We start from the raw sequence: 54,708 nt of genomic DNA, 5'->3' as shown, positions 1-54,708 counted from the left end.
CCACGGGTGCCCGTCGAGCAACACTTGCCCCCAAATCAAAAGAGTATATCGTGAACATGTTGGTTAGTGCAGACGCTAATTGCAGGTCACTAAACACATTTTGATCTCTGTCCACTTGGTTCTGTCCAATAATTAAAATTGTTCTCGTTTCAACGTGAGGCTAAACATTAGCTCACTCACTCACTATTCAGGGACCTCTTTAAACTTACAAACAAGGAAGCTACCATTTGTCATGTAATTAGAACACCTTTATTGCATATGTGTTTTCAAAATATGTAGTGACCGTGATTTAGTCTGAGCACCAATACCAGGGTTTTGAAGACAAGTTATGGTTATGGCAGGGCCTGCACATATCCCCGTGTTCCATTTAGCATATCTTGCTAAAAGCAGTCCGGTTATACACTATACTTAAAAACCTTCATTACAAATAATGTACGAGCCTCTTCCTCATCCAGCGAACGTGTTGGCTTTACGCCCTCGGACTCCTAGTCCAGTGACCTTGAAGAGTGACCCAGCAAATGGTGTTTTCTCCAGTTGTGGCGGGGCCGTTGATGTGACGTAGAGGTCGGTGAAGTCCTTACCTCCGAAACAACACGACGTTATCCTTTCGCATGGGAATTTGACAGTTCGGATGACCTTTCCTGGACAGACAAAATATGACTCCATGTTAACCAAGGAGGATATTTCCCCACATTGATGAGTATGTTGTGTTGATAATCACACACGCAACAAAATTGCAGCTATACTATGTCTTACTCTAACTCTGTAATCGAGTCTAATGCCACTTGAACCAATGATTACAATCAGAGCAACGATCAACACAAAAGGAATATAACGCCATGCAAAATAGTCGCCGAGACTGACGACCTATTCCTGTTGTTCGCGTCAGTTGCTGAATAAGTTCCAATACATATACAGAAAGTCCATGCCAGTCCCAGATGTTCAGTCTCGATTATGTTCTTGAGAAGATTAGATTGGGTTTATGAAACAAATGAACGACGAAGCCGAGATGATCTTTTCCAATGGTTTCTTCGGGGTAAAACAAAATTTGGACAGTTATTTCTCGTGGTGGATTCTGGCTGTGTCATGATATCTGAAGCCATTAATGACTACTCGCCCCTTTCCATATCCAACAAGAAGATTCTGTTTTACTTATCAGCCAGAATTATTTTAAGTACTTTGTTTCAAAAATCCATCAGGGGTATGTTTTGGCTTTACATGCATCTAGAAATATACCAAAGATGCAGTTACATATACACCAGCTTAAGTGTTGTTTCAAGAACATCTGCAAATTGCTGGCAGTAAATGTACGTCGATCAGCACTCAAATGTTTTCTCAGGAATTGACAATTCTTTAACTTTTGCCTGTACATTGATTAGTTTGGCCATTTTTTCTACAAATTTTCCTTTCGTCATATGTTCACGTACCAGTCTCGGGATCAAGTCGAACCACTTTCCCACCTTCAAAACAGGCCACCCACAATTTCCCATCAGTATCAACGGTCATTCCATCAGGTACACCCTTATCTGGGATTTCAGTAGACCTAAAGTTTGCTACAGTTCTCCTGTTGCCTGAAACAAAAAGAAAAGGATCCCTTGCTAGAACAGATGCATGTTTTGGCCGTCTGTAAAACCACATATATGTCAGTGAAACATTTTATATAGCCTTTGTGTAAAGTGGAGTTTTCAGTTGGTTGAAGTATTGTAAAACTGATGTACTCCTGAGTCCCTGAGTAAGTCATTCAAAGTATATTTACTCTTAGCACATGTTTAATTGTAAAATATGTGTCCTTTTAATGTAGGGCTAGACTTGTCTAAACTGCTCACAGCTGAGGAGATGGTGTTAACCCAGCTAGGATCCATGTAGAAAACACTGAAAGTAGCCATGGTCCTTAGTATGGTGATCTACCTTTAGTTGTTGGTGATTTATAGCCTGTTTTAATATTGTATTGTCTGAATAGTGATATCAGTTTTAACGTTTCAAGCTAGTTTTAATTCTTATTAATACGCTAGTTGTTTTACTGTCCTTCGTCGACTGGTTTTTACTATATGCATAAATTCCTCTTTTCAAGAATGTTCTCGTCACGATATAGCTGCAATATTGCCGATGTGACGTTAAATATTAACTCACTCACTCACTCACTGAAAGTCACCATGGTCCCTAGTAAGGTGATCTACCTTCACCCTTTGGCAATCCACAGCCTGTTTTCTTAGTGTATTGTTCTATTCAATGACATCGTGTTGCGATAAGAAGCAAGTGTACCTTGATGTGTTTTATTGTTCTTTGACAACAGGTTTTTAATTTCTACTTTTTTTATCTATGATATAATGATTATTTGTTCTCGATATGCCTGAAATTTGCCGATGTGGCGATAAATGTTAACTCACTCGCTCACTTACTCACTCACTCACAAAAAACCCCCGTTTCGATTTCTTGCTTTTTCCATTCACATCCCAATGCATACTGAAGCAGTGGAATTCATTACACAAAGATTCCACTGTACGAAGTTAAAACAACTTTTAAGTACATTTTTATTTTATTTTATTTTTATCCATAGCTCTTGTTATAAACATACCTCGGCACGTAATTTGAAATAAAAAGTCAGGAATAGAAAAATACTTCTTTTTTCAGTTGATATGCGAATGTGTGTCAATCTTCCGGTCGTCATACCACCTACACGAGAAGAAAGAAGTGGTTTGTAAAATATACAGTTTGGAAATATCATCTTTCCAAAATTGGAAAGATGATATTTACAAGGTTTGGAAATGTTTGGAACGATTTTACTGCCGCTTTTTTCAGTTTCTCCTTTATCTAATGATTCCCATTATCGTATAGACCTAATTATCAGTATTCCACTCATCTTTTGTTCTTTTGGAGTTCTTACAGGCATACATAGGTGTTCATGCATTTGACATTATTTATTCATGAGAAATGCAGGGATGAGCAGTATTTTGATAGTATGCATTTGTGATTCAAATTACTGTAACTGCATCTGACGTATGAAGAAACACACATTTTTGATACAAGTTGACACAAGTTGATATCATGTTTAAAGTACACATAAGTGTTTCCTATTTGTCGTCCTATGCGATCAACTGGGAATCAATTCTGTATATTAGTATAACTTCAGTCATCTCCTTCTGTATCCTTCTTGTCCCAAGGGGCAAAATTTTATATAAACTGTTTGCGCCCAGTATGACTAGTAACTTTTCCCAAAATACTGTTTTAAGTATATGCTTTACTTACTATCCACAGAAGCGTAAATAATTTTCCCGTCACGATTTGAATAAACACAAATGACATAAACCGATATTACATCATGGATTAAACAAACGTTTACCAAACACTGACTTACAGCACCGGGTTTAATACATGAACCCTTGACAGGGAATAATAGGCTTATTATTGTAGAATATATTGCTTAATTGGCACCCTCTAAATAGCGCTTGCCACAAGGGACGGAAGATTTACGTGTGTTTTCATTCTTGAATCAACAGTCAACAGACCATCAAATGTTGTTTAAGACTGTAGGTGATTTGGGCTGTAGACAAATAGAAGACAACATGTTTGAGTTTGTGGTCAGAGACAGTGTGGTTCATGGCCGGGAAGGCTGAAATCGTGAGGCTTCTGTGTTCAGTGAACGTAGCCTTCGCTGTACTTGCAAACTTGCAATGCAACGTTATGGCTGAAAGACATCACTCAGAGGCTCTGACAAGTTACAACGAGAACAGGGTTTACATGTTGGGGGACATTTAGAAATTTATTTATAAAGTTATTTACTTAAGTGTTATAATAGCCATACTACTATTCACCTTTTGAAGATATCACTGGTTAATAATAACATATGACGTTAAAGTATAGTTATGACGAAACAATGCTAAATATAATTCTTCTGCACATTTCGATAACACAACAGTGCCATCAGCATACAATAGTGCTAGTACTTTTATGTAAATGCTAAGCTGTTCCTCAATAAAACAATTTACAGTACAACGTACATTTACATGTGTTCACATAAAAAAGGGTTTCAGGGTCATTAAGGTAGAGAGCAAGTAAGAAAGGAGATGCATATCCACCCTGTTTATTGTCAATAACACCGTGACACACCGTAGGAGCGGTGAAGGGAAGTGGGCGACTTACCATGCTAGAGGTGAACACGTTTTTTTAGGTGTAGGAAAATTGTCAATATCTAAATTTCTATTGGTCACACTGTCCGCACTGGGCTAGAAACTATAGCTCGTTCCCGTTTACTTTCTTCTGCTCCTTGGCAGTTAGTAAGGCCACAAGTTGACCTTACACTGACAGCATTTAAAAAACCCAGAAACTAATGAATTACAAGATAAACAAGAATTTAATCAATTAAAACGTAAATACAGTACCTATAAATCGTCATTGACAGATGGATCCAAGAATGGTGGCGCAATGGCTTGTTGGTACTGGTCAATATGACATCGTCTTTTGTTGGCTACTCAGCCACGATGGCATTTCTGGTAACAATGGGCGATTTTGCTCCCAAGGTAGCACTCAACAAATCTGTGACACCACTTCTTATTCCATACTCAGATCATAAAGCTACCATTAGATCTTATATCCGTGATCTGATACAAAAGTAGCTACTCAAGTAGCTATTGACAAATTACATACAATAAAACCTTAAAACGGTTATGCCTAAACGGTTCCACTAAATTTTCCTGCACTCGCCAGTGGCTGAAGGGATGGTGTAAATCCAGCTAGGGTCCATGTAGATAGCAAAAGTAATATAAGTATGGTGATCTACCTTCAGTTGTTGGCGATCTGTAGCCAGATTGTATCGTCCTCTACAGTTAAACTGCCTTATATTTAATTACGAGTTTTAAAAACCTGTCTGTGATAATCTTGTTGTTTTACTGTCCATCGTTGACAGGTTTTTATAATAATTATATATTCCATTTCTTGGTCAAATATGTTATCGTCACGATATGGCTGAAATATTGCCGATGTGATGTTAAATTTTAACCCGCTCATTTAGGTAGTTGACCACGACAATCAAAAATACCTCTTATAGGTGGACCCATGAAAGTCCGGGGTATAATAGGCTTTCATCAACACGTTTGCTGTAAAAAGGCGACTCCGCTTGTCGAAAGCAGGTGACTAACGGGATCGGGTGGTCAGACTCGGCTGACTTGATTGACACATCATCAGTTCTCAATTGCGCAGATCAGTGCTCATGCTGTTGATCACCCCACTATCTGGTCCAGACTCGATAATTTACAGACTGCCGCCATATAGCTGTAATATTGCTGAGTGCAGCGTAAAACTCAACTCAGTATCTCACACCTTCTTCTGTTTAATGTATAATTTTCCCCACGACACATTTGTCTGCGGACTCATATGGTTAAGAATTTACCGTGAGAAACAATGTATGAAATCCCCTGTGAACCAGCAAAACAGAACAAAGACAAATTTAAAATATTGAGATATTATATTATTTAGTAACAAGTTAACAAAGGTCACAAGTCAATTTCACAATACCGATTTCAATACAATACAAATGAGACAAAATCTTTGGCAAAATATAATATAGCAAACTCACCAAAGTCTTAGTGTGAGAGAGAAACAGTTGTGCAGAATGTAACACAACGATCAGTCTGACAGCGGTTACGAAGTTGAAGTGTTAGCAGAGGCAAAAAGATATAAACTCCAGCGAATGAATGTCTGTGTGCCACACACAACACGGCAACTAGCCTTTACATATACTTTCAGTCGTTTCCCGAAAGTGCGAGCACTTACTCACAAGGGCTTGTAACCCTGAAAACTGCCATCAAGGTATATATTGTCCCGAATGGGGTATTAAGAACTATACATATGGAAATTAATTAAGCAACACCAAATTCAAAGACACATAAAAACTTAACAAAGTGTAACGAAGTAATTTTGATGATTGATTATTAAATTTTGATGTATTGACATACAGCATGAGCTTTTCATGGGTTGATATGACGCGCGTGAAGCTTGCACAGCGCACGTGCATTGCTTTAACCTCAACTTTCGAAAAATGCACTTTTTCCCTGGGGTGTTTACAAGCGCAGGTTGTCGATTGCATTCGGTTTTTCATTCATTTCAATGTCATGGCACGTAGGAAATTATCAGAGGCCACTCGTTGGCAAATAATCGGCATGAGGAATGCTGGTATGTCTCTAAGACAAATCGGGACTCAAATCGGACGACATCATTCCATAATTTCAAAACTTTTGAAAAAATACCGGGCCACTAATGAAGTTAAAGACCTGCCTAGAGCAGGAAGACCCAGGAAGACCACAGTCCGGGAGGACAGAGCTTTACTGAGACTTGTACGGCGCAGGTCCTTCGACTCGAGCTCTCGGTTGAGACAGGAGTGGCTTCCAGGGAGACCCATCTCGAACAGGACTGTTCGGAATCGTCTGAAAGCTGCAGGATACCGGGCAAGGAGGCCAATCAAGCGACCCAGACTGTCTCCAGCCCATAAGGCAGCCCGACTGGCCTGGTGTAATGACCGTTTGCACTGGAACATTGCCTCTTGGAGGAAGGTCCATTTCTCAGATGAGAGCCGGTTCTTGCTGCACATGGTGGACGGTCGTACTCGGGTCTGGAGGCAGAGGAACACAGCAATGGCTCCACGGAACATCCAGGAGACTGTGGCCTTTGGGGGAGGTTCCGTTATGGTATGGGGGTGCATTTCCATGAACTGCAAGTTGGATATCATTACCATCCGTGGCAACCTTAACGGTGTTCGTTACCAACAGGAGGTTCTTGACAGGGCTGTGGTACCTCATTTTGAGAACCATCCTCTGGCAACGAGACCCATATTTATGGACGACAATGCTAGACCTCACAGGGCGCATGCTGTAAATGATTTTTTGCGGCAAAATGCAATTGACAGAATTCCATGGCCTGCCATGAGCCCTGACCTCAACCCCATTGAACATTTGTGGGACTTTATTGGCCGTCGTGTGAGGCAGAGAGACCCACCAGTCCATAATCTCAACGAATTGACGGCTGCCCTGCATGAGGAGTGGAACAGGATCCCCCAGAATCAGATCCGGAGACTCATCCAAGGAATGAGGAGGCGTCTGGAATCGGTGGTGCGTGCGCAGGGAGGACACACTAGATATTGATGAAAGTCGGTGTGCAGACTCTCAGATGACTGTTCTTTCTTTCCATGTGACATTTGTGTTAATACACCTGACAACAACGTCTGTGGATGAATAGTAAATTGTGTCCATTTTTTCATGAATTTAAGACAGTTTTAAGAATTTGGATTTCGTTGCAATAAAGCAAAGTCTTGATACTTTTTCCCTTTAAGTTGTTTGTCAGAGATCGTCTGTTGAATAAAAAAGTGTCAAACTATATCAACCCGGCATATTTTGATTGTCAGAACACTTCAAAGTTGCTCCAATAGAAAAAATTGGGGTGTTGCTTGATTAATTTCCAGGTGTATATATAAAAGAAAAGGGATGTAACGAGGTCAACACACCAATTTCGTTTCAGGGCAAATTCAACAATGATCACTGCATACATCCCTACTAAACTGCATACACTTTGAAAGCCAACAGATTTACCTACAAAGTGAGGCATAGATCACAAAAATCAAAGCAGTACTTCGGGTGCTAGCATCTTTGGAACCTCGAAAAGTCGTGATTTTTCGATTCCGAGCCAAAATCCCTGCTCAGAATTTGTACCACTAACTTACCTAATATGATGTTTATTGCATCGTGTACGTGCACACCGTGAACCAAAAGACGCTGAATCGATGGCACCTGTCTCCGCGCTAATCGCCAGTCGTTCCAAGACTCATAAACCTTACAGTCATAATCAATTTATCTGTGATTATGCATCGCGATCGGGCTTGAGCCATGCCCCTCCGCCATTGACGGCCTTGGCCTTCGCCTAGCCCGCGCCGAAATTAGCCTCCCCTCTCATAGGCCGGCCAAGGGAGGTAACTCAAGAGTGTACACAAAGAATGTAGGCAAGCATGGTCAGACGACAATGTCATCATGACACTGACTGACAGACAGAAAACAGCCTTATCGCGACATAATTTTGCGATACTTGGTCAGGCTGGCGTCAAAAAGACATTTCTAGTCAATCACATCAATGATGAACTGAAACGAAACAGCCTGCAAGTTGTCGTGACATGCACAACAGGAGTTGCATGTACCAATTATTCCGTAAGTGCGAGAACACTTTATTCATCATGTTCATACTAGTAGCCACATATTTATAACGTTGTCTGGCAGTAGAACGTTTAGTTATCAGCATCTTTGAGCAATTATCACATATGTAATGCCCCAAATTTTGTTGTATTTAAGACGGAGCAGTTATTATTGACAGGTGATCTGTGAATATTATGTGATGTAATCATAATGAAGCCATACACACTTTTCTTCCAGAATGCTATAACCATTCATCGCTTTTCTGGTATTAAGGACGGCCGCTATTCAATTCAAGAACTGCAGCAAGTTCTGGACCGAGATGAGAGGACAAGAGACAGATTATGCCACACAGACGTCTTTATAATTGATGAGATATCCATGGTAAGGTATGAATTACGCTTGGCACAAACGAATACATACATCCATTTTGTTCCACAAATTCATCACATTTCCCCCCAAAGTCTATTTTCATTGGAAAAGACAGAGGCATAGAATGCAGTTCATTTGCTTGTATAATTAAACAGAATTAAATTACGTAGTTATCATAGTAGTTAATACATTTACATTACAATGTCATGCATTAACACACTTACTCAAGGTATGAATTATGGCTTTGCAGGCTCATAATGCTTGCTTACACCCTTTTCTGAGAACACTAATGGATCAAAAAGATAATGTTCCAAAGAGCTGTCCATGTCACATTTTGATATTTTGTCCAAGTGACAGTTATTGACAGGCTTACAAAAAGAGACAAATTTTCAGATCCGGTTTAAACTTTGCTGTGGTCATAGGCATCCTGAGTGATAGCAGAACACTACTCCAAAGATGGTGGGTTATAATGGAACGCTGTATCACCCATTTTGGTTTTCCTGAGTGGAGAGGAGAGAAGGAACTGCTCATTGTAAGGAGGATATTGTCTGGGTTTGTGGATAAATACAAGCTTATTGACATAAGATGAGGAATTATCACCACAAATGCAGTTATGGAGGATCATCTTGAAGCTGATGCATCATACAATGAGAGATCGGAGAACTAGGGGGATGTGGTCAAATAGTTTTGTTCTTGAGATTAGTTTTGCTGCTGCTTTTTTTAATTCTCTGTAGATTAACAGAGAATCATATTCTCTATATCTGGTCATATTCTCTACGCTGCGCAACACCACTTGCGCTACAGTTTGCCTGTGGTTAGCGGTACAATTCTGAGCAGAGATCAGAATCGAAAAATCACGATTTTTCGAGGTTCCGAAGACGCTAGCACCCGAAGTACTGCTTTGATTTTTGGGATCTATGTCTTATTTTGTAGGTAAATCTGTTGGCTTTCAAAGTGTATGCAGTTTAGTAGGGATGTACTAGGGTTGGCTGAAAAGTTCTAAGCCTCACTGTGAAAAAAAGTTACAAAGTTCACGTTTGTAATTTATTTTTCTACATAGTCCCCTTCCAAGTTCACACACTTTTGCCAGCGATGCTGCAAGGCCCGAATCTCGGTCAGGAAGAAATCCTCTTCAGCTACCCTAAAAAAATCAGTCACAGTGGAAATGACGTCATCATTACTTGCAAAATGGCGACCGGCGAGTTCCTTCTTCATTTTGGGGAACAGGTGGAAGTCACAGAAGGAGCCAAATCAGGTGAATAAGGAGGATGGTGAATGAGTTCAAAGCCACAATCGCGGATTGTTGACATGGCCACCACCGATTTGTGAACAGGCGCATTGTCTTGGTGGAAGAGGACACCTTTAGTGATCATCCCTCGTTGTTTGGGTTTGATTGCTTCTCGCAACTGGTTCAGTAGATCAGCATAGTATCTGCCGTTGATAGTTTGACCTTTTTCAAGATAATCAATGTGCAGATTACCCCTGGAATCTCAAAAGACTGATGCCATCACCTTTCCAGCTGAAGGAACAGACTTGGCTTTCTTCGGAGCTGGTGAATCAGGATGCTTCCACTGTTTTGACTGTAGTTTTGTTTCTGGTTGAAATTGATGCATCCAGGTCTCATCCATGGTTACAAATCGTGCCACAAAATCATCGGGATCTGCTTCAAAACGACTCAAATTGTCAAGGGACGTCTGGAACCTGACACGTTTCTGTTCTGCTGTCAAGAACTTTGGCACCCATCTTGCAGAAACTTTAGTCATTCCTAATTCGTTGGTGATAATATGCTCAACCCTCTCATGAGAGATGCCCACTACACTAGCAACATATCGAGTGGTCAATCGTCGATCATCCATCAACATATCGAGCACTCGGAGTGGTTGCTGTTGAAGGCCTTCCTGAGCGTGGGTCATCATCAAGGCTTTGTCTGCCACGCTTAAATCCTGCAGCCCACTTCTTTACTGTGGAAAATGAAGGAGCATCATCCCCTAGAGTGGAGACCATGTCAGCATGTATCTGTGTTGGGGACATCCCTTTCTTTTGCAAGTACTTGATGACTGCCCTGTACTCAGTTTTGTCCATTTCTGATGATTTCAGAGGGTAGGTTTACCAAAAGAGCTGTAGTTGAGACAAAACTATTAGTACGTTTGTAGTTCTTGTGTCTATGATTCACTAAATGATTGTCCTCATTGGTGGCAAACACCTGTCTCTACCTGGTGGGGAAAAACCACTCAGGCTGAGAACTTTTCAGCCAACCCTCGTATGCAGTGATCATTGTTGAATTTGCCCTGAAATGAACTTGGTGTGTTGACCTCGTTACATCCCTTTCCTTTTATAAAGTACTTAATACTCCATTCGGGACAATATATACCTTGATGTCTGTTTTCAGCGTTACAAGCCCCTGTGCACTTACTGTCATCGCCAACACTGTAGAATGCCCTGGAAACAATGTCTCCCAGAAGTAAACAAATAAGAAGTCAAGGGCAGATAATTCCCGGACAAGCCTGCTGCCAAAATCCTAAAAATGTGGATCATTGATTATATGAAATGTGACCTATGACAACTATTATTCAAAACACTAAACATTGTGACCCAATAATAATTATTACTTAATTAACAACAAAATATACAGAAAATACACAGTTGTAACAGCACAAAATGATCAAAGAAGATGCAAGGAACCAAATTACCATGTATCTGGTTCTCTATGATATGTACACATTTAAAGCAACAATCATTTAACCTTTTAAACAAGCATGTAGTAGATCAGCGTAGGGTAATGCTACACCAAAACCAAGGAACCCATAATGATACAACAGCAATTAAAGTAAGTAACGTATCTGTTCACATGGTGGCCATGGCATTTGTGACTGACTGAACAAGATATGGCACCACTGTGTAGTATCTTCTGGATCGCCCAAGGGACGTTACTTCAACTGGCATGGTTCTGTGTTGGAATGTACACCATATAGCGTCACGATGTTATGACCATTGCAGTCGGATTTTCTTTGTCTTTGAAGGATACATTTGCATCAACTTCAAGTACTTTTCCTGGAAACCACAGCTAGCATACCCCCCACATTTGGACAGTGTGAGATAACCTGTATAGGTGTAGACTCAGAATCTTTTGGCAGAACCCCAGGTATGTCTGATGATGTGGGCTGCTGTAGTTCGGTAGTAGCTGAAGCGTTTGGTACACTTACACTGGTTGTTACTGATGTCAGATCATGGGCAATCTAGCTGTCACATGGTCGATTCCAGTTCTGACAGTTATCACAGTAGCAAGATGTCTCTCGAACATAGATAACTATGTCTCCAGAAGACTACAGCATGGGTCTTTATAGTTCCAGGGACTGTCTTTGATTTCAGTGAGGCATGATTGGCTGTTGCAGCATCATAATCATCCTGGGAGTAGTAAATATACCGGATTGTTTTCTCATTTTGAGATGCCCATTTGTGATAATCACGGCCATCCTGAATTGTCGCTTTGCTCTGTTTGATAGCATGTGTTGCCATATGTTTCGATGCCCCCCCTATCCCATCGCACGGACCTTTACCATGTCCACACTCAAAGATTTCCATTCCTCGTATTCAACTTCACCAACATCCTTCAAGAGTGTCAGTTTTCCTTCCATGCCTTCCTTTGATGTCGACCTTCCTACAACGTCAGGACTTGGAGATATGTTGATCCCATGCTTGATCAAAGTTTTCACATTCACTGCCATATTTTGATGTTTTGTACACAGACATTTATTCCTTGATATTTACGAGGTCTGAGTTTGCAAAATGGTGAGAAGGACAACTTTAAAAAAAGGATGTTCAGACAAAAACGGTTCATGTAGAGTCATCAGATAATCATTCAATATGCGAATCATTCTTTCCTGGCAGGCACCTGCTGATATGCTCACGCTCAAAGTAGAGATCCCACGCGCACTTAGCGTCGACCTGGGCAGATTGATACATGCTTTGATGCACAAACCCCATCATGATGAAGAGACACTCCAGTTTCTTTGTTGAGACGCTTTTTAAACCGATACTTTTTAAGAATCTTACCACGCAAGATTCTCCGGATGATAGATTTCCCTATCTGCTCAGAATTTTCTTCAAATGATGATTGTATTTCTGACAGTAGACAGTTTCCAAAATCAATTTGTTTCACCAATGATTTCGGAAGCGATTTATTCCAGCATTTTATGCGTCAGTTTTATACGTCAGAGTAAGGTCTGATTGTGTGACCGAACTACTGAGTCTTGTGGTTACCGTTGATGTGGGTGGAACCGTAAACATTTCCGTCATTCTTTCAAAGCGTTTTTCTACCCGTGAACCTTTCTGATGTTTCATTTTCGAGCCTTCTTTCAACTGATTTATTTCACTGCCAGCCGTTTTTAATGATTTAGATCATCTTCTGCCTTTGCTGACTGGATGACCTTGTCTGAGAATTGCAGTGTTCGGTAGAGGTCACGTCGAAAGAACTCGTTTCTGACTGAGTTGTTGTGTTTACATTACTCGCACAGTTTTGATTGTCATGTGTGTCATTTTTTTTGAGTCAATTTGTATTTCAAGCAATATTACATATTTCTCTTGCGACGCTTGTTTACTTTCCCCTTCTGTTGACTGGAACTCTGTATTTTGCTTGGCGTTGACGCCCTTCGGCCAAGAAATAATCATCAGATTTTTTCTTGTGTTCGCGATTGGTTTTTTGAATTTCGGGCTTCGATTTTTTGCCATGACAGTATGAATCTGAAATAAAAATCCGTTGATGATCATCTACAATTACAATTTCTTGCTATAACACCCCAAGTTGGTGAAATCTGATAGAAGGTGCAGTGGTAAATGTGCACAGGTACGTTACCAGATGCAAAAGGTACATTACCATGAAAGACCTCCGTAATTCATCATTGCATTTAAATGAAGTGAGCTAATTATAGCTGCAATTTTAAAATAAAGTAAGCACTAGCTAGAATGGCAACTTAAAATAAATCGAAGATAGCATGCATTTTTACAAAGTTTAAACAGGTGATGATGTACGATTGCATAACACGTTTATACCTTTAAGATTGGTGACGTTCCTTTTCATGCGTCAGTCCTTGATACAGGAAATACTTCTGTGACAGAATCAATGACTCCAGCACTCGCTTGATTGCCAGCCAAGTACCCCAGGTACAGAACAATGAGTGTTTATGTAACACTGGCCTGGAGTGCAATCATGTTGGTCTATTCACTCAGTCATTTGAAGAAAATGAATACAAATCATCACAGAATACCTTTGTCAACCCTGGAATTACTGAGAGGGTGCCTTGGAGGACTCAAAACAAAGTCAAAATTAAATGCTTCAAATGTATTCAATACAGGCAAACCCTCAACACCTATTAAAACAAAGCAAACTAGATTCTGCGTCTTAAATGCCAGGTCAGTGAAAACTCAAACAGCTAAAATGGACAAAACAGATCCATCAGAGACCTTATTCTGGACAATAAATTGGATGTTCTAATAATCACAGAGACATGGTTGCGGGAAGGGGATATCGATGGCCTTGTTATCTCCCAGATGACACCCACGGATGGAAATGTACCCATGCACCTCGACCCAAGCGAAGGCGCGGAGGTGTAGCTATAAGCAATCATGACTCATTTAAGGGTTCTCTAATGAAACCACAACATACCTACAACACTTTGGAAATGCTATCTATAAAGCTACAGTCTGATGACCAAACTATGACTGTCTCTGGGGTGTACAGACCTCTGGGAAGAATCTCACTCTCCGAAGACAAAGAAGGAAGAGGATGTTTCATTACTGACTTCAGCTCGCTTCTAGATTCATTCAATATGACAACGGGAAAACTCCTTATCTGTGGGGATTTTAACATTAATATGGAGGACAATAGACTAGCACGTCACTGCCAGTTTCTTGGAACTCCTGGAAGCATTTGATTTAGTTCAACATGTTGGTGAACCAACCCACGTCAAAAACCACACCTTGCATTTTGTGATCATGAAAAACGATGAACTAGATATTAGAAATGCAGGCATGGATCATTCTGTTGTGTCTGATTACTATGCAATCATAGCTATTGCCAGTTTCAGAGTGCCCAAGAGACCAAGATGCCAAACTTCATTTTGGAAATGGAAAAACATTGCTTTGACAGAGTTCAAATCTGATCTGATTAAAACTGTTGTTGAAAATCACCATTGCTCAGATCGTGATGAATGCTTTGAACATTACGAAAAGAATATTCGTGACATTGTTGAACGTATCTACCCGTACGGTAACAATTCATACCAGAGAGGCATGGTATAATTCCTACATCCAAGCGATTTCGTCGGAAACTTGAGAGGCAGATGCGATCCAGTGGCCTGGCCATTCACAGACAGATGCATTCATCAGCACGCAATGACGTCACAGCTCTAGTTGAACAAGCTAAAATGAGCTACTTGGACAACATTATCGAAAATGCTGAAGGGCAAAATGATGTCTATCGGATTTCAAATAGACTCCTATTCAAGTCAGCGTCTCAGACACTTCCTAGTGAATACACAGAATACACAACTTTTTTCTCTGAATTCTTCTGACAAGATCAGGAGTATACGTGAAAATCTTGAACTATCAGCAGCATCAGTCTCCCAAAACAACCCCATCATTGACAATGTCCAGGCACTAGAAGGGATGTTGAACTTTCACATTACCACTGACAATGAAGTCAGACGGGTAATCATGAAGAGTCCTACAAAATCATGCTCACTGGATCCTGTACCAACATGGCTCCTGAAGGAGTGCATTGATGAAGTTGTTCCCATGATTACATACATGGTCAGTGAATCGCACCAACAGTCCACCGTTCCGCGGGCAATGAAGTTTGCTCTGATCACACCAATAATCAAGAAGCCTCACCTTGACTCTGATGTGTTTAAAAGCTATTGACCCGTCTCAAATTTATCCTTTGTTTCAAAGTTCCTTGAGAGAATTGTTGCAGCCAGACTCTCTGAAGATATCATGAGAAACATGTATGCAGAGGTTATGTAAGCATATAGATGTCACCATAGAGACATCACTTGTCCCTGTACACAATGACATACTGCAATCACTGGACTCAGATTGGGCTGCCATCCTGGTACTACTCGACCTCTTCGCAGCGATTGATACCATTGACCAGTGCATTCTTATGAACACTCTCCAGCATAGATTCGGCATCAAGGGCAGTGCCTTAGACTGGCTGGTATCCTATCTCTCTGGAAGATTCCAGTCTGTGAAAATCAGAGATAGTATCGCCAGTAAAGTTCTTCTTATATATGGCGTCCCTCAAGGCTCTGTGCTGGCACCGATTCTTTTTACAAATTACACAACCCCTCTTAGTGACATTGCACGAATGCATCATCTGTCATTCTACTGATACGCCGATGACAGTCAACTTTATCTGGCATTTAAACCATCACAGAGTCTATCAGTCAAGAATGCTTTCACTCGCATGAAGTTATGAAGATATCAAGAGGTGGATGACTACAAACTTACTTTCTCAAGTTGAACAGTGAGAAGACTGAACTTGTCGTCATGTGTTCAAAGTCTATCAGAAGCACGTTAACCCTTCCAGACCTCATGATTGGAGAATGTCTCATTCCTCCAAGTGACAAAGCGCGCAACCTTGGTTTTATCTTTGACTCATATCTGAGTGCAGAATCTCAAGTTTCCAAAGTCTGTAAAACCACATTCTATAACATCAGCTAAGTAAAAAGATACCTGAATGTAGAGACTGCTGCCACTCTAGTCCAGTCCTGTGTGTTGTCCCACCTGGACTACTGCAATGCATTGCTGTACGGTATCCCGAAGCGCCTTATTAACCAGCTTCAGCGATGTCAAAATGCAGTCGCCCGACTGGTGACCAAGACAAGAAAGGATCAGCACATTAGTCCAGTTTTAAAGAACTTACACTGGCTCAAGATTGCAGAAAGAATCAAGTACAAGATCCCCACACTTGTGTTAAAGGCGACACATGGACTGGCACCACCCTATATACAAGACCTGATAAATGAGGATGAACCACCCAGGGCTCTCAGATCAAGAGGACAAAATCTTCTCAGTGTTCCAAAACCCAGCAAAACACGCTGGCGACTGCAGCTTCTCCAGAGCAGCCCCTGTTCTCTGGAACAGCTTTCCACAGGACATCAGAGCTACCACAGAACTAACTACTTTTCAGTTGAAGATGAAAACCCACCTTTTCGCCGAAACATATTTTTAATCTTTGTGCAAGCTCCAAAAGCGCTTCTCAGAAGTTCCTAAAATGGATACTAGCGCTATAGAAATACCTAGTTATTATTATTATTAGTCACCAGACTCCATGCAAGTTGGTCATATATGAGAGTCGGGGAATATAGGACGATTCATTCAAAAATGGGAGACAACATACATAACGTATCTGTTGATATTTTCGCGTTCTTGTTACAGTTCAAAGGACTCGAACAAAAACAAAAATATTGTGAAGTCATGCGTGTTTTGGTTGATTGTTAAATATTGTTTTGCATTAATTTGCAGTTGAGATGACATTATAACTAATGTTCTACATCTTCAATTTTGATTTTATTATGCAGTGCAATTTTAGTTAACGTATATGTCAAGTATTTTAGCGACACCTACCTCTGAGCCTGGTTTGAAAAACACTGATATCCTAAAGTATTTAAATAATACTCAACATATTCTCATGTTATCGAGACAACATTATGAACTAATATTCAGAAGATTTGTAACTGTAACTGCTCTGTTGGCTAGAGATATGCATATTTAAGTAAACTTTAAGGGCCTGAAAGAAATTAAATCCGATTTCTATAATTTATGTAAACTCTGTTTTGACACTGTCATATAATAAGGAACATTTTGGAGTATAAATTGTTCATTAACAACATTTTATAGCTATTTCAAAGCGACACAATAATCTGATAAATGCATGTTTAGAGGAGAATGAACCTTTAAGGGAGCAGAAGGAATAGGTATGGGAGCCAAAGTAATTTTCTGATTTGATTTCCCAACAATTTTGAATGCACGATAGGCTCTGCAAAATTCAGCCACATCTGGGCCAAAAGAAATTTGCCAAAGTTTACTCACGTCTTGTTTAGACCCACATGACCTGCCGTGGGACTTTCATGTGCCAATGAAAGTACTTGCTTTGAAAACATTTTCAGTTCCACAATTTGATGACAAAATTTCCCTTCAGCCTCCAGCGATCTATATCTCCTCATCAGAACACCATCCTTGTAGTAATAACAAACTGGAACCTTGCTAACCTCCTCAAAAGAAACAGCCTTACTAGCCAACTTCTGCACTTTAAATTTTCTGATTTGGTTTTCCAACAATTTGGCATGAATGACAGGTCTTACAAAATTCAGCCACATCTTGTCCCAAACTGGGCCGAAAGAAATGTGCCAAAATGTTCTCACAAGTTTTGTTTACACCCAAATGCCCTGTCATGGGACTTACAAGTCCATGTTTTTGAAATAATTTCGGTACCACAATTTCATGGTGCAATTTCCATTCATCCTCCACAGGAACATCCATCGAACGATATTTCCTCATCAGAACACCATCCTTGCGGTAATAACAAACTGAGTGAGTGAGTTAATATATAACGTCACATCGGCAATATCTCAGCCATATCGTGACGAGAACATTCAACAATGAAAAAGAGCATATATACACTATAAAAACCCGTCAACGAAGGACAGTAAAACAACTAGAATATCACAATTTTAATTAAAACTAGCATGGAAAGTTAAAACTAATACCACTATTTAGACAATACAATATAAAAACAGACTATAGATCGCCAACAACAGAAGGTAGATCACCACACTAGGAACCATGGGGACTTTTGCTAACTTCATGGACCCTAGTTGGATTTACACCATCCCTTCAGCTGCCGAAAAGTTAGCCGATATTAAAATCACATGAATACTACGATTAAAATCCTGGTAGACTGAAATTTACTGTGAACGTTTGTGGACTTACGTACCCTCTCAGGAGGACAATAATTTTACAATACTTCAACCCCCTTAGAGGGTACAGCCACCAACAATTCAAGTTACTAATCCAAACTACCAATTATTAAAATACATCTATTTACACAAAATAATATTCAAAATTCCACCAAAAAATCATCAATTTCGTTTAAAGAACCAAGAATTAAATGTGAATTAACGCTGGTAAAAAGATCCTTCATTGTTTTAACTGTAAAATACATATCCCTTGTGATGGAGAATTCAACACAGTCAAGCAGTCTCATCACAAGGTATACAAAACGGAGGATCCTCACCTTCAAGAGGTGCACATGAGTGTATATAGTATGGCCAATATAAATAAAATAACCTCTTCAAATCTGGACTGACAGCCCAAGTAGGTGCCGCAAATGCCTACATGGATGGGTAACCAACAAAAGACGATGTCGTATTGGCCAGTGGCAAGATTATTATAATATTCAATAATTTCAATTAAAAGTGGATGTTTACAAGGGATATTTGTGATAGCCTGAAGGCAAGAAAGAGAGTCTGAAAAGATTATATATTGTTTATGTTTAGGGTGTCTTTGAATATATTTAAGAGCTGTTAATATGGCGTTAGCTTCTGCTGTAAAAATAGAACTATTATCTGGTAATCTAGACGATATTGTTCTGGATCCAATGACAGTGGCACAAGCCACAGCGCCACCGTCCTTGGACCCATCTGTAAATAAGGATTTATAATTGCTATGTTTATGTTTCAGTTGATTATATTCTTGTTTATACTGTAATTCATTCGTTTCTGATTTTATAAATGTCGTTAATGCTATGTCAACCTGTGGCCTAACCGAGCTATGTTTTCCAGCTCAATGCTGGCAGCAGAAATAAGTGGTTTTATTCTTACACCAAGAGGCGGAACAAGAGCAGATTTCTTATTGTATAAATCCACATACAGAGGATTGAAAGCGCAGTTATATGCAGGGTTTGATTGATTTGTATATAGTATTGTTACATACTGTAAGGCTAATTTTATACGGCGCTGCTCAAGAGGTGGTTCATCAGCTTCGACATACAAGCTGTCTATAGGTGATGTGCGAAAGGAACCAAGACATAGTCTGAGATCTTGATGATGGACTGAATCTAACAGTTTTATGTTGCTTTTGCAGGCTCCACCATAGACGATGGAGCCATAATCAAGTTTAGAACGCACGAGAGATCGATATAGATGGAGAAGGGTAGCTTGATCCCCTCCCCATTTAGAATTTGAAACCACTTTCAACAAGTCAAGTGCTTTCAGGCATTTAGTTTTAAGTGACTTAATATGCGGTAAAAAACGTTACGTGTGAGTCAAAAATCAGACCCAAGAACTTAGCTTCCTTCACAACTTTAATTGGGGTGCCATCTAGAGACAGTTCAAGGTATTTATGTGGTTTGTATTTACGACAAACATATATGCATTTAGTTTTCGATTTAGAAAATGTAAAGCCGTTTTCAAGACACCATTTATTAATCTTGTTTAAACACAACGTGACAGACAAAATACTGCCTTGTGGAACACCCTGATCCTGATTGTAATGATCAGACAGGGTAGAACCCACTCGAACTTGAAATTGCCTGTTATTTAAAAAGTTGGCTATGAATTCAGGCAAACGATCTCGCAACCCGAAATCATGTAAGTCTCTTAAAATGCCATATTTCCAGGTTGTGTCATATGCTTTTTCAAGATCAAAAAAGACACAGCATGTTGTTTATTAATCAGCGCATTTTCCACAAATGATTCTAAACTCACTAAGTGATCGACAGTACTTCTGTTTTTACGGAAGCCACATTGTATATCTGTGATAAGGTTATTCGTTTCCAAGTACCAAACAAGTCGATTATTTATCATGCGTTCCGTGGTCTTGCAAACACAGCTAGTAAGTGAAATAGGTCGATAATTGGACGGATCCGTATGGTCACGTCCAGATTTAAGTATTGGTACTACTATCGCGTCACGCCATGAGGGAGGAAAGTTACCCGATGTCCAAATATCATCAAAAATATTTAAGAGAGTTTGTAGTCAGGATTCTGGTAAATGCTTCAGGAGTTGATAATGTATGTTATCAGCTCCTGTAGCAGTATCATGAGTTTGATCAAGAGCAGTATGGAGTTCATGAATAGAAAAAGTTTCATTATAATCTTCCCCATTATCTGAGTTGAAATTAATAGTTTTCTTTTCTTGTTGTTTTTGATACTGCTGGAATTTAGGTAAATAATTTGAAGCGGAAGAGTGTTTAGCAAGGGTTTCTCCCAGTTTATTTGCGATATCTGATTTATCAGTAAGTAACGGATCTCCATGTTTAAGATGATTGACAGTAGATTTAGTACCTTTACCTTTAATTTTCTGGACCATATTCCATACCTTGGACATGGGTGTCCGAGAATTTGTTTTAGATACATAATTTTGCCAAGATTGGCGTTTGTTCTGTTTAAAAGTACGCCGTGCTTTAGCATTTAAAATTTTAAATTTATTTAAATTATGCACCAAAGGATGGCGACGGAAATAATGTTCTGCTTTTTTCCTTGCCTTCCTAGCTTGTTTGGACTGATGTTGAACCACGGTTTTCGAATGTGTGGAACTGCAGAGGACTTTGGTATACATTCATCAGCTATAAATTTTAGTTCATCAGAAAACCGTCTGATAGCGTCAGGAGCATCAATAAAATATTCAGGTTGAAGCCTGGCAGCACACAAATTTTCATATAAAGGTCAGTTAGCCTTTTTAAAATTCCATCTTGACGATGGAGGCACATCAGATGGTGTTACAGGCACCCGTGGCGAGCCACCTTCTCGTGGTGGGTGCTGGGTAACGCCAAGAGCTCGCCATCCCCGTTGTGGACACGGGGGCATATTTTGGTTACACGTCTTTTTTGATCTTGAGAAAGCATATGACACAACCTGGAAATATGGCATTTTAAGAGATGTACATGATTTTGGTTTGCCAGGTAGTTTGCCTGAATTCATAGGCAAATTTTTAAATAACACGCAATTTCAAGTCCGTGTGGGTTCTACTCTGTCTGATCATTACACTCAGAATCAGGGTGTTCCACAAGGTAGTATTTTGTTTGTCACTCTTTTTAGCATAAAGATCAACAGTTTATTTAAAGCTTTAAACGATGTAATAGATGGATCTTTATTTGTGGATGATTTTAATATTTCTTGCCGTGGTAAGAATATGCATACTATTGAACGGCAACTGCAGCTGTGTTTAAACAAAATAGATAAATGGTGTCTTGAACACGGCTTCAAATTTTCTAAATAAAAAAACAATTGTATACACTTCTGTCGTAAATACAAACCCCATAAAGACCCAGAACTCTTTCTCAGTGGTACACCAATCAAAGTGGTCAAGGAGGCCAAGTTCTTGGGACTTATTTTCGACTCACATTTGACCTTTTTGCCGCATATTAAATCCCTTAAAGCCAAATGCCTGAAGGCACTCGATTTATTAAAGGCTTCATCGTATATGGTGGAGCTTGTCAATGCAACCTAAAACTACCTGATCCTGTTCACCACCAAGGCCTAAGACTTTGTCTTGGTTCTTTTAGAACCTGTCCTATCGACAGTCTATACGTCGAAACTGATGAGCCTTCTCTCAACTTACGTCGTATCAAACTATCTTTACAATATATTACAAAATTAGCTTCTTATGAGTCTAATCCCGCATTTAATTGTGTCTTTAATCCTCTCTATGAAGATTTGCATAACAAAATGTCTTCCCCTGTTCCGCCTCTTGGGCTCAGAATTAAACCATTTCTTGCTGATTCCAGCATTGAGCTGGAAAATATAGCTCCCTCCCGTCTTCTTTCTTCTCCCCCTTGGCAGTTGGTTAGGCCACAAGTTGACCTAACATTAACGACATTTAAAAAATCAGAAACCAATGAAGTACAGTATAAACAAGAATATAATCAATTGAATCATAAATATAACAATTATAAATCCTTATTTACAGATGGGTCCAAGGACGGTGACGCAGTTGCTTGTGCTACAGTCATTGGATCCACTTGGGTTGTCAGTCGAGATTTAAAGAGGTTATTCTACGACGATGTCGTATTGGCCACACTAGATATACTCATGCGTACCTGTTAAAAGGTGAGGATCCTCCTTTTTGTATCCCTTGTGATGAGAGAGTTACGGTCTAGCATATCCTGCTTGACTGTGTTGAATTCTCCATCACAAGGGATATGTATTTTACAGTTCAAACAATGAAGGATCTTTTTAGCAGCGTTAGTTTTCATTTAATTCTTGGTTTTTTAAAAGAAATTGATTTTTTTATTGAGTTTTGAGCAATATGTTTCTGTAAAAAGATGTATTGTAATAATTGGTAGTTTGGATTCGTAACTAGAATTGTTGGTGGCTGTACCCTCAAAGGGGGTTGAAGTATTGTAAACTTATTGTCCTCCTGAGAGGGTACGTAAGTCCAAAACATTGATAGAAAATTTAATTCTACCAGGTTTTTAGTCGTAGTATTCCTGTTGTTTAATTAATTTTGGCTAGCATATTGTACACTCGCCAGCGGCTGAAGGGATGGTGTAAATCCAGTTAGGGTCCATGTAGGTAGCAAAGGTACTGTAAGTCCCCATGGCCCCTAGTATGGTGATCTACCTTCTGTTGTTGGCGATCTATAGCCTGATTTTATAGTGTATTGTCCAAATGGTGATGTTGTGTTTAACTTTCCATGCTAGTCTTTCCATTTGTGATATTCTAGTTGCTTTACTGTCCTTCGTTGACAGGTTTTATAGTAGACATATAATTGATTTTGATATTAGTTGTTCTCGCCACGATATGGCTGAGATATTGCCGATGTGAAGTAAAATATTAACTCACTCACTCACTCACTGAGATGGTGTTACAGATTTTAGTATAGTAGGACTGACCATTCAATTCATTTAGTAAGTTGGAGTCAGTTAATGACAAATCAAGAACTGTATATGTTCCTGTGCCAGGATGTAAATATGTATGTGTACCATCATTATATATACATAAATTATTATTCGAAATGAAATCCTTCAGAAGCTGACCTTTTGTATTCCTTGCTACACCACCCTAGAGTGGGTTGTGCCCATTTAGATCACCCATGAGCATACATGGTTTGGGTAATTGATCGTAGAGAGTTTGTAGATCAGCCTGCATAAGAGTTGATGAAGATGGAATGTACAATGAACATAAAGTAAGCGTAATGGTCAAAGTCATTCGCACAGCAACCGCTTGAAGATTAGTTTTGAGTTTTACAGGACTGTGAATAACATCATGTCTTACAAGAATTGAAGATCCTTCAGTGGCTCTATCACCAGGTGGGGAAAAGTGATGATATGCATTATATTGACGTCTGTTAAAAGTATTTGTCAGCTTTAGATACGTTTCCTGCAAGCAGAATGTTGATGGTGTGAAGTATTGGACTAATAGGTGAAGTTCATTAAGATTAGTCGTTAGGCCCCTGCAATTCCACTGTATAATATATGAAGAAACTATTTCTTGGGGGGATTTATTGGGGATCTAGCCTTTGATTTCCTTGAGGGCGATATGCTATGTGTCCTACTTTGGATGTTTTCGGACACATCCATGTCCTCTAAGGATCCAAACTTATTAAAAAGTTTGATGGTGTCATTTGAACCTTTGGAGGTTCTGCTACTTTGACATTTTTGTATGTCAGTTTTGGTTTTGATTTTATTTTTGGTAATATCTTTCCCATTATTTTGTGATTGACGTTTAGGCATAGGCTATGATGATGAGGACGATTGTTCTTGAGAAGATGACCGTGGTTGAAATGGAGCAAGTGTTTTTGGACGGGATTCAGCGGCCTGGGTCGACTGGTTGGGTGTGTATATTCCAGGCTTCTCTGTATCCGCCCATGTCAGATCAGTTTGGCACTCCATTGATGAAGTGGATACAGTTGCTTTGTGGCTGACGGCAGAGGGTATTCTCGTAACTGAGGCATAAGAAGTGGTCTGGTCTGTTGGGGAAAGAACAAGTTTCTTGGCATCAGCAAAACTAATATTTTGAGTGAATTTAATTTTGTTTATTTCCATTTGTTGAATCCAGATGGGACATTGTTTCGGGAAAGATGAATGTGTCCCAGAGCAGTTTGCAGATTTTTCAATGTTGTTATTGCAATCCTCAGTAACATGAGTTTTCTCACTGCAATGAGCGCATGTTACCGAGTTAGTACAGGTAGTGACACCGTGTCCATACTTTTGACATTTGAAACATCTCAGTGGATTAGGAATATAGGTATCAACACTGAGACTGCAATATCCTGCTCTAACTGATTCTGTAATGGTTGGTAAAGAAAAATGGAAAAGATAAGTATTAGTAGGTTTAGTTTAAGAGTTTATTTGTGTTGTAAATCTTTTGACAAAAATCACTCCTTGCTCATTCATTTCTGCCGCGATATCAAGTTTTGACATATCAGGAAACAGTCGATCTCTCTCTCTGACAATCCCTTTGCTCGTATTCAGAGTCCTGTGAGGGGAAATTGAGACCGGAACTCCAACGAACAACTCGGTAGACATCAGGTTGGTGGATTGTTGTTTTCGATTACACTCTATAAGGAGAGAGCCTGAACGTAATCGTCTGACATTTCCGACCTCACACGCAATACCATATCATTTATACCTTTTCATACTGCAAAAGGGTTTAATTTAATAGGTGATTTGTCAAGAGTTTCCATAACGAGAAATCGTGGCCAATATTCGATTGAACTGGACGGTCGAGGTTCATCATCATCATCATAGTCAAGGTGACATTTGTTTCTTTTTAGGGGGGTTGTGTAAGCCATGGGTAATTTAGTATGGTTCTTCATCTGAGCTCCCCACCCACCACCGAGTATCACACGGTCAGTGCTAAAACAAGTTGGCCTACGACTTGCAGCACCAAGGATACTCAGATAATATACTCTAGCGGAAGAATTATAAATAACTAATCCACCAGATTGGCCCATGAGCCACCGCCGTCTGGCATAAGACTCTAGGCAAAGTTAAAATACATATTAACACATTTCAAAATCCAAATCATTGCACTGTAATAATAAGTCCAAGTCCAAAAATCAAACAATTCCAAGTAAGATTTGTGCATTGACATAAATACAGTCCATACACAGGGCTTGGCATGACCAGCCGATTGGTTGAACCGGGCCCATTCAACCTCCCGTCTAGGTGAAGTAAGGGTCGAAGGGGTGTGTTGAGCAAAGGGAACGCGGTCACAGGCCCCCAGTGCTCTCAACCCCCAGACGCCCGTCCTCCACCGCCACATGGCCGCAACCCACGGCAAACGGATTGGTGGGCCAGATATGCCCCCGGGTCCACAAAGGGGGTGTCGGCAAGCTCTTCGCGTTACCCAGCACCCACCACGAGGTTGTAGCTCGCTACGGGTGCCAATAACAAACTGAAACCTTGCTCATTTCCTCAAAAGAAACAGCCTTACTAGCCAACTTCCGCACTTCAACATCCTCACCGTGTGTACTAATAAGCTGCTCTCTGGGAATAATTTGTTCACCACATGACAAACTGTCAAACTTATCAAGAAGACCTGAAGAGTTACTACTCTTTGATGATAAGTCATATATAGTATTATCCTTTCATGTTTTTGTTATCGCATCTCCTCAATTATGTTGCTGTTATCGTTAATCTCCTCAGCAATATCTCATGTACCCGTATATAAACTGTTACACCTTGTCCTCCCATAAAATGGTATAAGAATCCATACCGAAACGTCGCCAATGTGAAAACAAAGAAGTCGATCATCCATAAAATGTGTTCCTTCACCTTTAGACATTGAACGAAACACTACAAATCAAGGAAATGTGCCTTCATCATGCAACTTTTCTGTACTACACTGACGAGCAGAGGAAACTACACAGGTGTAACTGTTGCTGGAATACCAAATATCCGTTCTACCTAGTAAAATTATTGAAAAACATTGATCATATAGAACGCAACCATCATGTTTCTTTTGTCATAATGCAGCCAGAAGCATTTTTATGTGTTTTGCACGAAGTTTCGCAATTGTGATTATTGTTCCTTGCACGAGCGATTTCCGTACAAAGGGCATAAAACATGCTTGTCGTCAAGACTGAACAATCACATGGCATTTCAGAAGTAGGTGAGGATGAGGAATGCAGTTGAGGCACAGATCTAAGGCAATGGGTCACAAATATCAAACATTAACTCATCACACTCTTGGCATTTACACTGACACCTCATAAAGTAAATGGAGCTTGTTTCCAAAGACAGCAGGTAGGCAGAAAGTGTCAATCTTGACTGTAGCTGTAGATTGTAGGTTAGAAGATGTTGACAAACAGACGATGACGATAAGCAATGTACACAACCCCAGTGCAATTCTGAGTGCAAGTCTGTGTGTATCCATCAACAAAACAACCAGTCTTTATATATACTAACATGGTGTTGACATATGTCATGTTTGGGATTTCACTTTCTTGGTAAAGTACAAATTCTAGTACTTTTTTTCGGTTGAGTCCCATCCGGGATTCGAACCCGCACCCTCAGAGTCAGGCACCTAATCGCCAGCACACAAAGTCAGCCGCCTAGCCCGCTCAGCCACCACGACTTCCACAAAAATGAAAGTCGGACAACTGGTAGTCTAGACTGCGTACTTTGTGTACCCCTCTGATGAGTGTAAATTGGCACGGTTCCCACGGCCGAAAGCTATGATTACACGATGCCATTTAGAAAGTGGTCAAATGCAACATATGTCATATGTCATATATGTCATATGTTGTATGCAACATATGACATATGTTGCATTTGACCACTTTCTAAATGGCATCGTGTAATCATAGCTTTCGGCCGTGGGAACCGTGCCAATTTACACTCATCAGAGGGGTTGGTCAAATGCAACATATGACATATGACATGTCATATGACATGTCATATGTCATATGTCATATGTTGCATTTGACCACTTTCTAAATGGCATCGTGTAATCATAGCTTTCGGCCGTGGGAGCCGTGCCAATTTACACTCATCAGAGGGGTACACAAAGTACGCAGTCTAGACTACCAGTTGTCCGACTTTCATTTTTTGTGGAAGTCGCGGTGGCTGAGCGGGCTAGGCGGCTGACTTTGTGTGCTGGCGATTAGGTGCCTGACTCTGAGGGTGCGGGTTCGAATCCCGGATGGGACTCAACCGAAAAAAAGTACTAGAATTTGTACTTTACCAAGAAAGTGAAATCCCAAATATGACATATGTTGCATTTGACCACTTTCTAAATGGCATCGTGTAATCATAACATGGTGTTGGATACATTCGAGCAAAGCATGGCTCTGTCACTATTCACTTAGAACTTTCTCAATAGCCAGAAGTTAACTCTGGACCGCTGTCAAAAAGGCATGTCACTAAAATACCACGTAGTTTTAAGTTAACGGATAGGTTATCAGTGAATGAGTCCATCATGTTATCAGTAAATTTCAAATGGCATCCAATATAATGTACAAATTGCCCCAAACGTCTGTACAAGTGTTAATATATCTGCGTGCACCACGATATTTTAAAAATGCCCGTGTAGCAAGGAACCGCGTTTGACATGTGTGATAGTGGTCTACAACATCGTAAAGTGGAACATGTCTCCTTGTTACGTGGAGTTCCCCGTTCTACTTACTTATAGCCCCAGCTGTGATGTCAAAGTCGAATGCATAGACCTGGCCGGGTATGGAGTCATTGAAGTACATGACGCTGTTGTCGTCACTCCAGTCCATGCCATTGCCGATTGTGATGTCACTTAGGTGTTTCTTGACGCTTCCATCAGTATCCACATTGTATAATGAACCCTGGTATTTTGGCCAGTTGTCGACGTCAAGGTCACCATCACCAAAGAAACACGACCCTATGGTGAAAGGACGAAGTCCATATTCTCCCATAGTTTGCTTTGTGTGAAATAAGATACAAAAAAATCTGTTCTTTTATACAGCAGAATGTCAGTCTGATTGCCGTACCTGTATGGCCTGTTAGATGTAGAATATCTCTAGGAACTAGTTACATTATCGCAACAGTTTCCTTCATAATTAAAGGCATTAGTATGCATCTGGCATTAACACGCACCTGGAGTTTCTCTTATATCAACGGGCAGTCTAAGTAAACTTAGTCTCAGTGTATTTCGTTACACCCCACCACTGAGTCTAACAAAACCCAGTAGAAGGTCGCGTGAGGTAACCACTCCCAGTCCAATCAAATGCGAGACGGTTAAATATATTTACCCAATCAGACAACGGCTGCTATATAGGAAACCAAACGACTTTCAAAACATTCAAATCACCGACACAGATCTCTCCAGAAATAAAAATCCGCATATAGCAGAGTTATTTGACCTGCAGTATATACGCGTTGGGGCTTGTGTTGACATGGTTACCATTAGCTAATATTTCCGCAAGTTAACATCCTTGAATATTGCCAAAAACACATTTTCAGCAACTGTTTACTCACCGTTGTCATGGTTGTACGTACGCCGGGTGCATCACCCGGAAGCGAGCGTACGCTAAATAACATTCGGAATCGTTCGGGTATGAACCTTTTCGAGATAAAAAGTTCACAAAGGTATGTGCGAATGTGCACTTTCGCGATTTGGTAAGGTGTGTTCTGATTGGTCAGTCTTAAAGGTTACCTGACGCGACCTTCCATAAGGTTTTGTTAGACTCAGCAGTGGAGTGTAACGAAAAGTACTGAGGATAAAATTTCTTAGACTGATCAACGGGACGCAACTCTGCAGTAACATTCAAAGTCGATTTATCTCTCAACTGTTCTAATCGTAGAATAGGTATCATCTTTAATGGACGGGTAGACTTGTCTAAATTGCTAACAGCTGAAGTGATAGTGTAAATCCAGCTAGGGTCAACAGTAAATCCCCATTGTCCCTAACATGGTGATCTAACTTCAGTGTAGCCTGTATGTATAATGTATTGTCATGTATTGTTAAAATGTTTTTGAATTAGTACTAGTGATTGTCCTTGACAGGCCTTAGTAATAAACATTATCTATTTTGAAATAATAGCTAGTTTTCAGTCACAAACAGGCTGAATTATTGTGACCTAAACTCTAACTTCACTCACAACTCAGCATTTGAAGTTAGCTTAAGTTGACTCGTGTCAAAGAACACTCACAGGAACACAAGGCATGCGAATACATGAACCTACCAATCCAGAGTCTACCGGAAGCATCCACTTTGCCGTCATTGAGTATATTGGCGTCGGCCTCGACCTTTGCAAAGCTAGTGACTTTGCCACTGTCCCAAGAGTCCAGGATGACGATGTCTGATTTCTGGGTAACCACAAAGCCACCATTCTGACGAGGGATGATGATGGACGCCATAGATTCTCCTGGGATGAAATATGACAGCATGATAGTTTAAATGATAAATATGCTTTTGTTATATACTGGAAAGCTAGAAGGTACGGATAAAGTAAATACAAAACACATGATGAACAGTTATGGAATAGTTACAAGCAAATTCACCTGATCTCTTTCCTATGTGCTGTATGAAACGGGACGACGTGCATATCCAACAGAAAACGTTTGTGATTTGACAGCAAGTTTTGCAGAGAATACCTTAAGCTATGAATTCCATAGTGATCGATACAATTTGTTATTGGATCACTACGATGCAGAGTTGCTCTTTTCATGGTAGGGTTACCTGCTGTTGCGTTTGCGACGCTATCTTCTGCATTTGGACATTAAATATGCTATTTTGCAGTATTCTTGTGAAGTAAATATTCAACCCGCTCACAACTACGGCGCCAAAAACGTTTTTCTGCCATCCGTCAATTTCAGGCAAAACCTTGATTCATCTGCTGTAAGGGTAACACATTTGAAAGGCCGCCTTGCTTTCAGACGGGCTTGATAGATCAGGTTTTATTGGTTGAGGGCGAAGTCCATCGCCCAGTGAGTGTACAAAATTCCCTATTGATGCCAAGTGCTGATTTGAACTTATTGCATAGGCCATTAATTTAATGAGACGATTCTGTGGTCTACTACGCCCGGGTCTCATTAAAACTCCAGGCGTCACATTACACTTTTTGTTTTACCCAACATTAGGGCCACTTCATTTATCTGAAAATCATCATATCTTAAAAAGACAGAGAAAGAAAAATGTAAGGAACTGGAAGAGAACATATGTCTTTTAGAAAACGAAAAAGGAAACACTTTCCAAAATGTTGATGATACACTTCTCTCAAATCGTTCCAAAATGAAATGTGTTACGGTTAAAAATCTATCGTGACAAAAGGTGTGAGAAATCCAGTCAGGACCGGCCAAATATAACACTGGCAAGTTTTGATATTTTCAATGATACTTTACATTGAGCTAACGAAGGCAAAAATATACAGATTTACAAGAGAGGTTTCGTGTACAATACAAGTGAGTCAGTTCTAAAGTAATGGGTCACGCATATAATGTCAAGTCACTGAAGTCATGCAGAATGTAACACAGCTAGCAGTCAGGCAGCGGTTATGTAGGTCAAGCGTTGACGGGGATTGCAGATATGTACCCCAGAAATCTGTGCGTCTTTGTGTCGACAACAAGCCTTTACATATACATTTAACATTTCCTGAAAGTTTGAGCGCATACGACCATCGCCATTAACGTAGAATGCTCTAGAACAGGAGTCTCCTAGAAGTAAACAATTAATCAAGGGAGGTAACTCTAGAGCACTTCGTTAAAGCTTGCTGCTAAAATATGAAAAATACTGAACATTTATGATACGGAAAGTGACCCATAATAATTATCACTCAAAACACTAAACTTTGTGACCCAGTAATAATTATTACTTAAGTAATAATGCAATTTACAGAAAATACACTCTGGTAATAGATGTAAGGAATGGAAATTTGTAATAGATTCTAATGGTATGATGGACGGGAGAAACCTACCAAGAACTAGAGAATAGAAATTACACAAAGAAGTAAAAAGAAATGAACACGGGATTTGTTAATGACAATTTGTATAATTCAAGTGGTGTAATCGATGATAACAGAAAAGCTATATTTTGAACTACTGACTCCCCTTCCTTAAGCAAAGTCTAGCGAGATGAATCGGGAAGTGAAGTAAGTTTTGAGGAACTATCACTTGCTGTTAAATCGAAGAAAAATAAAAGCCCAGGCTAGTATGGGCTATAGAATTCGTTACAATTTTTTCATGCGTACATGGTTTCTTTAAGTTTTCTTCAGGAAGGGCCTTAAAATATGGGTTCTGCATGTTAGGGACACTTTTAACAGGAACTCTTTGAAAATGACAGTGAAAAAGAGGAATGATCACATATATCCCCAAAGCACGCAAAGATAGAAGATTCTATCTCCCTAATGAATGTATTGTAGAAGATTATGAGTACTTGTGTTACTAAGAGGACTATGAAGACACCTGATTACCTCATTAACGAAAATCAAACGGATATCATCGCAGGAAAATGCATCATGGAAACCATCCGACTCCTCTGTCACATTATGTTCAAAACGTAAATAGAAAACAGAAAAGGTCTATTAATCCTGATTGATTTTGAAAAAAGCCTTTGACTCTGTCTCCAAGAATTTTAATATGATGGTATTGGACAAATTCTGGATTGGATGTAACATGCAGCAATTGGTACATATATTGATGTCAAATGCTTCCTCGTGTAGTGTTCAGAGTGGACATTTGTCCACATCTTTTTAAAAACGAAAAGAATGAGAGGTAGGGTGATCCAATCTCCTCGTAGTTATTCTTCTTCAAATACTATGGATAATCATAAGGAACACCATTCTCTTCCCACAGAGGTTACTTGCCATATCTTCCTACGAACCTCGGTTCTAATACGGCCATATTTCGCGGTTCTCATAAAATGCCCTAATGGCAAATAATGGCAGCAGATTTATGTTCCTTTTTTTCTGTCCAATCAGAACACGTGTTACATCGACCTAGATTCAACTTGACAAATGCAAGCAATGCGGAGAAACAAATACGACATGACTGAGTTCTGTCTGGAAGAAACATTTGAGTATCGCGCTCGGGAAGAGGTTTTAGTTTTCACGATGAATCCGGAAATTACCGAGATCTTGCGAACGATCTCTTTTGAAACAAGGTCGCTGATTGCATAATTAAATCTGATTACCTCCAATCGCGAGTCTTGAACACTCGCACCATGAAAGGTTCGTATTAGAACAGAGGTTAGGTAGGAAGATATGACAAGTAACCACAGTGGGAAGAGAATGAAGGAACACCAAAATATAACTAACTAACTAAATAAATGGAACTATACTAAACGAAACTCAGCATATTATTAGCTAGTATGCTGATGATACTGATATATTCATGGATGGTTCGGGAAAATCTCTTTATGAAGCTATGAATTCACTTAACATATTTTACAATATTACTGGTCTATAAATAAATGTGGATTACAACCAAAGCAGTTTGGCTTGGGGCAATGGCTGGAAGTAGGACAACTTTATCCCGTTCAAGCATCGTGGTAATAGAACTAAAATGCAGATCTACAAAACCTCTAGGAGATCAATATTTAAAAGGGATTTGGACATATTAAGAGAATTCCTATGAGCTGGTCGGAAAAATAACTGTTATAAAAACTTTGGCTCTGTCTGCCCTTGTTCATATCCTCTCTTCTCTCCCAGATCGTCCGGACGAGTTTAAGACAAACTCGAGGAGCACGCTGTTTTTTAAACTTCATTTGGAATGATAAGAGGGACAAGATAAAACAAATCTGTTTAATGTGAAAGTACGAGAAGGGTGATGTCAAGATGGTCGATGTTAGAACTTTACTTGATTCTTTAAAACTTTCTTGCTTAAAATGATATGTTTTAAAATCAAACTGTTATAGACTGGCCGGCTTTCCAATACAAGGCACACTTCATGTAGAAACGAATATGAATAAATGCTACAAAATTACAAACCCGTTCTGGAAAGATGCCCTTGATGTCTGGCACAGTTACATGAAGGGATGAGTACTTAACGATCCTAACATAAACGAAATCCTTATGCAACCTCACTGGTTGAATCACCAGTTTCGCAATTCATGTCTCATAATTAATAACTGATTCAAACAAGGAATTGTTCATATGAAAGACATTTTCATTGACAAAGAGTTTCTCTAATTTGCTGAACTTAAAATAGAATTTGATATTAAGAGCACAGTACTTAACCTAAACCGTGTCATTCTTAGCATTCGAATAAATTCAGAACAGCTGGTCACCCAAGCATAACATATGTATCGATATGTTCCCCTTGGAATGGCCTATTTTAACTCACTAAAGCATCAAGATCATTTTACGATATTCTCATATCTAAATCCATTTTTTTCAAACGTATGCGATAAACGAGAAGAGAACGAATATATATCAATTTTATGAATCGTGTCCTACTCAGAACATTCATACGCTCAGCTCACGATATACTATTTTGCGACCAATAATGACCCTTTGCTCAACCGCATGATCATGTTAGTCATTATGTTAGGAGATAGTGTTTTCTATAATTTGCATTATCATTGAATAGAGGGAGTTAATATTTAACGTCATATCGGAACTTTATTACCCATGTGGTACTTCGTAAAGGTGTTTCACAACAAAGTGTTATGACATATGTGTCATAACACCTTCGAGTCATTTGATTGGTTAATACGAACTTTGACATTAATGGTACTACTTTCATCACTCATTCCATTCATGATTTTCATTCACGTTTTCACACCTGAGAGCATGTAATTTGTAAAACGAAGACACTTCTATGGAATTAGATGAAATGTATTTCATTTAGTGTGGTTACTAGCATTACTTTCAATTCTATGATAACTCAAGTTTCTGTAATGAAAACGAAAATAAAACAATCTATAAAAAAAGTAAACAAATACGTCTAGTAGGCCTCTCATGAGTGTAAACAAATATGGCGTCGCCCGTAAAGGTTATTGATTTCGTCAAAATATTGACGGACAGTTGGTTGGAAGAGTTGTGAATGTTATCAAGAAATTGAATACCTTTTGCGTGTATGTTGTCAGGACTGCACAATAACACACAACATCAAATGACGAGCGGCGCTCTTGTATCTCTATCACTGCCACTGTCAGCCGCATCAATTCGCGTCCTCCCGCACAAACATATTGTCACTGCCATGCCTCCCGTGGTTTCTTACGTAGGGATCAACAACACTTCCCAGAATCTGAACACAATAGGCTTGACATCGTCTTTGTTCGGGGTTGTAGACTGTGTTTTCAGACCCAATTTTCTTCAACATAAACCTCGAATCGCGAAAGTGGGAATTCCAAGCCGAGTTGAGAAGGCGTCACTGGCATCCTGCGCAAAGCGTCGCCGAATTATTTACAGTAACCCGATGAAGACCATTAAGCTCAACTATTTGGGACATGCAGTTCCATGTCATTCACATTCATCTTTGCTGTTGAGTTTGTCGCTCCTAATTAAATGCTTCCTAGAATCTTCTTCTTAGGGAACACTTCTCAACATGACGACTAGCCCGACAGTGATGGCCGACTGATGTTCAGGCACGATTTAGGTCACGCAGTCAAGTTAAAAATATTTACACTTCACAAGTGTTTTGATGGATTACATTATTGCTTTAGAAAACAAATCCTCCACTGACAAGAATTAAATTTTCATTACGACTTGATTCTGTCTTAATTTGTTTAATTTCTTGTGATTTGGCGCCGTATAGGAAGTACATTGCCTCTAAGCAGCGTACGTTTTCCTGGAGTCAATCGGTTGACATTCCAATCATTAACAGCATGTTTTAATCCGCGCTACATGTTTCTGTATAGGAAAGCAAAATATTGCTTTATTTTGACGATATTTTCACTTTTCTAGAGCTCGTGACAAACCACAATTATTTCACTCGGGACATAAACTTGATATGAAAGGGGAAGCTCGTTTAATATCCTATAAATCTCAGCCATATCGTGACGAGAAAATTTAAGATTTAAATGAAATATATGCATGTGGTAAAATGTGTCAACTAAGAACAGTAAAACAAGTAGAATATCACAATTTGAATTAAAACTTGCATGGAAAGTTAAAACTAATATCACTACTTAGACAATACAATGTGAAAACAGACTATAGATCGCCAACAACAGAAGGTAAATCACCACACTAGGGACCATGGGGACTTACGGTACCTCTGCTACCTACATGGACCCCAATTGGATTGATACCATTCCTTCTGTTGATGGTGATTGTGGGAAAAGTTAGCCACAATTAAAACAGGAAGAATTCTACATTTGAAAAGCCTGGAAAGTTCACATGGACCTGAAGGTTTTTGGACTTACGTACCCTCTCAGGAGGACAATAATTTTACAATGCTTCAGCCCCCTTTGAGGGTACAGCCACCAACAATTCAAGTTACTAATCCAAACTACCAATCATTAAAATACCCCTAATGTTACGAGTGTGTATTTTCTGTATATTGTTGTTATTAATTAAGAAATAATTATTATTGGGTCACAGCAGTTAGTGTTTTGAATATTAAATATGATTTGTCACATTTCGTTTAAATAGCTGGTCTACACTTTTAGCTTTCTGGTTTTCCGGAATTTACCTGCTCCTAGTTTTCCATGTGTCTACTTCCGGGTGACGTATTTGGTGAGTTTGATATTTTATATTCTTGTGACCCACTGACTTAGATTTTGTCTCTCTTGGATTGTATTTGTAATCAGCATTGCTATATTGACTTGTGACTTTGTATACCTTGCTCTCGTTGCATAATAATACAGAATATGAACGTAAACGACTTGTCTCTCTTCTGTTTTGCTGGTTCACAGGGGATTTGTAACATAGTTTGTCACGATAAATTCTTAATCGTAACACTATTTACAGACCATATTGCTCAAAATTCAACGAAAAAATCAAGTTCCTTTCAAAAAGATCCGTAATTGTTCTAACTGTAAACTACTTATCCTTTGTGATGGAGAATTCAACAGAGTTGAGCAAAATATGCTTGACCGTGACTCTGTCATCACAAGGGATGCAAAACGGAGGATCCTCAACTTTCAGTAGGTATGCATGAGTATATCGTGTACGGCCAATACGACGTCGTCGTAAAATAAGCTCTTCAAATCTAGGTGTAACCAGTATACGGTTGTATTTCATGTAATATATTTATACCTACTTGGGTGTCCCACTTCTTCTGCATCAGATCACGTATGTACGATCTAATGCTAGCTTTGCAATCAGTGTAGGGAATAAGAAGTGGTGACACAGATTTGTTGAGAGCTGCCTCTGTGCTACCAGAAATCCATTCGTGGCTGGGTAACCAACAAAAAACGATGTCGTATTGGCCAGTAGCAAGATTATTATACAATTCAATGATTTTAATTAAAAGTGGATGTTCACATGATAAATTTTTAACCGTTTGAAGACAAGATAGTCGGAATAGAGTATATCTTGTTTACATTTAGGGTGTGTTTGAATTTATTTAAGAGCCGTTAATATGGCGTTAGCTTCAGCTTTGCAAAATAGAGCTATTATCCGGTAATCTTGAAGATATTGTTCTGGATCCAATGACAGTGGCACAAGCCACTGCGCCACCATCCTTGGACCCATCTGTGTATGTAGATCTATAGTTGCTATATATAATTTTTAATTGATGATATTCTTGTTTATATTGTAATTCATTAGTTTCTGATTTTTCAAGTGCAGTTAATATTATGTTAGGTCAACTTGTGCTCTAACTAATTGCCAATGAGGAGAAGAAAGAAGACGGGAAGGAACTGTATTTCCAGCTCAATGCCGGCCGAGGAAAGAAATGGTTTAAGTCTATGTCGTAGAGGCAGAACAAGAGAAGGTTTCTTCTCGTACAAATCCTAAGAAAATGAATTGAACACATAGGGTTAGATTCATTAGAGTATAATTTAGTAATGTATTGTAAGGATAATTTTATACGACGTTGTGTAAGAGATGGTTCGTCGGCCTCAGTGTGAAGACTGTCAATAGGTGAAGTTCGGAAAGACCCAAGACAAAGTCATAAACTTTGGTGGATAGAATTAAGAAGTTTAAGGTTGCTTTTGCAGGCTCCAGCATACACGATGGAGCCATAATCAAGTTTTGAACAGACCAGTGATCGATATATGTGTAAGAGTGTCGCTTGATCCCCTCCCCAGTTTTAGTTAGAAACAACTTTCAACAAGTCAAGAGCCTTCAGGCATTTTGTTTCAAGGGACTTAATATGATACAGAAATGTTAAGTGGGAGTCAAAGATAAGCCCCAAGAACTTCATCAGAAAAGCATTTAATAGCATCAGAAACGTCAATGAAACGTTCAGGTTGAAGTTTTTCAGCACACAGTGTTTCATATTAAGCCCTTTTTAACATTTCGCCTTGATGTTCGAGGAACATCAGATTTTATTATAGTAGCAAAATGGTCACTTCCACAGAGGTCATCGTGGACTGACCATTCGAATTCATTTAGTAGTTCTACATTTGTCGAGAGAAGAATAGGTCCCTGTACCAGGGTGTAAATATGTGTTTGAACCCTCATTATAAATACATAAATCATTGCCAGAACTAAAGTCCTCCAACACTTTACCTTTAGCGTTTGAAGTTACACTACCCCAGAGTGGATTGTGCCCATTTAAATCTCCCATTATAATACAGGGCTGCGGGAGTTGATCTGTTTTGTGAAACGTCGAAGACGGAGAGATATAGAGAGAGCACATTGTGAACGCTACATGGAAAGTAATTCTCACTGCGACAGCCTGCATATTAGTAATAAGTGAAACAGGGCTTTGAATAACGTTTTGTCTGACTAGAATGGATGATCCGCCAGTGGCCCTATCACCCGGAGATGAAAAAAAATGGTATGCATTAAAATGACGAAGGTCAAATGTGTCTGTCTTTTTTAAATATGTCTCTTGGAGACATGTTGCTGAAGGTGTAAAATCTTGGACTAATAGCTGAAATTCATGTAAATTAATTCTCATACCTCTGCAGTTCCACTGTAGAATATTATTGGAATAAACTGTCTTTTGGGGGGATTTATGGGCTTCTTCCCAACACTTGTGTAGAGGGCGATATGTTACGTGCCCTAGGATGGACGTTTTCAGATACATCCATGTGTTCAAGATATCCATATTTGTTGAACAACTGAATTCTATATTGGGACCCTTTGGGGGCTCTGCCACTTTGCTGTTTTGAAATCTCAGACTTAGGTTTAGGTTTGGGTTTAGTTTTAACAATTTGTTGTCTATCAGCTGTTGAATGAAACTCGGGGCGTGACTGTGAAGATGACTTCCTCAGTCTGGGATGATACAGCAGGGTATAAAACCTGTGGGGAGTCGGAACTGACCCAAGTCATTGTAGTTTGGCATCCTGTGGATGATTTGGTTATTTTAGAGCTGGATTCAGAGGATGATTTTGCTACTGTAGCATAACTTTCTTGATGGTCAGATCTCTTCACCAGTTTCTTTGCCTCAGAAAAAGAGATATTTGGGGGTAAACTTTATTTTGTAGATTACCATTTGCTTTTTCCAAATTGGACACTGTTTTGTGAAATTTATTGTTTACGTCTGCTCGAGTAGGTTCTAAGTGAATGGCGACAGTCATATTTTGCTTGAATGCTCTCAACTGTGTGTGATATGTAGACAGCTGGTTGTTGCGTGGTGCGACGCGGAAAATCACACATGGCCTAACAACGGACGTATCAGAATTGAGGACATCTGCCTTGTCATCTGTCTGTACACATAAATTGTCTGCCTTCGTCTACATCAGTTCACCACCATTGTTTGACACAGTCTGCCTCTCTACTGACTTTGTAAACAAGCTTCATCTAGTATTTTTCTGTTCTCTGTTCTTCTTGTGAGTTAATATTTCATATTTATGACCCATTATCTTAGTTGTGTGACTCAATAGCATTGTACTAGAAATCTCTATTGCGATTCATTGTAATTTGCTCATTGTTTGCTCAATATATATTATTGCATATTTCAGACTTTTCTGTGTTATGATTTTACTGGTTCAGAGGGGATTTCTTATACCTTTAATCACGGCTTTTTATTAAGTTTAACAAAATTAGGAACTCGGACGTGATAGAATTCATTTGACATTTGTGACATATAGTTGAAACGGTAGCATAGCAATGATAACATAACAAAATGACATGTTATAATATGAGTCATATGATAAACTTCTTGCAGAATTACTATGATAAAATACAGATACATACATACAGCATTATCAAGTCATCATACATTTATACCCTGGAAAGTGCATCAGCACAAACATTGACTTTGCTTTTAATATGTTTGATCGCAAGAGTGAACCCTTGCAATGTCAAACTGAACCTCATACGTCTTTGGTTCTTTCTCTTCATTTTGTGAAGAAAAGTCAAGGGATTGTAATCAGTAAAAACTTAAATTGGCAAAGTGGTGGTACCAAGGTACACTTCAAAATGCTGTGAGACTAACGGGGTGGTGGGGTAGCCTAATGGTTAAAGCGTTCGCTCGTCACGCCGAAGACCCGGGTTCAATTCCCCACATGGGTACAATGTGTGAAGCCCATTTTCTGGAGTCCCCCGCCGTGATATTGCTGGAATATTGCTAAAAGGCGACTTTAAACTAAACTAAACTCACTGACTCACTGTAAAGCTAACACATGACCTAATGTCTCTTTCTCAATGGTAGAATAATGCCTTTGGTGCTTGTCAAATTTCTTTGACAAGATAACAAACTGGATGTTCAATTCCTGAATCATCCTCTTGAATCGGGATAGCACCTGCACCAACATGACTTGCATCAATTTGCAAATTAAATTTTTTCTCAAAATTGGGTGCTTGCAGTAGTTGAGAATTCATGAATATGGCTTTGACTTTTTGAAACTGCTATCCCAATGGAATTTTACCTTGATCCCCAAAAGATTGGTAAGTGGAGATACAACATCTGGAAGATTTGACAAAACTTTTTTTGTAATAGCCAGCCATACCCAAGAATCTCATGAGTTCTCTCTTAGAAATGAAAAAGTTTTAAATGGAAAAAGAAATAAAAATAGATTTGAGAAAATTGAAAACTGGCAGAGAAATTAAATGAAAAGCTTGAAATCCCTTCCCCACCCTCTGAATGTCACTTTTGACATTGCAAGGCATGCTAGACATGTACTTCCTTTTAACGAGAAATCAGTTGACAAATATTTTCTACATGTTGAAACAGTTCCTGTAAGCCTCTAGTGGCCTAGGGAGTCATCGACTATGCTACTACAAAAAATTTGATATGTAAAGCACAGGGTGCTTATTCAACCTTGTCGATACAGCTAAGCTCAGACTATGATCTTGTCAAAAGAACACTTTTAAATGCTTAAAAGTCAGTGACTGAGACTTATCGTCAGAAGTTCATAAATGCCCATAAGGGACAATGAGACTTTTGTAGGGTTTGCTAGAGAAAAGGAAAGGTTGTTTGACAGGTGGGGTGGGTCTAAGGAGGTCACAAAACAAATTGAGATGGTTTGAAACAGTTTTGATGGAAGAGTTCATTCTCATTTGAACACTTATTTGGATGAGCATAAGGTTGATGGCTTACACGAGGCAGTAATTTTGGCAGAAGACTATTGTTTGACTCACAAGAGTTCTTTTGCGTCACTGGGCAATACAAAGTTTTCTGGTCAAAAGAGCTCTTCTCCGAGTAAAACGTCAAGTTACAGTTGTGTTCAAGTTCTTTTCAGTCCAAGGCTAAGACTATCAATGGTGTTGATCCTGTTTGTGCATATTGTAAGAAGCCAGATACAAACTGCAGTTTAGAAATCAGGCTACATGTTCCCAAAAATGCGTTTCTGTAAATGGCACCTGTGCCTTTCTTTCCAGGTGGTTCTGAAGAGTGTTTTGTTTGTGAGAGTAAGTCCTCAAATTCTGCAGTTCGGAAGAACTTTTTGCCATTTTGTTTTTAAGGGATCTGTGTTGCTATTGGACCTAATTCTACCCCACTGCACATTATTATGTTAAAGTTTATACGGAGCTCTTCAATCTCTGATTTTGGAGGATATTTTGCCTTTTTCTGATGAGCCTTTGGCGAAATCAGATGTTTTGCTTCAGGGCATAGTTGGCAATTCCCCTGCTTCTCTCCATTTTGTGAATTTGACCTCAGATCTGATTTGTGAGGTGAGGTGAAAGGTGGTTTTGTTGACTCTCTCCCAGTTCTGCGTGTCAGTTTGTTGATCGGTGATGATCTTATGTGGACCAGAGTTGGTGATCCAATTGTCACTGTTTCGGCAGAGAGTTCAATTACAACTGAAAAGTTGGAGGATGAATGTTGGGGTATTGTCCTTATGCAGTGAATCGTTCAATGTCGAAAGGCATTTCTTTTCAAGTCTTCTTTGTCGAAGGATACCATTCATGATTTGACAGGTACTTTCATGGATCATTCTTTTTGTGAGGTAGAGACTAATGACTTATTGTCAAAGTGTAGTAACTCTTCAGGACTTCTTGGAAAGCCTCATAATTTGTCAGGTGTTGATCACATTCTCTCCAGAGAGCAGCTTATTACTGCGCAGGCTGGCTAGTAAGGCGGTTTCTTTTGAGGAGGTTATCTAGGTTCCAGTTTGTTATTATTGTTATTACTTCAAGGATGGTGTTCTGATGAGGAAATATACACGCTGCTATGGAAGATGAATGGAAATTGCATCATCAAATCGCGGTACAGACTTTCAAAAGCAGGACAGACTTTCGAAAGCAAGTGAATTGGACAGACAAAACTTTGAAGTTCAGAAAAGAAAGGAAACTATGACAGAAAGTCAAAAGAGAGAAATTTCATTTGAGAGCCACATATAGAGCTCCGTATGTTGTTGATAAAAGGTCAACAAAACAGACAAGGTCGTCCTGGCATCTCGTCAAGAGTTTGTGTTATGTAAACATGATGTAGAAAGCTCTATTGTGAATCGCTGTATCTTTCTCAGTGCACATTACTGAATATTTTACACTTGTCAGTGTTATATCTTGCTGGTTCATAGGGGATTGTTTATACCTTTTGTCACGGCAAATTACTAACCGTTACAACATATACATAGTTATTGACACTGAGAAATATGTTGCTAGAAACACTTTCAATTTTTGAGAGAAAATAGATTATACTTGTTACGGTTAATAATTTGCCATGATAGAAGGTATAAGGAACCAGCAGAGTATACTACTATACAAAGTATACTGCTTACCATTTTATACACTCAAGTTTCAGTAATACAGGACAGCCACGAAGACAACTTGAATGAACATCCAGTACGGCAAGAAACTGTACGTCACAAATGACAAGTAATCCATGGTCAATGTCGCAGAGCATTCAGTATCTTCTGTGGCCACCATTAGCATCAATGGCTGCTTGGTACTGGCATCCCATATACTGGACCAGATTCCGGATGAAGTGCCTGGGAATGACATGGTACTCTTCTCTCAAGGCCACAAACAGAGCAGGTAACGTCTGTGGCTGAGGGCCACGCTGTCGCACAAGGACGATCCAACTGGCCTCTCAAATGTTCAATAGGGTTAGGATCCGGTGACCGTGATCGTGAGAGCCAATCAGGAACCTGAACGTTGTTCCGGGCAAGGAAATCTCGGGGTTATTCTTCCTGTATGCGGCCGAGCGTTATAATACTGAAAAATGACGTTCTGGCGGTTCATGAAAGGAAGGACATGAGGCCTGATAATTTCATCACGGTGACGTCAAGCTGTCAATTTGCCCTGGACCTGAATAAGACTTGTTCTGCCACTGTATGAGATGGCAACCCAAACCATGACACTTTCAACACCAAATATGTCCACTTCCTGTACACGCTTTGCAGCGTATCGTTCGTTTACGACGTCGATATACACGTGCTCTTTCGTCTGGTCGTCGCAGCATGTAACATGACTCATCATTGAACAGTTCTCCACCTTTGCAATGGGCATGGGAGATGTTGGCAACTCCACTGTATGCATTTTTGCCGACGTTGGCGAGTAAGGACAGGTCCTCTTAAAGGTCTTCTGGAACTAATACCAGCCTCAAGTAAGGTAAGCGGTTCCTCACAGTCTGATCAGAAATTGTCCCGGCACTACGTATGTTATGGAGGATGCTGTGGTGAACTTGTTCTGCAAATGTCGAAGCCAAGTAAACCTGTCCTGAGCGGTAGTGGTCACACGGGGTCGACCTGACCTTGGGCGATCACGTGTTGACCCTTACTGCTGGTAGCAATGCCAAAGTCTTGGTATGGTACACATTCAACTGCCTTGCAGTCGCAGACTGAGATTCCCCAGCCTCTAAATGACCAAAAGCATTGAAACCGCCAGACTTTATTGGAAATCATGCATGGGATGTGCGTGCAAAAGGAAACGCATGAATTTCTTCCCGTTCACAATTTATTGCACTTATTGCGGAAAACAGATTTTAGTGCCTTTTGGCGAGTTGTCTCGAATTCAAACTAAGAAATGTTTGCAGCGTTCAACATAGATATACTGATTACAAAGACACCAATGATTCAAATTCGAAAAGTTACATGTGTTTTTGAGTAGTTATAACACACGTCTTGAATATGCAATAATATATTGAACAAACGGTGAGCAAGTTATAGTGATTCACAATAGAGTTGTCTCGTACAATGCAGTTGAGATGGGTCATGAAATATAATATCAACTCACAAAAATCTTGGTTTTCAGTGAGAAACAATTATACCAAATGTGACTCGGTCTTGAATGTAGGTCAGGCATTGACAAAGAGGAAGACAAATGTATGTAGGTCAAATGATGACAACTCCTGTACAACTCCTAGTCTAAGTCTGTGTATGTGTCCCGTCAGTACAACAACCGGCCTTATGTATAGAGTCACAGGTTCTTGAGCGTTCGAGCATTGTGCCACCACATCGCCAACAGTCAGAAACACATACTCCTACACAGAAGAGTGCCTACAGGGAAGCAACTCTAAAGTGACACTTTAAAAGGGGTGCAGCTAAAATACCGTGATACAAATGTGACCCATAATAACTATTACTCAAACCCCTAAACAATGAGGCCCAATAATAACTATAGCTTAATCAGTAATAATACAAATGACAAAAGTACATTCTCGTAACATACTCCAACATGTTCTGTGATTGTGATAACGAAATAGCCTATACACCAGTGTTTCTGCCTTTGGCCCAATTTGGCATTTTTGTTTTTTCTCCCAGTGGAAACTGAAACAAAGTGACATGCCACGTATACTATATTATAACAAAAGTCAACAGATGATTCTTGTAAAGTGTATTCATGCGAAGGTGAAGAAATAGAATTGAAAAAGAAAGTAGATTTGAGTAGGTCAGTGCTCATGACTGGAACATTGTAACACATAGCCAAACGTGTCCAGAAGAGTTGATTATAAGAAGAGAGATACCTAACCTCCAAGGTTGAGTCGGCTGTCCTCTCCTGTGACGGCGTTGTATCTGTGGACGTCATTAGTGTACACGTCCACGTAGTACAGGCACTGTGTGGTGTCCTCCCAGTGGGGTCCCTCCCCAAAGTTACAGTTCTTCGCAACAACCTCGATCTTTTCAGACATAATCTGGAAGGTGTACAGACAATGAAATCAAAAGAATTATGTTATCTTGTAGCAGATTTTATCAGCAAATGCATTTTCCCAGGCTGTGCATTGCCTTGCAATAATTCAGTCACAGAACACTTATCAGTTGCTATGTGACAGTGCCTTACGTTGTGCAACAATGCTACATCCGCTAAACATTCTACTGTAGATACAGTAATGGGCAACGCTGTGTCAGGTTTAGTCTTTGTCAGGTTTAGAAGAAAGATTGATATAAGGGGCTACAAGGACCTTCTGCAATGGTGTAGATTTTTAGCATCTTTTAGGGTGTTATTAATGTTTCCCTTGTATTGCATTATCTTCTACTTTACACTGCCACTCAGTTTATGTCACATTTTTTGTCTAACACCCATTCTATTAACTTTAATACGTCCTCAAACTCGAAAATCAAGGCAAAACACCTGTGAGGTGAACGTTATCCCGCACTCGCAGCCTCTCGAGCGATCTCATTGGTCCCCTGATCATAAGTAATTTTTCCAGAACAAGTTCATTACATTCGTACGGAAACGTCGTACTGCCACAGCCTGATTTTTTTATCTCCTAACTAGTACTTAATATCTCCTAATTAGGACTTATTCGAGTTTAGAGGTTTGTACAGGATCGGTTGTCTTCGTTGTCTCAACCTTGATTGGAACAGCGTTTTTAATTGGAATTGGTTTTCATTTGTCTGCATTATGACTGTATTGGGATTCATGAGAGGCATTTAGAAGTTGCTGAATATAATAAGACGAGTCTACACATGACAACTTCTTTTTATTGTCTAACACAACGTTTCGGTCCTATTTCTTGTCATCTACCTTCCTGTACCAATGTAGGGGTTGGAATGTTGATAAGCATTCTTCAAAGCAGGTCATGTAACCTTCAGTGATGAGTGCAGAGGGAGGAGAGCCGCCCATGGGGACCCCATGAATTTGTTTATAAACTTTATTCTGCCATGTGAAATAAGAGGTGTGGAGCTGGATACCAAGTTGATAATGTGCCAAATTTTGTATCCGAAGAGTCCATACAGTTGTTTAACCTGGCACGTGGGACGTCCAGGCTTCGTGGAGAGGTATGTTGGTAAATAAATCTACTAAAATAGTAGTTGACCATTCTTCCTGACACGTTTGAATCTCGCAGTTTGCTAACAGAGAACGATGAGTCACTGATGAAGGACTTTCCTTCTTTGCCCAAGGGAGCATTAGAATACTAATCCACGTGAGCAATCAAGAATTCTTGCTGTAACAGGATTCTAACGGAGTTTTAACAGTGGCATGAGCACAGGGAGCTTGACAATTGATCGGATATATTTTATTGGATACAGAGTCACTTTCCTTATTGTTGTGGAGGGTCTTCAGGGTTTTCTTGTGTCGTCCCCCCGTAGTGGACCCGGGGGATATTTGGTCCACCAACCCGTTAGCCGTTGGTTGCGACCCTGTGTCGGCGGAGGAGGGGATCCTGGTGGTTGAGGGCAATAGGGGCTTGCAACCGTGTTCCTGTTGCTCAATACACCACTTTGGCCCTGACTTCGCTTAGATGGGTGGTTGAATGGGCCCGGTTCAACCAATCGGCTGGTCATGCCAAGCCCTGTACATGAAGTATATATACTACTAGTATTTCTAATTTTTCTGCTGGAGTATACCATCCGGGTATCCTTGGTGCTTCAAACTGGAGGCCCGCTTGCTTTAGCATTGTCCTTGTCATACTCTGTGGTGGGTGAGGAGCTCGGATGATGAACCATATTACACTAGCCATGGGTTATGAAACTCCAACCAAAAAAAACGAAACGTCCACTTGATATTGACCTGCTGATACTGACCACAGACCGTCTGCATCGATTGAGTATTGGCCGCGTTTCATTGTAATTGAGACTCCTGACAAGACACCGTTAAAGCTGAACCCCTTTGCTGTATGCAAGGGTATTCGTGTTGCTGGGGATGTGAAAAACATTAGACGCTTACGTTCGGGTGCGCTGTTTGTCGTTTTTTTCCCTGCATTCAACTATCTACCAACCTGATGAACGTTACATCTTTTGTGGGCATTCTGGTCACGGTCTCTCCCCACAAAACCTTGAACACGAGTAAAGGTATCGTTAGAGATCGGGATCAATTGTTTGCTGATATGTCGGACCTTGGTATAAGATGTGAAATGAAGGATCAAGGTGTGCTCTATGTTAAGCGCTTTTCAACATGGAGAAACAACGAAAGCATCAAAACGATTACGTACCTGTTTACGTTTTCATCTCCCAATGCACCCAAATCAGTGAAGGCAGGCTACTGTAACATTCCAGTTGATACCTACATTCCGAACCCGCTCAGGTGTTTTAAATGCCAGAAATATGGACACGGTGTAAATACCTGCACGTTGCCTGTTGTGTGTGCTCACTGTGGTGAGAAGACACACACAACAGAAGACTGTGACAGTGATTATAAAAAATGCACCAATAGCTCAAGCGACCATTCTTCATTTTCTAAACAGTGTCCTATTTGGAAAGAGCAAATGGAGATCAATAAAATAAAATTCACTCAAAATATCTCTTTTTCTGAGGCCAAAAAACTGGTAAAGAGATCTGAGCTTCCAGAAAGTTATGCTACAGTAGCAAAAGCATTATCGGGGTCTACCTCTAAAACAACATCAACCACAGGCTGCCAAACTACCTTCACTTTGGTAAATTGCGATTCTCCACAGCATATGTACCCTGCTATAGCATCACAGACTGAGGAATCACTTCTTAGTACCTCACAGTCTTCTTCTGATCACAAATCATCATCTCAGTCACACTGAAAGTCACAATTGACAGCTGATAGTGAACAAACGGTGAAAAGTAAACCGAAGCCAAAGGCTGATGCTTCAAAACAACAAAGTGGCAGAGCTCCTAAAGGGTCCCAGAACAAAATTCAATTGTTCAATAAATATTGGTCTCCTGAAGATATGGGCGTTTCTGAAAACGGGGGTAGATCCCCAATAAAACCCCCGAAAAGATAGTTTATTCCAATAATATTGTACAGTGGAACTGCAGAGGATTGAGGACTAATTTACATGAATTACAGCTATTAGTCCTAGATGTTACACCTTCAGCGTTATGACTCCAAGAGACATATTTAAAACAAACAGATACATTTGACCTTCGTCAATTTAATGCATATCATTGTTTGTCACCTCGGGTGATAGAGACACTGGCGGATCATCCATTCTAGTGAGACAAAACGTTATTCAAAGCCCTGTTTTACTTAATACTATTATGCAGGCTGTTGCAGTGAGAATTACTTTACATGTAGCATTTACGCTATGCTCTCTTTATATTTCGCCATCTTCGACGTTCACTAAAACTGATCTTCAAGCTCTATATGACCAACTCCCGAAGCCCTGTATTATAATGGGAGATTTAAATGGATACAACCCACTCTGGGGTAGTGAAAGTACAAACACTAAAGGTAAATTGTTGGAGGACTTTTGTTCTGACAATGATTTTTATGTATTTATAATGATGGTTCCAACACATATTTACACCCTGGCACAGGGACCTATTCTTCTGTTGACTTGTCACTCACAAATTCAGAACTACTAAATGAATTTGAATGGTCAGTCCACGATGACGTCTGTGGAAGTGACCATTGTCCTACTATACTGAAATCTGTAACTCTATCTGATGTTCCTCCATCATCAAGACGAAATTTCAGAAGGGCTAACTGGGCTTTATATGAAACACTGTGCGCGGAGAAACTTAAAGCTGAACTTTTTATTGACGTTCCTGATGCTATTAAATGTTTTTTTGATGAACTGAATTCGATAGCTGATGAGTGTATACCAAATTCCTCTGCAGTTCCTCATATTCGAAAACCATGGTTCAGTGATGAATGCAAACAAGCTAGGAAGGCAAGGAAAAAAAGCAGAACATTATTTCCGTCGCCATCCTATGGTGCATAATTTAAACAAATTAAACATTTTAAATGCTAAAGCGCGGCGTACTTTTAAACAGAACAAACACCAGTCTTGGCACAATTATGTATCCAAAATAAATTCTGGGACACCCATGTCCAAGGTATGGAACATGGTCCAGAAAATCAAAGGTAAAGGTACTAAATCTACTCTCCATCATCTTAAACATGGAGATCATGGTCCAGAAAATTAAAGGTGGAGATCAATTACTTACTGATAAATCAGACAGTGCTAATACACTGGGCGAAACTCTCGCTCAACATTCTTCCTCTTCTAATTATATACCTAAATTTCAGCAATATCAAAAAACAACAAGAAAAGAAAACTATTAATTTCAATTCCGATAATGGGGAAGATTATAATGAAACTTTTTCTATTCGTGAACTCCATACTGCTCTTGATCAAGCTCATGACACTGCTACAGGACCTGATAACATACATTATCAACTCCTGAAGCACTTACCAGAATCCTGTTTAGAGACGCTCTTATCAATTTTTGATGATATTTGGACTTCCGGGAAATTTCCTTCTTCATGACGTGATGCTATAGTAGTACCAATACCTAAGCCTGGACGTGATCATGTGGACCCATCCAATTATCGTCCGATTTCATTAACTAGCTCTGTTTGCAAGACCATGCAACGCATGATAAATAATCGACTTGTTTGGTACTTGGAAACAAATAACCTCAAAACAGATATACAATGGGGTTTCCGGAAAAACAGAAGTACTGTCGATCCCTTAGTGCGTTTAGAATCCTTTGTGAAAAACGCGCTGATTAATAATAAACAACATGCTGTGTCTATCTTTTTTGATCTTGAGACGGCATATGACACTACTTGGAAATATGGCATTTTAAGAGATTTAAATGACTTTGGCTTGCGAGGTCGTTTGCCTGAATTTATTGCCAAGTTTTTAAATAACAGACAGTTCCAGGTCCGTGTGGGTTTTACCCTGTTTGATCATTACAATCAGGATCAAGGGGTTCCAGAAGGCAGCATTTAGTCTGTCACTCTTTGTAGCATCAAGATCAACAGTTTATCTAAAGTTTTAAATGATTCAATTGATGGATCGTTGTTTGTGGATGAGTTTAATATTTCTCGTCGTGGTAAAAGTATGCATACCATTGAACGACAATTGCAGTTGTGTTTAAACAAGGTAAATAAATGGTGTCTTGAAAACGGGTTTAAATTTTCTAAATTGAAAACCAACTGGATACATTTTTGTCGTAAATATAAACCACATAAAGACCCTGAACTGTCTCTCGCCGATAAAAGTTGTGAAGGAAGCGAAGTTCTTGGGTCTAATCTTTGACTCACACTGAACGTTTTTACCACATATTAAATCACTTAAAACTAAATGCCTGAAAGCACTTGACTTATTGAAAGTGGTGTCAAATTCCAAATGGGGAGGGGATCAAGTTACCCTTCTCCATCCATATCGATCTCTCGTACGTTCTAAACTTGATTATGGCTCCATCGTATATGGTGGAGCCTGCAAAAGCAACCATAAACTTCTTGATTCTGTCCACCACCAAGGTCTAAGACTTTGTCTTGGGTCTTTCCGAACTTCACCTATTGACAGTCTTTACGTTGAGGCCGACGAACCATCTCTTGAGCAACGCCGTATCAAATTACCTTTACAATATATCACAAAACTATACTCTAACGAATCTAACTCTGCATATAACTGTGTCTTCAATTCTCTTTATGAGGATTTGTATAGCAAAAAGACTTCTCTTGTTTCGCCTCTTGGGCTCAGAATAAAGTCGTTTATTGCTGCTGCTGGTATTGAGCTGGACAATATAGCTCCTTTCCGTCTTCTTTCCTCTCCCCCTTGGTTAGGCCACAGGTAATGACCGAACATTAACTACTTTAAGAAAACAGAAACGAATGAATTGCAGTAGAAACAAGAATAGAATTAATTGAAACATACATATAAAAATTACAAATCCTTATTTACAGATGGGTCCAAGGATGGTGGCGCAGTTGCTTGTGCTACTGTCACTGGATCCAGAACAATATCTTCTAGATTACCAGGCAATAGTTCTATTTATACAGCTGAAGCTAACGCCATATTAACAGCCCTTAAATATATTCAAAGCCACCCTAAACGTAAACAGTATATAATCTATTCCGACTCTCTTTCTTGCCTTCATGCTATTAAAAATATTCCTTGGAAACATCCACTTTTAATTAAAGTTATTGAATTGTATGATAATCTTGCTACTGACCAGTGCGACATCGTCTTTTGTTGGTTATCCAGCCATGTTGGAATCTCTGGTAACGCATTGGCTGACCTTGCTGCTAAAGCAGCACTTAACAAATCTGTATCACCACTTCTTATTCCTTACAGTGATTATAAAGCCACGATTAGATCTTACATCCGTGATCTGATGCAGAAGTGGGACACCCATGTAGGTATCAATAAATTACATGCAATAAAGCCATGTGTTGGTCACACCTACTTGGGATGTCGGTCCAGATTTGAAGAGGTTATTTTACGACGATGTCGTATTGGCCACACCAGGTATACGCATGAATATCTTTTGAAAGGTGAGGATCCTCCGTTCTGCATCCCTTGTGATGAAATAATCACGGTCAAGCATGTCTTGCTTGACTGTGTTGAATATTCCATCACAAGGGAACATTATTGTAAATCAAGAACTATGAAGGAACTTTTTAGTAACGTAAGTTCTCATTTAATTATTGCATTTATAAAAGAATTGAATTTATTGACTGACATGTAAATAAATATTTTATGATTGGAAATTGAATTAGCAGCTAAGATTGTTAGTGGCACTATCCTCGAAGGGTGTTCAAGTACCGTAAAAATTATTGGTCTCCTGAGAGGGTACGTAAGTCCCAAAACGATTTAAGTCAGATTTAATCTTCCACGTTTTTAATCGTAGAATATGTGTCATTTTAATTTGTGGCTAATCTTGCATACAGTCGCCAACAGCTGAGGGGATGGTGTAAATCCAGCCGGGGACCATGCAGGTAGCAGAGGTACTGTCAGTCCCCATGGTCCCTGGTATGGTGATGTACCCTCTGTTGTTGGCGTTCCATGGCCTGTTTTTATATTGTTAAGTTTCCACGCTAGTTTTAATACTAACAGTGATAGTCTAGTGGTTTTACTGTCCTTCGTAGACAGGGTCTTCTTAATATGCATATATATTCTCTTTTGTCATGTATGTTCTCGTCATGATATGGCTGCAATATTGCTGATGTGACGTTAAATATTCACTTACTCACTCACTCACTCACGTGTTCTAACTTTGCGGTGGGAATCCTTGGTGAGGAATTTGTAGGTTTAACTGTCACTCAGGCTGGTGTTGACCAAATTCAGGAAGTCGGGGGTGTCCATAACTACTGCTGCCTTGCCTTTGCCTGCTTCGGTAATGGTTATGGTGTTGTCTTCACGGAGTTCTTTGATGGAGTTTCGTTCTTGGGAGGAGAGGTTGTTTCATTGTCTAGTGCGTTTTCTAATAATATCAGCTATCTGATGTCTCAGATATTCAATATTGCCATTTGGGAGCTAATTGTTGAAGGCCACGCTCAATGCTAGTAATGAATTCATCTGATGGGGTGATTCTGCAGGTTGGGATGAATTGTAGGTCCTTCGGCAGAAGGAAGGTCTGGGCTGGTGACACGATTATGGGGCTAGGGTTGACGACTGTCTTTTGGTTCTAAGTTCCACGGTTGATGATGGTAGTGCTACCATGGGATCCGGATGTGTTGACTATCGCTTGTTGTTGGAGATTGCTCAACCTTTTGTGATGCTGCCTAATCTTGTCGTTGAGGGTGTCATTGTTGATGGTAGTAAGGGCCTGGACAACACTTTGGAGACCATCCTTTAAGCAAATGGACGAGGTACCAGCAACCAGACTATGCAAAACTGTTGAGGCTGCATATACCAACTAAACTGCAGTTGTGGCAGTAGCTACGTTCGAGAAACGTAAACCCCATTTAATATAAAAATTTTTAGTACTAATTAGGAAATATTAAATCCTAATTAGGAGATAACAAAAAGCAGGCTGTTTTTATTTAATTTAAAATCTTTTGTTTTGTTGAAGCCTGATCGAGTGTCACCTTCATAGCTGATCCAAGACTTTTCGCTCTCAAACCATGCCGTCTTGTTACCGACACTATAAATACTTCCGTTCAGCGACCAAGCGAGAATGTGTGGGGAAATGTATAGTTGAGAGGTACGTGTGCATAGTTTCCAATGTCACCGAATTCTTAGCGTACATTTCAGCCAGAAATCGGAGCGAGTTGATGTCAGCACGACAATCCAATATGGCAGCTGCTGCCCCTTTACTCTTTTAATATATACGACGAGCGTTTAGATCTATGGTCTATGTTTAACCTACAGTGCGATATCGGGTTCCTGTGCTATAATCTGAACCATTTCATCGACTGATAAATCACCACAAGCATGTAACAGCAGTGGCAATTACTTGATGTACTTACCGTAATGTAGCTTGGGTAGTTGTGCGTCTCAGTGCTCCGCACCTCTTCAGTCTTCGTTACCACTCGTCCCTTTCCGTAACCTATAAGACGTGCTTTCCCGGTAAACGAGTTGTCGTTCTTGTTTAAGGTATTGTGGTGTTCAGTATTAAAGGGGCAAACATCCAGGGCGATTAATGTTTCTCGCCAACAGCCCTAATTGTGAAACCAAGCACCTGCTCCCTCGACAGTGACGGACAGGGCCACTGGACTACTGGCTACTTTGGCAGAACTTCGTTAACCTAAACAGTGGAACATTAGGAAGGAAGAATGCCTATCAGATACCGTTCTCTGAAAATGTCCCCGGTTGTTCTTGTCTGATTGAAATAAAGTATCCCAGCAGTGTATGCATTTCGGATTTTCTAATGGTTTCAGACAATACTAATCATTATGAAATATGGATACTTAATTGATGGTATAGTGACTGATCCAATCCTATTTCTGTGTTTATACCTCGACATTTTCATGTCGTGAAAAATATGATTATCCCCACACTGTATTATTTTAATCCATAAACTAAACAACTCCACTTTGTTATTGCTATACGTGTCTGAAAATCTTCTTAGTAAATAGGTATATACAGTTTCTACTTAGCAATAGCAATTGAATATATTTATTTCTTATGCAAGCATGAGTTTCTGTTCGTATCCTCAGTGTCCATCCATATTTTTCAGTCAGTTAAAGTTGCTGTAACCTCTGTTTGGTGGTGGCACCCGTGGCACCTCCTTGTGGTGGGTGATGGGTAATGTTAAGAGCTCGCCGACACCCCCGTAGTGGAGCCGGGGGCATATTTGGTCCACCAACCTGTTGGCCGTGGGTTGCAGCCCTGTGTCGGTGGAGGAGGGGATCCTGGTGGTTGAGGGCAATAGGAACCTGCAACCGTGTTCCTGTTGCTCAACACACCACTTTGGCCCTGACTTCACCTAGACGGGAGGTAGAATCGGCCCGATTCTATCAATCGGCTGGTCTCGTCACGCCCTGTGCATGGACAACGTTTAGTTGGAATCATCACAGCATGGAAATATTGATTACAGATTGTGACAACTTTATTAAATTGAAATTACATTTTGCCTAGAGTCTTGTGCCAGAGGGCGGTGGCTCATGGGCCAATTTCGTGATATAGACCTCTAAATTCTGAGTTTCTTAGGAAAAATGTCACGGGCCGGACCAGCCTGATATCTCTTCTTTTTGATTTCTTAGCTAGTTATGTCTGT

At 39.8% G+C, this 54,708-nt stretch overlaps 1 protein-coding gene across 1 annotated transcript; it reads right to left on the bottom strand.

Annotated features, from left to right (window-relative positions):
- Positions 1-232: 232 nt before the first annotated feature.
- LOC137281934 (regucalcin-like) lies at positions 233-53,500 on the bottom strand. Its single transcript, XM_067813660.1, has 6 exons — positions 53,459-53,500; positions 44,870-45,032; positions 29,699-29,878; positions 28,171-28,395; positions 1,428-1,571; positions 233-641 (listed from the first exon to the last, which is right to left on the bottom strand). The coding sequence occupies exons 2-6, from the start codon at positions 45,027-45,029 to the stop codon at positions 448-450; spliced, it is 903 nt and encodes a 300-aa protein (XP_067669761.1). The 5' UTR covers positions 45,030-45,032; positions 53,459-53,500; the 3' UTR covers positions 233-447.
- Positions 53,501-54,708: the final 1,208 nt, after the last annotated feature.

Source organism: Haliotis asinina, chromosome 4 (assembly GCF_037392515.1).
Source record: "Haliotis asinina isolate JCU_RB_2024 chromosome 4, JCU_Hal_asi_v2, whole genome shotgun sequence".
NCBI classification, from domain to species: domain Eukaryota; kingdom Metazoa; phylum Mollusca; class Gastropoda; order Lepetellida; family Haliotidae; genus Haliotis; species Haliotis asinina.
Note: the sequence above shows the minus strand (reverse complement) of the source record. Positions and strands in the feature narration are given on the sequence as shown.

Coding starts and splice junctions, on each gene's coding strand:
- LOC137281934 (XM_067813660.1), bottom strand. CDS start 45,029: ATGTCTGAAAAGATCGAGGTTGTTGCGAAGAACTGTAACTTTGGGGAG. Junction 28,396..29,698: donor TTCCGGTAGACTCTGGATTG/GTAGGTTCATGT, acceptor CTTTCACCATAG/GGTCGTGTTTCTTTGGTGAT. Junction 1,572..28,170: donor CATCACAGCTGGGGCTATAA/GTAAGTAGAACG, acceptor TTTTTGTTTCAG/GCAACAGGAGAACTGTAGCA.